This window comes from Euleptes europaea, chromosome 17 (assembly GCF_029931775.1).
Source record: "Euleptes europaea isolate rEulEur1 chromosome 17, rEulEur1.hap1, whole genome shotgun sequence".
Lineage (NCBI taxonomy): Eukaryota > Metazoa > Chordata > Lepidosauria > Squamata > Sphaerodactylidae > Euleptes > Euleptes europaea.
In genome coordinates this window covers 50,151,800-50,223,035 of record NC_079328.1, presented here as the reverse complement: position 1 = coordinate 50,223,035, position 71,236 = coordinate 50,151,800, and the positions used below count along the sequence as shown (strand labels likewise).

Sequence of the window (71,236 nt, the reverse complement as noted above, 5' to 3'; positions counted from 1 at the left end):
GATCCCTGCCACGTTGGCATCTGTGCTTGTACTACTCTCTTTGCATTTCTTAGATTTCTCTGTATGTGTGTATGCATCACTGATTTGAAAGAAAACAACATAAACTCTCTTAATTCGGAATCCTTTGCTTCTGTCTTTATTTAAAGGTCACAGTTACCGGCTCTGGTATACAAAGGTTGCTCTCGCTATATAAATATTGTAGTTTGCCATCTTGCTTGCTAATTACCCAAGTTAAAGAGCAATTTGGCTAACAACTGGTCAGCCATTCCAGGGTGTCTGCAATCATTGGAACAGCAAACCTTATGGGACCACCTCTGGCCCCCTTGCTGTCGGTCTTCAGGAGGCGGTTGAGGACGGTTTTATTTAGGACTAATTCAGCTTTTATTTATTGGCAGTCCTGATTTTTAAACTGCGGTCCTTTTATGTAGTAGAAAAGAACAAGAGTCCAGCAGCACCTTAAAGACTCACAAAAGTTCTGGCAGAGTATGACCTTTCGTGACTCATGAAAGCTCATACCTGCCAGAAATTTTGTGTCTTGAGAAGAAGAGTTGGTTTTTATATGCTGACTTTCTCTACCACTTAAGGGAAACTCAAACTGGCTTACAATCACCTTCCCCTCCCCACAACAGACATCCTGTCAGGTAGGTGGGGCTGAGAGAGCTCTAAGAGAGCTGTGACTAGCCCATGGTCACCCAGCTTTAAGGTGCTGCTGGACTCTTGTTCTTTTCTACTGCTAGTGACAGACTAAAGCGGCTACCCATCACGGTCCTTTTATGTGTCTTTTATCATTGTAGCTTACTTTGTAAAGCCACCCTGAGTTCCATAAGGTAGAAAGGCAGCTAAAAATGTTTTAAAGAACTAAAGTAAAGATTGGCTATAGGACGGACACGAAGTGGAAGTGGCTCTAGTCTTTCCTTTCCAATGGGGTAGCATGTTGGAAAATATGCCCTTCTTAACGGTGTCACTTGTCTCCACATTCAGAGCGGGGAACTGACCAGAGAGTCAGATAGATAGACAGGACACAGAAGGTCATCTCTAGTTACACCTCTCCCTCGTTTCCTATTCCCTTTGATGTTTAGAGTTATATTGTCAGGGAAAACTTCCCTTCTCTCTCTCTCCCACTCGCCCTCATCAAGCAAGCCGCTAGAGCCGAGCGCTGCCGCGCTCAGGCCTTCTTATCCCACAGTGGAATGAAGGCAGATTACCTTTTTTTATATCTAGAAAGCTAGCAAGATAAATTAGGATAGGGGACCCTGTTTGTCCTTTCCTATCCTTATTGTATTTCACAAATAAATGAGTTTAGTTTAAATAGAATTGACTCATTAAAGGAAGCCACAGCCTTCAATTTGCAAGATCTGAGCAAGGCTGTCAAAGATAGGACATTTTGGAGGACTTTCATTCATAGGGTCGCCATGAGTCGGAAGCGACTTGACGGCACTTAACACACACACACACACACACAGTTTAAATAGAACAGAAGCCTGATGCTTCTTTTGTTTCAGACTTGCACACACACACGTGTTCAGAATGTAAGGAGAGATACCGTTGCGCTGAATGCCTTTTGCGCACTCTGCTAAATATTGGAATATCAGACCATAGATATTCCAACATAGCAGACAGCCTGAGGCCGGGGTAAGGAACAGGACAAGGGAGGGACTTCAATACCATAGAGTCCAATTGCCAAAGCGGCCATGTTCTCCAGGGGAACTGATCTCTATCGACTGGAGATCAGTTGTAATAGCGGGAGATCTCCAGCTACTACCTGGAGGTTGGCAACCCTACTTGCAGCCAAGCAGAGTTCGGCTTGCTCGGACCCCTTGCTTGTGACCTGTTAGCCCTTTCACCCCTACACGGCTTCCAAAAGACACAAGAGCCTCTCGCCAGGAAAAAAACTGGCAATGACTGGGATGGTTCTTGTAGGTTATCCGGGCTGTGTGACCGTGGTCTTGGTATTTTCTTTCCTGACGTTTCGCCAGCAGCTGTGGCAGGCATCTTCAGAAGAGTAACACTGAAGGACAGTGTCGAAGAAACGTCAGGAAAGAAAATACCAAGACCACGGTCACACAGCCCGGATAACCTACAAGAACCAATGAACTCTGACCGTGAAAGCCTTCGACAATGACTGGGATGCCCCACAGGAAAAGGGATGGTGGAAAGAACCAGAGGTCTACACAGGCAACAGCAATGAGACCCGATGCTCCTTGACACCTCTCAGAGGTGCAATGTAGCTCCATTGTCACATCTGACCCAAATTCCGCTGCTGTGGTCCCAGCAGTCCCAAGCTGGCTACGTTTTGTTTTCAGGCAGAGATGAGGGAGCTGCAAAAATCTGAATTGCACAGGAGGATCAAGTGTTGTCTGCCGTCTTCACAGCACTTAGCACCCGGTTGGCAGCGAATAAATAGGAGGCAACTCAAAGCATTCCTCTTAGTTACAACTTAGGGTCTGTGATTAGGGTTGGCAACCTCCAGGTGGTGGCTGGAGAGCTCCTGGGATTACAACTGATCTCCAGGCGACAGAGATCTGTGTTCACCTGGAGGAAATGACCACTTTGGAAGGTGGATTCTATGGCATTATACCCCACTAAAGTCCTTCTCTTTCCCAAGCCCCACCCTCCTCAGGCTCCACCTCCCAAAAACAATATCATAATAGAGTCCAGGAGACCCGGGTTCAAATCCCCTCTCTGCCACAAAGCTCAGAGAGGATTTGCAATTAGTGCAAATCCCCTCTCCCCCCCCCCAATATGTAGCTACTTCCATTTGTCTGGGACCATATTTCCTCTATAGATTTATTGTTGTGACCTTCAGCCCATCACTGCCTCTCAGTCTAGCCTACCTCACAGGGTTTGTGTGAGGATAAGATGGGGAGGAACCTTGGAAAAAGGGTGGGATAAAAGTGAGATAGATTGATAGGTTCCTAGGGGTGGCAAGTCAGTCCTTCTGGGCACAAAGGCAGTCTGTAGCATGAGGGAAGTTTGTTGGCTGGCACACTGCCCCTTCCCAGAGTAGAATGCAGCACCAGGGAGGGTGTGAGCACCCCCCCATCCCCTGCATGCACGTGTGCGTCCACACACGCGCGCGCACACACACACACACACACACACACACACACATAGCATAGAATGAGGCCCACCGTTCTTGGCAAACAGCAGCTCTGCCACTGAATGCCAGAGCAGCAGTAGCAATAAAGGCACCCGAGCCTAGAATTTTATATGGCAATAAAAGATAATGTCAGCCATAAAAAGCTCAGGCAGTTCCCATCACTGGAGGGGGAAGCCGGCCTCCCTTTCACGCACAAGCAGAGGAGCCAGCAGCAGATGGAAAGGAAGGGGTGAATGGGGGCATGGGGGTGTGTGGAGAGAGAGAGTTTCCCAATACCCAGAAAGGAATCTACCCCCCAGGATGGGGCCAAGGTGGGGGAGGGGATCATCATACCCCTTTGCCAGTTAGCTGCCAACCGGACGTGGGCCCCCAGATGCTGAGCGCAAGGCAGGGCAGCCGCCTTCCCCGGCATCAAAAAGCAAAGCTCCCCTGCAGACATGAAGCTCATCTAAGTGCACTTTCGCTTGCCAGACCGCTCTTGGTCTGGCAACGAGGCCGGGCTGGAAGTCAGAAAGGTTAAGTGGTCAAAATACCAAGCAGCTCGTATGCAATTAGCGCAAATCCTCTCTGCCCCACCCCCCAATATGTCGCTACTTTCATTTGTCTGGGAACAGATTTCCTCTGTACGTTTTGTGCAGAAAGATTGCCAGATATACTGCTGCGCATGCACATTTGTGTCACATGAGAGTTGTGCAGAGTTGTGCAGGGTCCGGCTGCAGCACAGACTGCAGCACTGCTCAAGAAGGCAAAGAACACAGAAGGAGCATCGCTGGAATTCAGAAGCACCGGAAATCCTTGGGACGCAGGAATGTGTGTCCGAACGCCCCAAAGGACAGTGTGCCCGACTCAGAGTAGCCAGAACCCCTCGAACCACGTTGGATCCAGTGGTCCAAACTGCGGGTCATTCCTCTGTTCCCCACCCAACCCTGGGAATATCGATTCCCAGAGTCGTGATCTATAGTTGTGTAGGTCAGGAGGTGGTGATCTGAGCTGAGAAGGGAGGGAGCAAAATCATGGCCTTCTTCTGTCAGCATAACTCCCTGGTGGAAACGGTGGGAGGGGTGATTCTGTCCTTGACCTGCATGGCTACGTGACATCATGCAAGTCCTATGAACCTTAGGAATCAGCTTCCCTGGGATCAGAGAGGAGTGCTAAGGGGGAAGGGAATAAGAGACAGGTCCACATGCATCAGCCCCTTCTGCTGCTGGGCTGCTGGATCTAACCCATTGTCCTTTCCACATTTGTAATCAGACAACAAAGATGAAACAGAAAAGCCCCGTCCATTTCTTTTCCTTTGGGTAACGGAAGCAAAACTGAGAACGATGACAAACGAATGGGAAAATGGATACTAGTCACAATGCATACCTATTCTCTCCAGGATCAGAGGAGCATGCCCATTATATTGGGTGCTGTGGAACCCAGGCAGGATGGTGCTGCTGCAGTTGTCTTGCTTGTGGCCTCCTAGAGGCCCCCGGTTGGCCACTGTGTGAACAGACTGCTGGACTTGATGGGCCTGGATCTGATCCGGCATGGCCTTTCTTAGGTTTTTATGAAATTTGGTGGTCCAGGGTTTGGAGAATTCAAGGTCAGAGGGAGGCTTAGGGACCCCTCTCTTTACTGCCAGAGCTCCTTCCTCTCCTTCCCCCACCAAAACTCCCCTTACTGCCACTTGGTCTCCAGACCCCTCACCATCTTTGTTGCCCTCCTCTGGACCCGTTCCAGCTTGTCTACATCCTTCTTAAACTGCAGTGCCCAAAACTGAACACAATACTCTAGGTGAGGTCTAACCAGAGCAAAGTGATGGGGTAACAAAATGGTGTAACAAAATTATAATGAAAAACATCCAAGCACCTGAAATGTAAACAAGAGCAGCAACCGCTCACCCATCCTGACCAGCTTGCTGTAATTTCACAACGGGACCCTTTGTGAAGGCCAACACGTGTGTTGTTTTAAATCTACGGTCTGAGAAGTGTGCGAATCGCTTGGCCTTTTCCTGCAAAGCAGAGACTGGCTCTTGCGTGTGCCGGCACAAACCTCAGTCTGGGGAACAACCCCTCTGTTCTGACTTCCATGTGGCCTTAGATGCAGACACACACCCCCCCCCCCGCCCTCACACACACTTTAAAAAATGCCCCAAAGGGCAAAGATTGAGCACAAGCTTTAGGCTGCTGCGTGGAGACAGTTCAATTTCAGTTTGGTCGTTTAAATTCCTGGTGCTGAGCACTAGCGGATCAATGCCAGCCTGGTTCCGGGGGAATGGGTTCCACCCAGCCCCGATCCAGTCAATAGCAGGGCAACCAATGACAAATTTAAGCGCAAACCATGCAGAGCAAGTGTATCCATCACATTAACGATCTGCCCAGAGCAATCAATGGCGGAGCTGGAATCCTGTCTGGGCCCACCTCCCCACAAACTCCTTCCCCGGCCGTGCTGTGTTGGCAATGGAAGCCATCAGCTCATCCCAGCAGTTTAACCCCACCGTGGCAGAGAAGGTGGGGACTTTATCCTCAGGGGTGGTGGGTTCCTGCAAAATTCTCATCTGAAACTCTCCCTGCTTTTTTAGAGCTCCCAAATACTCGGTCCGGTCTTGGAAGAGGAACTGATGCAAAAATAATTGCATGCTGTTTCATTTGTTTTTATTTCCAAAGATTGTACATAAGAACATAAGGAAGGCCCTGCTGGATCAGACCAAGGCTCATCAAGTCCAGCAGTCTGTTCACACAGGGGCCAACCAGGGGCCTCTAGGAAGCCCACAAGCAAGACGGCTGCAGCAGCATCCTCCTGCCTGTGTTCCACGGCACCTAAGATAACAGGCACGCTGCTCTGATACCGGAGAGAATAGGTGTGCATCATGGCTAGTATCCATTTTGACTAGCAGCAATGGATAGTCCTCTCCTCCATGAACATGTCCACTACCCTCTTAAAGCCTTCCAAGTTGGCAGCCATCACCACCTCTTGGGGCAGGGAGTTCCACAATTTGTGTGAAGAAATACTTCCTTTTGTCAGTTTGGAATCTCTCTCCCTCCAGCTTTAGCAGATGACCCCGTGTTCTAGTATTATGAGAGGGAGAAAAGCTTCTCCCTGTCCACTCTCTCCACACCATGCATAATTTTAAACAAAATACGCAGCTTGCAATAGATTTGTTCCTTCACCTCCAGCGCAACGTTATGGACGTGCACGTCAATAAGACATTGCAAAAATGATCTCGATGTGATCACACACAACGACTGTGTCCCATTTTGTGTGTGTGTGTGCCATCAAGTCAAAGCTGACTAATGGTGACCCCGTAGGGTTTTCAAGGCAAGAGATGTTCAGAGGTGGTTTGCCATTGCCTGCCTCCATGTCACGATCCTGGGGTTCCTCAGAATCTCATGTTATTTCCCAACCCAGAGCCATGACTCAGGCAGAGCATTCGCACATTACTGCTACCCAGTGGCTCCCAAACCATGCTCCAAGGGGAAGACAGGCTCCTCCTGCTAAACATGACAGGCGGGAGCCTGGCCCCTTCAGGAAAACGAGAGCCCCTTGCCCCACAACGTCAATTTTTTTCAAAGAACTCCAAGCCCCAGAGAGCCCCTCGGGCCCAGCCTGTATTTTAACCAGGCCACAGCCTTTCCAGGCTAATTGGGTCACTATTAGATTTGTCAAGGTGGAGGGTGCTATTTTCGAGATGGCGGGGGCTTGTTTTTAATTGCTTTTATTGCTCAGTGTCACAGAAGAGCCCAGCAGGCAGCCGTGAAGCAGACAGGCAACGGAACTGCCCGCAGCCCTTCCAGAGGAATTGAATGCCTGGCGGCGCATGCGCTGATTGTCGAGGGGACCCACCCGTGCGCGGCAAGGAGAGAGGAGCAGGAGGAGAAAGATGGAGGAGCCAGAAGCAGGGTGGGGTGGGGGTGCGCAAAGAGTGCCAGGCCTGGGACACAGACACAGGCGGGGTGCTGGGGAGAGGCTTTCCATACTACAGGATGTCACTCCTCTGCTAAGCCCCTCTGTTGCCAGGGTTTGCATCAGTTCCAAGCTTCTAGTCCCCAGTTTTAAACCTCTCTACTTCTACCTGGACTATATCTTTCCTGAGCCACCCTCCATACCCATGCTAGTCCCCCTCCTCATCCACTCATAAACCCCTAAGCAGTCTTTCACACACCATCACACAAGAAACTACCTTCTACTGAATCAGACCGTCAGACCATCTAGGTCAGTGCTGTCTATTCAGACTGGTGGGGGCGCTCCAGGGACTCCAGTGTGGTGTAGTGGTTAAGAGCGGTGGACTCTAATCGGGAGAACTGGGCTTGATTCCCCCCACTCCTCCACATGAACCCTGCTGGGTGACCTTGGGCCAGTCACAGTTCTCTCTGAACTCTCTCAGCCCCACCTACCTCACAAGGTGCCTGTTGTGTGTGTGGGGGGGGAAGGGAAGGTGATTGTAAGCTGCTGTGAGACCCCCTTAAAGGTTGAGAGAAAAGTGGGGTATAAAAACCAACTCTTCTCTTCTTCAAGCAGAGGTCCTTCACGCCACCTGCTGCCAGATCCTTTAACTGGAGATGCTGCCAGGAATGAACCTGGGACCTTCTGCATGCCAAGCAGACGCCCTACCACTGAGCCACGGTCCCTTTCCATTGCCGCCTTGCCTTGGCCTGTGAGCTCATCTGGGCACAGCTGGTACCAGGCTGGCGTTTTGTACAGCACCTTGCCCCAAACTGGCCCTGGGCCAATGGTCAGCAGCAGCAAAATGAGCAGCCCCTCCCTGCTGGCATCAACGTCAGCCCTGCGGCTGCCCCTCTGGGCGTTCCAAACAGTCTCCCACCCAGGCAGGGGGCTCAGGTGCTGAGTTCAAACGTTCATCGGCAAACACTGAACGGCTTTTAAAGATCTTTTTCTTTTAAAAACAGGCCCCAAGGAAAAGCGGCGTGGCCCCCGTGCCCCTTGGCGGAACTCGCATTCCTCACCCAAGCATGACAGCCAGCTGTTTTACTGTATTTGGTACCTGCGCTCATCCATCAAACCCATCGATCGGGCAACGGCGGAGTTTTATTAATGATCTTGTCAGCGGCCTGGCGCAGGGTGCAGGGGCTTGTCGGGAATGATAGATCGCGGAGCGCACCGGTTGCTATTTATTCTCCAGTGACCTTGTCTCTCCCCATTGTTGCTCGCTAAAGAGTTATGAATGTGCGACATGATAATTTGATATTGATCTATATGGTAAGTGAAAAAATTTACTGCGTCGTTGGTGCTTGAACAAAGGGGACGGTGCCATCCCCACCGCAGGATGGCCCAGGGTAAGGCCCTTTCCTGGCACAGCCGGTGGCTTTGCTAGCGAGAGGACCCTCTGCTGGGGGTGGGGGGTAGGGTGGGAGGATGAGGACCTGGGCTCCTCTTCCTCCACAATAAGGATCTGTTCTATGGCAGTGTTGGGAGGAATCTGGCCACAGAACTGCAGCTTCTGTCACAGGGGCACTGTAGTGTTAAGCAGGAAATCGGGAGTTTCCTGCTCTAGAGTGTTGTTGCTTTTAATGTATTTTTGGCAAAAAATATTTATCTTTTCTTTTTCCCAACTGCCTTCTCCTTTCCCACCATATACTACCGTTGGGTTTCCAAGAAGTTCCTCCCAACAAGAAATGTTGCAGGTCACAACCTGCCATTAAGGTGATTGTAAGGCAGTTTGAGTCTCCCTTAAGTGTTAGAGAAAGTCGGCATATAGAAAATCAACTCTTCTTCTTCTTCTAACCTTGCCTGAGTGAATTGCTGCACAATGAAGGGATGACACCAGCCAGCGTTTCTTCTGGAAGGGCAGACAAAAGAAACAGCATTGGGGGGGAGAGGTGGAGAGTAAGAATGGGCATTAGTTCTGTGTTCAGGGTGCACTCGAGCTCAGGCCCAGGTGGGAGTTCATCTGACCCACGGGCCTGTGGGTAAAGACTGGCCAGATCAAGCAGTATGGTTCTTTGAGTTCAGTACTGCTGTAAATGGGGCCTGGCCTGAAAGCACCACACACCTGCAGTCTCTCCGATTGGCCTGGCCCATAGATCTGAAGAAACCAGCTGCAGACACAGACTTCGGCCCTCCCACAGGTAACCCCCTGGGGTCTGCAGGGTCTTGAGATGGAAGGGAGACCTTCCTTGACTTCCCACTGCAGGAAGCCCGTTGGAGGGGAATTCATAGGCAGAGACGGAGGCATGCCCGGCTTGTTAAGAGAGGTGGGTATTTATTTGAACTCTCTTAATTGCTCCCTCCTCCGCTCCCCCCACTATGCATCTGCAGCCAAACAGAAGGTGGTGTGTGGCGAAGCGTGCAAAGGACAGATCGCAATTTACAGAGGGTTATTAGTTGTCCCCCGCACAGAGATTACACTCCCCTAATGAAGGACTCTTTTACTGCGCTGTAAAAATAAGGCGGGGGGGGGAATCCCCCCAAAGAGAGAAAATAGGAAATGTGAGCAGGAAGCAGAAGAGAGCCACGCAGAAGGACCAGTGCTAAGAGCGTGCAGCCATCAGCCTGACCCTGCTGAAGGAACATTGTGGAATGGGTCATGTACAGGGGTGGGGGCAAAGACAGAAGGGTCTCACAGGACCCTTTCCTGCAGCCCAAAAAGGGTAGTCTTGTGTGTGTGAGAGGGGTGAGCATACCTATCAGAAGAGCAAAATTCCTCGCTCTGACCCCGCTCTCTGACCCTTGGAATACTACAGTGTGCTGGGCGCTTTTGTGCATTATCAATTTATTGGTAGTGTATGGCTGCCCAGAGGAACCAATCAGCACACACTGAGGTGAATTAAGAGTTGGTTTTTATATGCTGACTTTCGCTACCATTTAAGGAAGAATCAAACCAGCTTACAATCACCTTCCCACAACAGATACCCTGAGAGGTAGGTGGGGCTGGGAGAGTGTGACTAGTCCAAGGTCACCCAGCTGGCTTCATGCGTAGGAGTGGGGAAACTACCCGGTTCACCAGATTAGCGTCCGCCACTCACGTGGAGGAGTGGGGAATCAAACCCGGTTCTCCAGATTTGAGTCCAGCACTCCTAACCAACCCTCTTAACCACTACACCACACTGGCTCTCTTAAAAGTAAAAGGTAGGAAAAGAAAGGAACCGGGAAGCTTCCTGGAATAGCCAGAAAATGGAAATGTCATTTTGGGATAACTTTTTTTTTTTTTAATGACAGATGCTACAACACATCGAAGAAAACTGAGCTTGCGAGTGTAAAGGGCTTCATGCTGTATCTTTGCCAGTCATGGGTCATTGGCCATTCAGGTGTGAAAGCAGTACCCGGGGCTCTTACCTCATTTCAGTGCCCCAAACCCACAGTCTGAATTCCTCTTCTTTCCCAGCTGTGTCATTGGCGCTCGGCTCTGGTTGTTCAAAAATGAGAATTCTGCTATAGTTTAAAAGGTGCCTATATTGTTCACGGGTCCTTTGGCAACTCACCTCTCTCCACCATCTGCTCGTTGCTTCATCCGTGGCCTCTCCGTTCTTCAAGAAGAGCAGGGAGGGTGGATGTAGGGTTGCCAGGTCCCTCTTCGCCACCAGCAGGAGGTTTTTGGGGGCGGAGCCTGAGGAAGGCGGGGTTTGGGGAGGGGCTTCAGTGCCATAGAGTCCAATGGCCAAAGTGGCCATTTTCTCCAGGGGAACTGATCTCTATCGGCTGGAGATCAGTTGTAATTGCAGGAGATCTCTAGCTACTACCTGGAGGTTGGCAACCCTAGGTGGATGCCACGCCCAGTTGGAGGGCAAGGCATACTGGAGTTCCTGTCCCTGTCTTTTGGCCAACCCACAACTGCGCCACAAGCCCTAGACCAGGAGACCCCAACCTTTTTGAGCCTGTGAGGACCCTTGGACTTCTGACACAATGTGGTGGGCGCAGCCACAAAATTTCTGCCGAAGGAGGTGGAGCCAGCCACAAAATGGCTGCCCCATCTAACTTTCAGTCATACAACGAAGATCCCTTGTGCTGTGCTGGCAGCTGCTGCCAAAGTAATGTTTTAAAAAATCTGCACAGCCAATCAAATCTCCAATGACCAATCAAAAGCCTTGCAGGGCAAAAGCGCTACCTCACCCCGCCCACTTTCTAAAAATACTTGGCATGCACCAGGAAGTGCCAGCAGGTGCCATGGAGACCACAGGCACCACATTGGGGACTCCTGCACTAGACGGTGAACACATGAGGCTGCCTTCTACTGAATCAGACCCTCAGTCCATCAAAGTCAGTATTGCCTACTCAGACCATCAGCGGCTCTCCAGGGTCTCAGGCAGAGGTCTTTCACATCACCTACTTGCCTAGTCCCTTTAACTGGAGATGCCAGGGACAGAACCTGGGACCTTCTGCATGCCAAGGAGATGCTCTACAGACTGAGCCACAGCCCCTCCCCAAATTTGGGATAAAAATAGTATCTACTGCCCTAAACAAAAACGAACAGCTCTGTGCTCGAATAGTGTCAGTGAGCTCAGAGGGCTCCTGTGGGTGAGGGAGTGTGTGTGTGTGTATGTGTGCGCTCTTGCATGGAAGTTCTGTTCAGTGGGACACAGGCGACTCCTTCAGCTGGTGGATCTTCTACCAGCCAGGAGCAGAACCAGAATCTATCTGTGTTTAAGCTCAAACTCACACTGCTGCTGAGCCCACTTTGCTACTTGGCAACAGTAAGAACATACTGGCAGCAAAGGAGAAGAAGAAAACCAGGGTTTATTTGATCTCGCCCTAGAAAGGCCAGTCCCAGCCAGCGTCCGTCCTCGTGCCTGATGAGCCACGGGCTTGCCATCGCACTGGCATGCGGTCAGGATGCTGCAAAGAAGGGCAGCCAAGTGTGCCCATGCCAAGCCCCTTTGCACGTTTCCCACTATGGGCCATAAGGCGGCTTCCCGGAAGCCTGGCCATGCTGGTGGGCTCCCTCCAGTCGCCGCCGTGGCTAGGAGGAGTGGAACTGCTTGAGAAGTTGCTTCTTGTCCACTTTGCCCATCTGGTTGCGTGGGACCTCCTCCACCAGGAGCAATTCAGAGGGGACACAATAAGGTGCCATGGACTCCCTGGAACACAAAAACACCTTCTGATTAACTGGGGCATTGAACCTGGGACCTTCTGCATGCCAAGCAGATCCTCTGCCACTGAGTCATGGCCCCTCCCCTAAAGCAGTGCTTCATATGTGAACACACATGAAGCTGCCTTATACTGAATTAGACCCTTGGTCCATCAAAGTCAGTATTGTCTACTCAGGCTGGCAGCGGCTCTTCAGGGTCTCAGGCAGAGGTCTTTCACATCACCTCCTGCCTGGTCCTTTTAATTAGAGATGCCAGGGATTGAACCCGGGACCTTCTGCATGCCAGGCAGAGGCTCTGCCACTGAGCCACGGCCTCTCCCCTGTCCCCCAAGCAGCAGGTCACACAGGACATGGAAGGGTCTTTTGCACTCAATCCCTTCCACTCGGCACTGCACATGGCTAGGTAACAATGCACCACAAGCAGTGTGCATCTCTGAGAGCACCTAGACAAAGCACCTCTAAGAAACAGGATGGATCACTTTTAATGGGTACTCATCAATCCTTGCAATTAGATATGGCAGGGAGAGCAAATGACAAATAGGCCACAGAAGCACTAAGGAGCTCTGCAAACTCCTGCTCCTTGGGAAGAGTTCCAGGCAGGCAGGCAGGCAGTCCTCCCCCCTTCCCCACACACCAAGATGCACGGGCAAATGGGTCTTGGGCCCTGCCTGTCTCAACAGGATGGATGCCAAGCCAGCAGAGGTTCACTTTAAGCCTCACCAGGAGCCTTGGCACCACGCAAAGTCACCGTGCCCTTTGCAAAGCGGGTGTGAACTTCCCCTTGGCACATGACTGACCGAGGGCCATGCCAGCTCTGACAGGCAGCTTCCCTGGCGACGCATCTGAAGTGACATGCCACCCCCCTCAGCAAGTGAGCGTGATTTTCCTCTCGGTGGCCACCCTCGGATTCAAGCCATCCACGCATTCCGCCTGACTCAGGACTCGGAGACAAAAGCCGCTCTGAAGGGGGGCATGTGTCTCCTGCCAGAGAGGGGGCAGAAGAAAAGAGGCGACAGAAGGCAAGCGGCGACATTGAGGATAAAGAGGAGAGACGGGGCAAGTGGCGGAGATGGACGCCTGCAGGGGCGTGAGGCCCAGGAGACAGCATTCAGCTCCAGGACCACAGACCCTTCCCGAAGTGATCACGGGTGGCTTTGAGATGTACAAGATCCAGGCTGGATTCCTTCTCTCCTGGGAATGCAAACTGCCCTCCAGTCCTTGCGGTAAGGGAGCAGCTAGCGACTTGCTGTGATATGAAGGCAAATGGGGGGCATCTGCCCCCCCCTCCAGGACACTGGACAGCAGCGTGGGACGAGCTCTGATGGAAGCGGAGGAGAGGAAACCCTGAACGGAAGGCGTGCAGCCCCCACCCCTTCCTGGGCAGGGGGTGGGCAGCTTCATGGGTTCATATTGAGAAGTCAAGCTAGGGGCCAGCTGGAACCTGACACTAGATGATAGTTGCAATGACACCATCTGGACATCTTCAGCGGTGGTGCTAGAGAAACTTAAACCCACTAGCCCAATGTATGAATGCTGGAGCAGGAAGATGAGGAATCCATTTTACCAGTATATTGACTTTTTAGCTTCCTTGATGAACAGGTCCAGCTTGCCCTAAAGAAGACTAGTCATGTTCAAGACACAGTGGGGAATCTGGAAGCCAACCCACGTGTACTCTTACCTGGCACCTGCCAGTTTTCCGGCACCTCAGGAGGTGGTAAGCTCTCCTTCCATGTAGGTTTTTAAGAAGAGATTAGATGGCCATCTGTCAGCAATGCTGATTCTGTGACCTTAGGCAGATGATGAGAGGGAGGGCATCTTGGCCATCTTCTGGACACTAGGGGTGTGTGGGGGGGGGGGGAGGTAGTTGTGAATTTCCTGCATTGTGCAGGGGGTTGGACTTGATGACCCTGGTGGTCCCTTCCAACTCTATGATTCTAGTTTTCACCGGTCTTCATTCATTGGTCTGCCCTCTGGTGCCCCGTGGCATTAGCCAGAGAGGAAGCCACGCTCGGCTGGTGCTGCCTGCTTACCTGGCCCAGTCCTTCAGTTCCTTGAGAGACAATGTCTTGCCTTCCTTGAGTTTCACCACAGCACTGACTCGCTGGCCCCACGTCATGTCCGGGACCCCAATCACGGCCACATCTGTGAGGGAGAGATTGCATATAGAAGAGGAAGGCCGCAAAAGAATCCCACAGGAAAGGAGGCAGGATGGAGACGCTCAGTCCGGTGGCCAACCCAGAAAGGGGGCTGCAAGTGGGCGGATCAGAGCAGACAAGCGGGACTTTGATTAGGGAGTCCTGCGTAAAATCCCTGCTTTTGAAAAGGGACAGTCCATGCACACACACACACACAAACAGCAGCTTCATGACTACCACAACAATCAACAATCAGCTGTGGGCATGAACCAGTCCCAAGAAGGGAGGAAGCTGCTTTTAGATTGACACCTAGCCAGCCAATCAACACTCTGCAAATCAGGCTTGTCTTTACACAGGGCGGGGGGGATTAGTTTCTCAGATCCCACTCCTGGCCAGGGTGCGCTGCAATAGTTCTTCCACAGAGAGGTCACAGCTGAATTTGTTTATGCCTCTGCACAGCTCAAGGGAAACAAATACGGCAAACTTTAGGAGAGCTTTCCTGACACACTTGGTTTGTAAAGTTGCAGGACTTCAGGATGGAGAGGATTACAAGCAGAAATGGATGGCTTAGGAAAAGCCGAGTGTCAGGAGGCTTGGCAAACAGACCGAGGGCACTGATGCCAGGTGTGTAGCAAAGCTGGCAGCCTCCCAAGGGGGGAAGGGTGTGACTGGGTCTTAGGCTTGCTCAAGGGAACAGAGGAGAGGTGCCTTTAGAGGCCAGAGCTAGCTGCAAAGGAGGGAATGTGTGGGGGCTCATCTCCAGACTGGCTCCGTGGGGCATGGAGCAGGGTCACCCGTTCAAGATGAGACCAGAGCTGAAGATGGAGGGGACAAAATTCCAGGGCCTCTGTTTACCCTGAGGGGCCGTGGAGCCGAGCAAGTCACGTTATTTGCTTTCAAATGATGTTTGGGCGGGGTCTGAGAGGCATAAAGGAATTATTTATTACCAGGGGTTGGGGGGGGGGGGTTGTCTGTGGCACATGCATTTATTTATTTATATCTCACTTTTCGCCCCAGTTCAGACCTAAAGCAGCTTTTAGCACACTGTTATCCCCTTCTCCATTTTCTCACAATAGCCCTGTGAGGGAGGTCAGGCTGAGAGTCTGTGGTAGGCCCAAGGTCTCTCAGTGAACCTCCATGGTAAATGTGGGGATTTGAACTCGGGTTGCCCAGGTTCTAGTCTGCCACTCTATCCACTAGACCACACTGGTGGCTCTTGGGGGTCCTGGAGAGGACCAGGAAACAGTTAAAGCAGGCATGCTGAATGTGCACCTCCAGCCCCTGACACCAAGGATGTGACTTCCCCAAGCAGCAGATTATTATGGGATAGGCCACGCTTTACCGGCAATGCTGGGGTGGGCCAGCAGATGGCGCTCGACTTCGAGGGCGCTGATTTTGTAGCCGCCACTTTTGATGATGTCAACCGAGGTCCGGCCTCTGATCCAGTAGGTGCCCTCCTTATACACAGCTGTGTCACCTGGAAGAGAAAAAGGTGATGCAGATGATCATGATCTCTAAGGGGATAGTCTTCCTCTCTTCTCTCACTAAGATAATTGTTGGAAGCAACAGCAGACACACACACACACACCCCGGAAACATGGTGCTTGGGACCTGCAGCCCCCAAGAGCAAGACTGGATCCACAGACTATTTTTTTTTGCAAATGGTGATGGCATGCCTACCTGGAGAAACAATGTTTTCCTGCCTCACAATCCAGCAACTGGTTTTATAAGTGCATGGCTGGTGTTGCGTCTCTGAGTGAGCAGAGATCATGCTGAAGAGAAGTTCCCCAGGAACGTCTCCATCCACATCTGCATGCATCCCTATGCCAAACATGGCTCAGCTTAACCGGCATTCACTGGTGTGGGGAGCTGTCGCTACTGCCAACATCAGGCCAGGGTCCACAGCGCAACAGGAATGGGACATCGACCTTAACTCCACTGGCACACCCAACTAGTCGCTGTGTTTTGAGCCAGGAAGGAGCGCCTACCACCTCCCAAGGAAGCCTGCTCCACTGAGGAACCGCTCTGTTAGAAAATTCTTCCTAATGTCTAGATGGAAACTCTTTTGATTTAATTTCAACCTGTTGGTTCTGGTCCGACCTTCTGGGGCAACAGAAAACAACTTGGCACCCTCCTCTCTATGACAGCCCTTGAAGTACTTGAAGATGGTTATCATATCCCCTCTGAGTCTTCTCCTCTTCAGGCTAAACATACCCAGCTCCTTCACAACCTATAACCTTTTAGTGGCTTGTGGCCAAAGTATCTAAAGGGCTGCCTCTGTCCAGATGTTCCTGCCCAAGGTGGTTTGTGACAGGAGCCCAAACTTCATAAAGGTCTCTAGTGAAGACCTGGGCGAAGGCCGCCTTGGCAGCTGCACATAAACTTGTGCTTGCAGAGGCCTCCTGGTACTAACGGAAGATCTGTCTACACTGGAAAGTTTTCTTTTTTAAAACCAATTTTTTAAAAAGAAAAAACACATTACATAAACATACAAACACAAAAACATACATGAAAACATTAAAAAACATGGGATCAAGTGTGCCTCATTTAAATCCACATTCGCTGTTGGTTACATTTTATAATATACTGTCACCCTTTTAAAACTATATTTCCTTAATCTATATTCACCAGTGAATTAAGGCTTGTTATAGTGTTAACTACTTGATCTACTTATAGAAAGGACAAAACAGTTAATATTCTTATTTATGTTTTTATGTATCTATAGAGCTTTATAATATTTTCTTTATATTGTAATTCTATTTGATATATTTATGTGTTTTGCCATTTATGTTTATTAATTAATACTGGAAGGTTTTCAATTAATCCTTTTATCTCTGGCTTTTATTTTAATTTCTTTATTTGTGGTATTTCTATAACCCTTTTCCTTGCAGCTCAGTGGCTTAAAAGGTAAAAGTAAAGGTCCCCTGTGCAAGCACCAGGTCATTCCTGACCCATGGGGTGACGTCACATCCCGACGTTTCCTATGCAGACTTTGTTTACGGGGTGGTTTGCCAGTGCCTTCCCCAGTCATCTTTTCTTTACCCCCAGCAAGCTGGGTACTCATTTTACCGACCTTGGAAGGATGGAAGGCTGAGTCAACCTTGAACAGACTTCTGTTGGGATCGAACTCAGGTCGTGAGCAGAGCTTGGACTGCAGTACTGCAGCTTACCACTCTGCGCTACGGGGCTCTTAACAAAGTGGCTTACAATAATACAAATTAGTACCTGAAGCTTGCTATGAGTCTGTGAACTACAGTCTATGAAGGTCAGTCTTGTCTACCGTGACTGACAGAGGATCTCCAGGGTCTCTGCTTAAGGACCTTCACGTCACTGTAGGCTTTAGGGGAGGGGCTGTGGATCAGTGGTAGGGCATCTGCTTGGCATGCAGAAGGTCCCAGGTTCAATCCCCGGCATCTCCAGTTAAAGGGACTAGGCAGGTAGGTGATGTGAAAGACCTCTGGCTGAGACCCTGGAAAGCCGCTGCCAGTCTGAGTAGACAGTACTGACTTCAATGGACCAATGGTATGATTCAGTATAAAGCAACTTCCTGTGTTCAAGACGACAGCAGCAGCTCCTCCAGGTCCTCCCTCATTCATTGGAACCACTGACCAGGGATGCTTTTCTTAATGCTCCCTCCGGTTCTATATCAAAGGGGGACACGTCCTGACTGCTGCTCATCAAAGCCTCGCCTCTTTGTCAGTCGGCTGCAACAGCTAAGCAACAAGCAGCTCTTGGCGTGCAGGCACACGGCTCAAAAGAGCACCGGCCACCCCGGGCAGCAGCAAGTGGCCTTTAAGAGGAAAAACTCCCCAAGTGCATGCTGACATTTCTCTGTGCAGGGGTGGCCTTACTGTCCCCCACCCACACCAAAGGTTCTTCTGTTTAATTGGTGCCCTGGACAGCTGTGGAGGAGGGGAGGGGAAATGTCACACTCAGAGAGGGTTGGAAGCGGGGCAGGATTTCACTCCCGTCCCCTCATTATCTTGGGAAAGGTGGAAAACAGTTGCAGACACCGCAGACAAAGTGTTTCTTTAGTGACGGTCTCAAGATTCTTGCAGGTTTTATTTTATTAAGAAAGCCAGTGTTAGAAAGCCAGTGTTAGAATTTGCACGTGAGGATTCCAAGGTGTCAAAGCAATGTCTCTTTGTGGGGAAAGGAGAGGTGTGTGGCGGGTGAGAGTAAATGTCTGGGGTAGGGTCGGTGAGGTTGGTTTTGGTGATCTCTAACTCAGATGAGGAGGCCCTGTCTCTAAGCAAGGCCTTTTCAAAGATCTGCAAAGCCAAGTTTCCCTTCTGCCTCCAAGCAGCCCTCCTCTGACCCCAAGTGCCCACGCCCCTTCTAAAAATTTGACAGTGGCAGACAACTGTGTTCAGACCCTGTTTTTCATTGGAATGATGTTCGAGACCTGGTTCTGCGTATCAACCAATTTCCATGACCGGCTTTGGCTCACTGACTGGCCTTGTAAACTCTTCCCTGAAAATGTCGGGGTGAGAAGGGTCGGGTGGTTGCTGGAAAGGAAGTCTTCAATAAAAATTTATAAAAAAAGAAAAGAAAAAAGGAAGTCTTCCTCCATGCATTGGGGAAGCAATGCAGCAGAGCCCTCCCAAGCCAGTTTTGGAAATGCTGTCACACACACATGAAGCTGCCTTTTACTGAATAAGGCCCATGGCCCATCAAAGTCAGTATTGTCCACTCAGACCAACAGTGGCTCTCCAGGGTTTCAGGTGGAGGTCTTTCACGTCACCTACTTGCCTAGTCCCTTTAACTGGAGATGTCGGGGACCTTCTGCATGCCAGGCAGATGCTCTATCACTGAGCCACAGCCCCACCCAAAACCAGATGGCACAATAACACAGTTTGTCTTTAAGATGCCCCAAGACTCCTTGTTCCCAGCTGCTGGGCTCTTTCAGAGGCAGGGGGATCCTTCGCTTTGAGAAGGTACAGGCAGAATGAGGCTTCTTCCCTGCTGGCTTCCCTTAAGAGGACTGTTACCTGGAGAGCTGCGGAGTTCTCTGGATGAGCAGCGTGGGCCCCAGCTCAGAGGCCCTCTGAGAAGCCCTGCTTCAGAAACCACAGCAGCTCCTCTTCGGGGGCTTTTGCTGGTGGGATCTCTGTGGTGCTTGGCCGCTCATTAAGGTGAGAGAGAAGCAGCTGGCGGAGTGGCCCTGGTAGGACAAGGAGGGGGCACAGGGGTCTCCCCAAGTCTTTCAGGGCATCAAGGGACGAGCAGCTCTAAAGCATAAATCTCTACTTGGACGGGATGGGAGGCCACCAAGGAAGGCCAGGGTTGATACAAAGAGGCAGGCGATGGCAAACCACCTCCGTTCGTCTCTTACCTTGAAACCCCTACAGGATCGCCATAAGAAGAAGAGTTGGTTTGTATATGCCGACTTTCTCTACCACTTAAGCCAGCTTACAATCTCCTTCCCTTTCCCTCCCCCCACAACAGACACCCTGTGAGGTAGGTGGGGCTGAGAGAGCTGTGACTGGCCCAAGGTCACCCAGCTGGCTTCATGTGAAGGAGTCGGGAAACAAATCCAGTTCACCAAATTAGCCTCTGCTGCTCAAGTGGAGGAGAGGGGAATCAAACCAGGTTCTCCAGGTCAGAGTCCACTGCTCCAAACCACCGCTCTTAACAATTACACCACGCTTGCTCTCTGCTTGGATAGGAGACCACTGAGGAACTGCAGGGATGCTACACTGAGACAGGCAATGGAAAACTACCTCTGTTCTTCTCTTGCCTAGAAAACCCTACGGGGTCACCCTAAGTCATCTGCGACTTGACAGCCCTTCCCACCACCACCAGAGCCCCCCTCAGATAAAAGGTGTTCTGCACAAAGGAAAGTTCCCAGCTTGTAGAGAACAGGTGCGGGAGGGATGTGGAATGACAAACAATTAGAGGGAAGGAGTAAGAGATTAATGAGGGGAAGGGAATCGGCTGTCCCCACAACAGCCATTCAAGGTGCGCCGTTTACGGCATGCAAGGGTCCGTGATGTGAGTTGGTGTGTGTTACGGACATAAACCTTCCTGCACTCCCCAAATGGAAGCTGCATCAATAGTTCCCCATCTGCTCACATATATCACATACTTCATTCCAGTTTATTAGCTGGAATAAATCATAAATATTTCATTATACATCAACGGTGCTCGACTCCGGGAAGGCACAATCCATCACCCCGATGCTCCCCGCGACCTGCCACCGCGCATTAAGCTTTCCAGTCTATTAAACAAGATTGATACAGTGTGCTGGGATGGACTAAGGGAATTTATTTATAGTGCACGAGGGGAAAGGGAGGGCACCAGGAGCATGCAGGCAGCTCGGACGAGAGGGAGACGGAGCTCCCCTCCAACAGTACCCAGGCCAGGCAGCTGCGTGCGAAAGCAGAGCATCGATCAGGGACTGAGTCTCCCTGGCAATGGCAAATGATCATGCTGGGCCGGGTTTCTCTAGTCTCTAGTGCAGTGCTAATTAAATTGCAGGGCTGACCCCCCCCCCAACCCCCACACACATACCTGCTAATCCCAGGAGTCAGATTCTCAAGAGAGGAGAGAATCAGAAGAAGATGGAAGCCAGTGGATCCCCTGAACCCATTCCTTATCTCAAGACCCCACCAACAGATGTCATTCCAATTTTTCCATCAAATTTCTGCAGAAAGGGATTCCATGTCCTCCCTATATACCTAAACCTCCCTTACAAAGTCCTTCTTAAAATCTAACTTAAATCTGCTTGCCTGCCAAAGTCACATTCATCCTTATCCTCAGTGGATAAGGTGCACACCTGGGCCTCATCCACCACACAGCTGAGCCTCAGTGGATCTTTAAACCCAGGCCATTTCCAGCCTCCTCCAACCCCTCCCTGGCTGAGTTGTAACTACCAATCAAAAATAAAAAGGATAGCTTAGAAATGATCCCCAGCACTGGAGAACCACAAGTGTAGACTATCTGGTGCCGCCATCAAGTTAAAAGGGACTTGCTTTGAGTAATCATGATATGAACACATGAAGTTGCCTCATGCTGAATCAGACCATCCGTCCATCAAGGTCAGTCTTGTCTACTCAGACTAGCAGCGGTTCTCCAAGGTCTCAGGCAGAGAAAGGTCTTTCCCATCACCCACTTGCCTGGTCCCTTTAACTGGAGATGCCAGGGATTGAACCTGGGACCTTCTGCATGCCAAGCAGATGCTCTGCCACTGAGCCACAGCCCCTTTTGTCCCTGTCTGTGTGTACGCAAGCCTTGCATTAATGCAACCTGAACTAACATCAGTAAGCTCAAATATGTGAAGGGAGAGGAGGGCTGCAGGGGAAGAGAGAAAAAATCTACACATCTCTGTAGGTGACTTTGAGGCCTTAGCCTAAGCAATTATATCACTCATCAATTTGCAAAGCTCCAGACCTCGGCAGGTCACTTGACGCTTCAGCCTAAGAAATTATACATCACTCATAAATTTGTCAAAGATCCATTTTAGCACTAGTCAGGCTCTCTCCTTCCCCACAACTACCTTTGGGGTGGATTTCCACTCCCTGGTGGTTAAAATCCTCTTTCTAATTGCCAGTCTAGCTTTATTCACAGCCAGTCTGCAAGCATGTGTTTGCTTTAATGCAAGTTTCCATTAAGCTGAAACAACCCATTTCTGTCCCTGTGTTTGCAGTGTATCCCCACCCCACGGTAGGTGAACGGTGCCTTTTGTTTCTCATTGACACAGGGCCTGCAGCTGGCATGGGGCTGGAACAAACAACACAGAAAAACACCAAAGGCACTCAGAGCCCTAAGGGACCCTCCAGGCATTACATGCCCAGGACAAGAGCTGGATTCGAGTCCAGCAGCACCTTCGAGACCGAGATGATTTTTGGGGTATAAACTTTCGCAAAGTCAAAGTCAAAGGTATCTGATGGAGGGAGCTGTGACTTCTGAAAGCTCATACCCCAAAAGTCTTCTTGGTCTCTAAGGTGCTGCTGGACTCAAATCCAGCTCTTCTAATGCAGACCAAGCCAGCCACTCTCCTGAAGCTATTCCCATGACAAACAGGCAGTGTAGCAAAGCTGGCTGGCCAACGAAGAAGCACTCCTCCATCGCCCCAATGCAAGGCCCAATGCAAGGTGCTCCACGCAGCAGGAGAACAGAAGAAGAATGGAGTAGTGCGTGTGGCCACCATGGGTGGCTACTTGCAGCCACCCATATGCCCATACTGGCAACCCAGTATGTGTCCCACAGTCCATCAGAGTTGCTTCAGTGCCATCCTCCTAGCAGGAACGGGATGGGCCTGAAACCGCCCTCCAAGTTCAGCCTGGCTGTGGAATGATTCCAGGAGGGGAGCAACTTACAATTTACAGGAACAATTTACAGGAACCAGAAGATGCCACGCGGTGCGGGCGCTGCTGGGTGCCTCTGGTCCCATCTAGTGCCTTGATCTTATTTCAGGTTCCGCTCTAAAGGGCGGCGTCATCACAGCATCGATCATGACCCCCCCCCGTTGGTGAATATGGGTAGCAGCAGCCAACATTTGGAAGGGAAGGAGTTAACCAGGGAGCTCTCAGCAGCAGCTCCGGTGGCAGAAGGGCCCCGAACACCACCACGCATCAAATGCACCGTCAGGCTCTGAACTCCGGGAGTTTGTTTGTATTCTGTTCACAGCGGCACACAGCCTGCTGTCGGAGTCACGCTGCGAGAAAGGGCAAAGCCCTGCCGAGATGAAAGAATGCGAGGAGGAGGCACTGGAAGAGCCTCCCTTGGCATTTACACCTGGAAAAGAAAGAGAGAGAGAAAGGGGGGGCAGGAATCCACGCAAGGGCATTTTGCAAAAAGGAATGCTCAGAAGCAAAAGGCAGGATGGTGCTTAGAGAACCAGAGAGGCTGCAGAGGGGGGTGGCTGGGGGTGGCATCACTCCATCTATCTGGGAGGCAGAAGAAAAAGCAGGCACCTGCCTAAAGGACACCCACAGTCCTGGGCATCTCCTTCAAAGGGGCACAGACCTGTATGCCCACTTGGTGGGCAAAAGTGCCATCGAGTTGCAGCCAATTTATGGCAACCCCACAGGGTTTTCAAGGCAAGGGGACAAACAGAGGTGGTTTTGCCATTGCCTGCCTCTGTGTAGCAGCAACCCTGGGCTTTCTGGGTGGCCCCGCATCCAAGAACTAACCAGGCCTGACCCTGCTTAGCTTCCAAGGTCTACGAGATAGGGCTAGCCTGGGCCATCCAGGTCAGGGCACGCCCACTCACCTTCCCTGACACGCAAGACAGAAATGCCCTGCAAGGATGTCCTCCCTAACTGGGCAGGAAGCTTCACAAAGCGCCCTTACGCAGCGAGCTGTACAATCTGGAATAATCGAACCAGTCTGGCCAAGCAGCAAAGGCCTCCAGCCACATGCTCAGCCCATTCGTAAATCGGATGCGGGTGCTTCCTGATGCCCTGTTTGATTTGCCCCAGGAGGGGATATCTCAGAATGGGTTAAGAAGTGAAGACCCCATTCCCGACATCAAAGAGTGGAACAATAAACTCTCCGGTTTTGCATTGATGGCCAAACTAACGCAACTGGTTAATATGAAACCAACAGACGAATTTGTGTTGAGATGGCAGCCGTTCTGTGATTATTATTTAAGTGGTAAATAAATTATCCAATTAGGTTGAATGAGAACTATATATAAGATATATATATATATGTTTAAGACTTTTAATAGAAAATATAGTATTAGATTTTCTTAAGTTTAGTTGATGTGGAGGCACAGTGGATGAAACATATTTCTGCTCATTTTAGAGAATCTTGAGATGGAGTAATGTTTTGAATGATATAATATTTGGTTTCATCTTCCCTCTCTTTTCCCTTCAATTTTAAACTATGTGAAAGCTTGGAGGATGACGTATCTTTTATCTTATGTTTTCCCCTCCCCTTTTTTCCTTTCTGTATCCCTCTTATATAAAATAACAATAAACAAAAAAAGAAGAAGAAAAAGGAAGAAGACCCCACCACGTATCTCCTCCCGATGCCCCTCTCTCCTCCGCTATTGCCTCACCCTGTCCCTCTGGCCAGTGTTTGTACCCCAAACCTGGAGGGTGATGAAGTCAAATCTTGCTTCATTCTCAGGATGGGAAGGGGTTACAAGCAAGCAGGCAGACTGCCGCCTCCAGAGAGCCCAGGAAACAGCGCACCTTCCCTGCTGGCCGTGCTGGGTGAAGCACGGCTTGCCTCCCACGGGGAAACATGATTAAGGGATGATCACTATCTCCCCACACACTCAGGGGGACAAAAGGCAGCTCTTTTCCGTGCCATCTCAAAAACTCCAACCTCTGAGCTCTCGGATTTGCTCAACGGCGGTATCACTGGCAGCCTCTTCACCTTGTCTCTCTGTGACAGACGGCAACCAGATCTGTGCCACACAGCTGAAAGAACATGAGTGGATTCGAGCATTTCGGTTCACGTGGCCAAGCTACGGCCCGGTCCGTCATACCCACGAAGAGCGCTGGGGTCCCTGTTCAAATTAATGTCTGTTCTGAGAGGTCAGCGATTAAGCCGAGAAACTATATTACACAAAAACCGAATAAATTGTTTCTTCTAGGCTGATGCAGCGGATGAGGTTGGCTACCCAATCTGGCAATCAAAAAACTTGCAGCGTGGTGTAGTGGTTAAGAGCGGTGGTTTGGAGCGGTGGACTCTGATCTGGAGAACCGGGTTTGATTCCCCCACTCCTCCACATGAGCGGCGGAAGCTAATCTGGTGAACTGGATTTGTTTCCCTGCTCCTACGCACGATGCCAGCTGGGTGACCTTGGGCTAGTCACACTCTCTTCTTCCTCCCAACTGAAACGTACTCTGGAGGCCCTGATTTTATTAAACACCACAGGTGATGTGACAGACCCCCACCCGAGGCCCTGGAGAGCCGCTGTATTATCAGGCAGCTTCATGTGAGACTGTCCTGTTTGCCCTTCCTCAAAGGATTTCAGAGCAGCATTTTGGCCCAACACCTGCCCTGTGAGGTAGGATAAACAGAGGGGTAATGACTTGTCCAAGGTCGGCTACTGAGCTGGCATTTGATCCAGAGGTTCTACACATTTTGAAGACAGAACTACTTTCTGCAGGTGCTTTTTGTGCTCTGGGTGTGGCGTGCAAGGGCATTGCCTGTCGGTCCCAGCTCTCCCCCTGTGATTCCGCTGTCATTCAAAATGAAAAAGCCAGCCAACCCTGGCACACTGGCAGAAAGCTCCCCGTCTCTTAAGCAAACGGTGGGCACTTGACTTGAAAGGGACCAGCACACGGCAAAGCTTGTGACTTGTGGTTCCACCTCTGACCAGGAAGGAGATGCCTGAGGATGGCAGCATGGGGTAGTGTTTAGAATGTCAGACTAGGCTGTGGGAGACCCAGGTTCGAATCCCTGCTTCTGTCATAGAAGCATGCTGGGTGACCTTGGGCTGATCAAAGACTCTCAGCCTACCTTATAGGTTTGTTGTGAGGATAAAATATAGGAGAGGAGAATTACATAAGCCACTTCATGACCCCATTGGGGAGAAAGGTGGGGGTATAAATGAAGCAAATAAATAACTAAGAAATGTTGTGTATCAAAAGGCTGAACGGTGCAGACCAGATACGGGTTCGATCACTCATTGCAAGGAGAACTGCTGCTCAGCCACAGAAACATGCAGGCGGTGAGAGCGCACTGGAGCAGGCTGAGGAGGCCTCAGGGATGGGCATGGTGCTGCTTCAGGGTGAGAGATGCTGCAGCAGCCTTGGCCCAAACGAGAAGCCAGGGCAGGCACAGGGGGAGCACAAGCCCGTCCTTTCCCTTCCTCTCTTGATGGTTAGCATCTCAGTATTTATAGACTTCCCTGCAGATGGTGAAAAGGAGCCTGCCCCTCTGCAGATTGAGAGGCTGCATCTTGGCAAAAAGTAATTGCAATAACCAAGATGCTGGAGTTAAAACCCCTTTGCTCAGCTCATGCCCTTTGCAGAACAGCTGCAGGATCAATTACACGTCTCGCTAAAGCGAGCAATAAGTCTTTCTCCCTGCGCAGCGACCTTCCGGAGTCTCTCGTGAACAAGATTATTAAATAATCCAGCAAGGTAGCAATGGGTGGACAACAGAGCGTGGTGGCAGGGGGGCGGGGGGGGATGACGGGCAGAGGATTTCCAAGCAAGCCTTTGTTTAAACAGACAGGAGCCGCCGCCCCCCTCCCTCCCCCTGCCTCCGCTGCCTCCGTCACAATGCCATTCGTTTGGAGTAAATATGTTCTCGATTGTCTTGAGTGAAGCCCGCAGGGAGGCTTCTGCTGAAAGCACCAGGCCTGGGGCTATCAGTCCCCAACAATGTTATCTGCCCAGGATTACAGAGCAGAAGCAGGAGGGGGGAATCAGAAGCCATCAGAAGTTGGAAGTCATTTGGCTTCCTTTGATAACCATCTTATCGGTTTGCTGGACAAATAGCTAGTTAAAGAAAGGGTGGCTTCTGACATAGACATTTGGCCTTGGATTTGGAGGGGGGGTTTAAAACAAAGCCCCCCTGCAGGTATTAGGGCAGCAGCTGGGGGGGGGGGGCTGGGAGTCGGATCGTCAGCTGAGCAACCCAGTTAAAAGGATCTTAGAGAGCGCTGTCATCAAGTCGCAACCAACTTGTGGTGACCCTGTAGGGTTTCATAGAATAGAGACCATAGAGTTCGAAGGGACCACCAGGGTCATCTAGTCCAATCCCCTGCATAATACAGGAAATTCACAACTACCTCCTCTCACACCCCCAGTGACTCCATGCCCAGAAGATGCCCAAGATGCCCTCCCTCTCATCATCTGCTTAAGGTCATAGAATGAGCACTGCTGACAGATGGCCATCTAACCTCTTCTTTAAAACCTCCAGGGAAAAAGAGCTCACCACCTCCCGAGGAAGCCTGTTCCACTGAGGAACCGCTCTAACTGTTAGAAAATTCTTCCTAATGTCTAGACGGAAACTCTTTTGGTTTAATTTCAACCCACTGGTTCTGGTCCGACTTTCAGGGGCAACAGAAAACAACTTGGCACCATCCTCTGCATGACAGCCCTTCAAGTACTTGAAGATGGTTATCATGTCCCCTCTCAGTCTTTTCTCTCCAGGCTAAACAGACCCAGCTCCTTCAACCTTTCCTCATAGGTCTCCAGACCCCTCACCATCTTTGTTGCCCTCCTCTGGACACGTTTCCAAGGCAAGAGACGTACAGAGGTGGTTTGCCATTGTCTGCCACCGCGTAGAGACCCCCTGGACTTCCTTGGCGGTCTCCCATCCAAATACTGACCAGGGCTGACCCTGCTTAGCTTCTGAGATCTGACGAGATCTCGCTGGCCTAGTTCATCACTAGAATGCTACAAAAAGTCATCTCTCCTCGAGCCTCAAGAGAAGCCTGTCTGTCTCATGAAGAGGGCTTATCTGCTGCTAACTCAGAGCCAACATTTGCCAGAGATCATAATTAAGCAATAATTTTAAACAAAAAAATGGTATTAATTGAATTTATTACTAGAAGAGACAATGTAAACGGTGTTTTTTTTTTTTTTTTACATGCCAGGATTCTAATTAATTGCATGTCAGCAATGCTGATTCTGTGAACTAAGGCAGATCATGAGAGGGAGGGATGAGTCAGTGCTCAGCTCTCATTGGCCTTTCTTGCATGCCTAGTGTAATGCCAATCACCATTTTGGGGTCAAAAAGCAATTTCCCTCCAGGCCAGATTGGGATCCTGGAGGTTTTTTTCTTTTCTTTTGGCCATCTTCTGGGCATGGAGTCGGGGTCACTGGGGTGTGTGGGGGAGGCAGTTGTGAATTTCCTGCATTGTGCAGGGGGTTGGACCAAATAACCCTGGGGGTCCATTCCAACTCTGATTCTCTTTATAGGCTTTGTTAGCAGGTGGAAGTGGCTTCCATCTCAGGTGTTGGTGAGAACACCCACAAGTGGAAACAAACGCCTGCCTTGGAGTGGGAAACACTCTGGGGAACCGGGGAGGCGCGAGGGAAAGCCACTGCCAGCTCACAGCATGGGCACTGCGGAGTTGTCAGCTGTTCAACTCCCTCTGTGTGGCTTGGCGGCGAAGGGAACAGAGTGGGACCAGCCAAGCTCAAGGGAAGGGTATGACTGGCCTCCCCTTGGTCTGTGAGCTTCAAGAATCCCCCATCTCTGAGGGGATTAAGGGGGACTTTGACCAGGAATGTGTAGCTGCAGCACTAAAAATGAACTCAAATTTTACATCCCAGTAGCACTAATTCTATGCAGGGGTGAATTATGCACAATATGCAGATGAGCTAATTTTCATACTCCATCCTGTTTCTAGAGTGCCTTCCAAGTGCTGAAAATCCTGGCCCTTTACTATCTCCTGCTGAGACCGGTGAGATGCTGCTAAACAAGTTGGGCTGCCAACTTGAGATTGGGAAATACCTAGAGATTTTGGGGGTTCAGCCCGAGGGGTGTGTGTCTTGGTGAGGGGAGGGACCTCAGCGGTGTATATTGCCATAGAGTCCAGCCTCCAAAGGAGCCATTTTCTCCAGGGGAACTGATGTCTGTAGCCTGGAGATTAGTTATAACTCCAGGAGATCTTCAGGTAGTGACTGGAGGTTGGCAACCCTAATTCAGGAGGAACAGGGAGACAAAGCTGATCCAGCAGGTTCCATTTCTGAAGAGGATTTTGCAGTGCTACCGGTGCAGCCAATTATTTGAAACCCTTCTTCTGTACAACTGAGTTCCCGCCAGGAAAAAATAAATAGTCAGTGGGTGGATGTGCAAAACAGTTGCTAAAGAGCGGAGCCATCCATGACCGTTCAGGGGGAGGGGGAATAAAAGGTCATGGTTCACACAGCTTTAAGCAAAATACTTCTTCTTTTTTAAAACTAAGTTTCTTTCTATGTTTGCACAATATACTCATGGAAGCCTGGAATATTCCCAGCCCCAATTTTGATTACACAAAATCTGTGCTAAAAGCAAAGGTTGTGACCCCCATGAAAGATGCTACCCAAAGCTCCCCTGGCTTAAAAAGCAGGGTTTGGTTACATGCAAAAGGACAGCGTTGATTTCGCTTGTGCGCCACTCAAAAGCAGGCGAGCTTAACAGAAAATGAGTCATCGTTTTAAAGCCTGCATCAAGCAAGTTAAATAACTCTTACTTTCTTAACGACATATTAATCAAAGTGCATTGATTCTTGAATCAGATGCCGTTACCAGCCAGGCCCTCTATCTCCTCCACCCTGATGCAGGCATTAAGGGAGTTTTATTCCGACAGATACAATACAGCAATCAATAAAGCCTTATTATATGGAGCTGATATACATGGATTTGCTCGCAGGATTTATGCCCCACTCCGCAAGCCGGCACTATTTCATGTCTCTGCCTCAACCTGTAATTGAAAATAAATCTCCCCAAATACTCCAGGTTCTGGTTGCCTGGATGTGTGGGCAAAATTTGAAGGGGAAGCCTGTCTTCCCTCAGGGAGAAGGTGATCCTGCCATTCATGCTCTAGTGCGCGTTCGCTCAAAGGGGAGGGGGCAGAATAGCCCTTTGCACGGGGGAGGGACACACGCACGCAGTGGAGGCTCAAGGCAGAAGCCAAAAAGGTAGGCTGGCATTCTTTCCTACAGGGCTTGAACAGGAGACGTTTCTGGAAGATGACAGCCCTGTGCGTGTCCACACCATGGGGAGGGGCTGTGGCTCAGTGGTAGATCATCTGCTTGGCATGCAGAAGGTAGCAGGTTCAATCCCTGGCGTCTCCAGTTAAAGGAATTAGGCAAGTAGGTGATGTGAAAGACCTCTGCCTGAGACCCTGGAGAGCCGCTGCCAGTCAGAGCAGGCAATACTGACTTTGATGGACCAAGGATCTGATTCGGTATAAAACAGCTTCATGTGTTCATGTGTCAGTAGCATGCTAGCAGCCTCTAACATTCTGCAGCTTGTTGTCACGACAGAGGCAGCCTTCCTACTTCACAGCCTTGGAGCACAAAGTGTTGGACACAAAGTCTTCCAATAGGGGGATTATAATACTAGCCTACTTTGCAGGGCTGTTGTAAGGTTTGCATTTGTTTAAAAGATTTCTATCCTGCTTTGCTCCTCATCACAAGGCCCAAAAGATTACAACTAAATAACGTGTTGAACGTGCTCTGTAAGCGGCGAGTATTATTATTACCATTGCCTTTGTGGGGGAAAACTGTTTCACCACCTTCTGCCAAACAGAGTGTTAAAGAGTATCTGTGACATCACAGCAGCTCAGCCAATGGCCAGGAGGGGCACACACACAGGCAGTTTTTAGCTGTGCAGTGTAGCATTGCTGACAACATGCAGAAAAGGCTGTCCCGTGCCATGCTAAGTGAGCCATGAAAGGACTGAAGCTTCCATCTTTGATTCCGTTGGTATTCACCATTGTAAGACAACCTAGAGGTGGCTGTGCAGACTGCCCTGCCCTGTGGGCATCTGCCTGTCTCTGGCCACCCTCCAGCTCCTGACCCTGCCCTGGAAATCTGGGCTCTCCCTCCTTCCCTCCCTCACAAGACGCAGCAGTGTGTTAGCACTGCCGTGCGCTTTCGCTATGAGCAATTATTTTCCATTTGCTGACCTGCTGCTTTCGAGGAGAGCTGTTAGCAATCAGCAGAATGCTAAATTATGGCTTGGAAGTCCTGGCAGCCAGAGCTGCTCCCTCCCCAGGCGCGCTTTCCTCCCACCGTGCTCCTGTCCCAACCGAGCGCCTGCTTCCACGTGTCCTTGAAGAACACCCGGCCAGCAGCCTCAGGACTCTGGGCCTGTCACAAGGGCCACAAACGGGTCTCCTCCTGCTTTTGTTGGGCTCCGAGCTGGACTCTGCCTCTTCCTGCTTCTGGGGCTGGAAACGGGAGGAGCCGGTACCCCACTCAGAGCCCTCAGGGGCCAAGAGGGACCCAGAAGTGTTCGTTTTACACACACACACACACACACACACACACACACACACACACACACCACAGGTCTTTGGTGGCTCAGCCTTCATGCATCAGCCCGCTCAGCCTTCATGCATCAGCCCGCTCACCAATACAGCAGTCTGGCAGGCTGAGAAAAACAACCAGCCCCTCAAGAGCCCACCGTCTGCACCCCTCTGATCTCGACACAAGAGTCGGGGAGTGGTGCTGCTTAGCCTGGACCTTGTCTGGACCCTTTGCTGAGTTGGGACTGCATTTCTCATTCTCTCTTTCGACGTGGATGTACTTGAAACATTTTGTCACTCAGGGCCGGAAGTTAGGTAGGGTTGCCAGGTCCCTCTTTGGCACCGACGGTTGGTTTTTGGGGTGGAGCCTGAGAAGGGCGGGGTTTGGGGAGGGGAGGGACTTCAATGCAATAGAGTCCAATGGCCAAAGCGGCCATTTTCTCCAGGGGAACTGATCTCTATTGGCTGGAGATCAGTTGTAATAGCAGGAGATCTCCAGCTAGTACCTGGAGTTGGCAACCCTAGGGTTAGGGAGCCCCAGAAGCCTGGAGACTGGCTCACTGAAGGCTCTAATACTGGCAAGCAGGATTCGGAGATCTATTTCCCAGCTTTGGTAGAAGCTCATTCTCGGCACACACCCTTGCTAGAGCTACAGCCTCTCTCTCATTTGCATTCCTCAGGCTTGCTGTGGCAGTAATTAACTCTGCTTAACTCATTCAAATGCATTCTCTAGCATTCACTTAGTAACAGCCATTTTGCTACTACACATAAAAGCCTGATGAGTAGGCATCTCACTGGGATTCATCAGGAATACAAACAGAATACAAGCGGGTCACGCACAGTGAGACCCGGGTGTGTTCTGTACGTCTGACGGCAAAGTGCAAACAGAGAACCCTAAATCCTGAGCACCTCGGTCGGTATCCATCCAAAATTTACAAAAATAAGCTCCTAGCCCTCACTGCTGCAGAGGTCAGTTCAAAAACGTCGCAGCCCACAATGTGTGAGCCGCACAGAGTTGGGACTCTGCAACTGCAGAACCGGGCTCTTCCATTTCTGTGTGTGTGCAGAGCAGAGTAGCTAACAAGGCGGGAGTCGGCTTGCACTTCACAGCAGATCACGTGCCTCAGCCCTTGGAAATACCACTGCCTGCAAAATTATGTGCAAAGGATCCAGAAGAGGGGAAACTGGAGCTGAGGGGAACCTGAGAAGAATTATTAGAACACCTCCACACCCCAGGTCACTGTCAAGCAAGACTAAGGATGAAGCCAGAATGCCAGTGACAGAAATCTCCGACTTGCCTCTAATCTGCTCCCCCCCCCACAAACCTCCACCGCGGCATTTCTAGCTTGGAAGTTAAATTTGGCCAGCGAAAGGGTTAAGTTTAATTTATACTGATTTCCATTTAATATCATTCTCTCCCCGTAGGAGCCAGCAGCTGTGAGCTGATTGTAGTTTCTCATTATGCAGTCTGTATCGCTAATGGTCTGTGACAAAGGCATGCCATCTTCCAGGCCGTACCCCCGAGAGCCAATTAAACACACATACTCCCTTCCTGTTTGCAGTGCATTACAATGAAATTAAACCAAATTTCAAAATCATTTTCTCCTAAAGACATCTCTTTACAATAATTAATGCATGCTATTCCTTTGTATCTGAAATATTCATCAGGAGGGTCGACCCCCCCCAAAAAAAAATCTTCAAAAAAAAATCCTGATGGTCCCCATCTCTGCCTCATCCGCTGCTATCAAGCTACAAAATCTTGCCACTCGCCCAAGGATCACGCCCATTGCAAGTCCTGCCCAAGCGCAGGATCTGTTTTTGCTGAACTAAAAAAACCCATTCAGAACACACATATAAGAGGCTACTGAGAGCTCATCAGGAAGTCAATTTGGAGCATTGGACTCTTCACCCATTTCACTCACGTGTACATCACACCGGAAAGCTTCTGATGCGTTCACACGTTATCCCACTGTCGCCCTTAAAACGACCCTGTAAGGTAGTCTAATGTGCCCCCAACAAGTACAATGTCTCAGATGGAAGAAGCAATCGGCTCAAAGCCACCAAGTGAGTTCAGGGCCAGCTGAGATTTGAACCGGCAGTTCAGTTTCTCAGCCGCTCAGCCACAGTGGCTCTCTTCCTTGCTGAAGGACTTGGATCAGGTAGAAAGCAATATGAAGAGGAGGCACCCTGGAGCAAAACCCTGGGTGGGGGACAGAGTTGGTCACTGCATCCCACCTAACTAGGCAGATGAGCTTATTTTGCTACCAAAAGACTAAAGGTACTGTGCCAAACTAAGAATGCAGGTCTCTAGAGATATCAGTGTTTTTTTTAAAAAAAATACAGGGCAAATGTGCTACACATAGATTATTTTACACATAGATATTTTACAGGGTCTAGCTGGGCACGAGTTCAAGTCCCAGCTTAAATGGTTTATGCAGGGCATTTATACGCTGCCTCTGCAGAGCCCTGCTCATTGTGGACTAGCAACTTTGAGCGTCTGCTGAATGTGGTTTAAGATGATTTGACAGAGGCGTTGAGAAAACAAGGGCCCTCGGCGCATACAGAGTAGGCAAGTTCAAATTGCTCTGCATTAGCAACCATCGCCCACGTTGCAGCCAGGCAAAAGAGCTGCCCTAGTTTCCAGCCACAAAGGCTGGGGAAGATGGCCTCCTTGCAGCCTGGAGCAATTGACCCATCCAGGGTGGAACAAAATCTTCTCAGAGGCCCACTCAAAGACCCTGAAACACAGTACCTGTTTTGAACCAGCCATCCGGAGTAAAGGCGTCTCTGGTCTCTTTCGGTCTGTTCCAGTATTCCCGAAACACAGTAGGCCCCTTCACAAACAGCTCCCCTTCTTTGCCTTCCAAACCCGGGGTCACCTGCGGAAACAGAGAGGCCTCGTACTCTGTTTGCACCCAACCCCAGGACAGCTAGCCCCAGCACCGCCCAGTGGGATGAGCAACAGCGTCCTGATCGCCAACCCAGAAGATGGCCAAGATACCCTCCCTCTCATCATCTGCCTAAGTTCATAGAATCAGCACTGCTGACAGATGGCCATCTAGCCCTCTCTTAAAAACCTCCAGGGAAGGAGAGCCCACCACCTCCTGAGGAAGCCTGTTCCACTGAGGAACCGTTCTGTTAGAAAGTTCTTTCTCATTTCCTTGGCTGCTTTCTGGGAGAAGCACAAGGCTCAGAACACCAAGACTGGACACAGACCCATCGATAGGGTTGCCAGGTCCCTCTTCGCTATCGGTGGGAGATTTCTGGGGCGGAGCCTGAGGAGGGCGGGGTTTGGGAGGGGAGGGACCTAAATGCCATAGAGTCCAATAACCAAAGCAGCCATTTTCTGCAGGGGAACTGATCTCTATCAGCTGGAGATCAGTTGTAATAGCGTGAGATCTTTTGCTATTACCTGGAGGTTGGCAACCCTACCCATCGACCAAGACGGGCCGGGCCTTGTTCTCAGACCCAGCCTGCTGGGCACGACCAGAGACAGGATAGGCAGCTGGCAGGCCAGGCTCTGGATCAGACCATTCCCAGACGTCTGATCCAGGTGCTGGCAGAAAGGTGGCCCATGCACAGGTGCCCTCATGATGCCTTTTCAGCCCACGTCCTGCCCATTTGAGAAGGCCAGCGCGATGCAGTGGATAGAGTTAGACTAGGACCCCGGACGATCCGAGTTCAAATCCCCACTTCTACCATGGAAGCTCAATGAGTGACCTTGGGCCCAGTACAAACTCTCACCCCGGCCTACCTCACAGGGCTGCTGTTGTGGGGAAATGGAGGAGGGGAGAACGATGTTCTAAAAGCCGCTTTCAGTCCAAACCAGGGAGAAAAGCAGGATAGAAATGCATGTAAAATGCATGTAAATGCATGCATCTGGGGAATGTGCTCTCTCCCTCTCTCTCCCACCCTGCCGTGATCACAGCGACGTGACCCGTCTCCCTTCTTTCATGTCACGCTCCACCCTGGAAAGGTGGCAGCAGCACAAACTGCCAAGCAGGGGGGGGGGGAAGACAGTGTTCCCGCCGCTGAGAGTGAGCTCCTGCTTGTGTGAATCAAAGGTTGGACGGGCTCCAAATTCCTTGTCGCCTTGGCTCCAGCTCTGGCAGAAGCTCAACAACCCCGTCTTATCTAGAGCGTGGCTCCTTGGCAGCAGGCACATCCCTGTTGTGCTATTTCACGATACCACGGCTGGCTTGCAAACAGTAAAACAGAAAGCCCGTGACGTTATCTTAATAGGATTTTGCTTCCTGAAATTGCGGTGTCGGTAGCTGTGCTCCCCAGTGCCCGGGGAACATGCGGGCCAGCTCAGTGGTCTCAGCTTGATAGCTGAAGGTGTGGAGAGAGCAAAACAGAGAGTTCAAAGGGCGCACTGGCAGACTTGCCTACTGCACGCCCCCAAACCTGATGGCTGCTCCTTTTTCTTGATGGGTTTTGGGGGTGGGCAGGGCTCCACTGTAGCCAGCTCCTCCTGAGCTCCTCTCCTCTGCAAAATCTCCAAGGTATCCTTTTGTTGATACACCGGATCTAACTTACAAGCAGCTGTTGAAAGCATCAGATGGCTAATTGCATAGATATCCTATTCTCCAAGTGCCATATTTTAATGCACGTTTCAGCTGCTTTAATGCGTTCAAGCAACTTTAACATGCAGACACGGCGTGCCCTGGAAGGGCTGCCGTTTGATCGCTTTCTGCCGCAAAAACGGATTCAGCAAGCTGAGCTGGGCCAGCCGGCGCAGCCAGATAAGATTACATTTGCCACGCATGAAAATAAAAAGGTTGTAATAAACTCTCTGAAGGAATAAATCCGGGTGATTATAAAATGCATATTTTCAATGCTTCGAATTTACCTCTCTATTAGCAGGCGGCCAAGGTAGCTTGCAAAAGAAGTAAGAACCAACCAACCCCCTTTCTCGAATGCTCACCAGTTCATGGATTTCCAGGATAACTGGACGTTTCAGCCTGCTGTCCTCAATGAACTACAGAAGAGGAACTGGTGATGGACATTAATGGCAGGGGCTGTGGCTCAGTGGTAGAGCATCTGCTTGACATGCAGAAGGTCCTAAGTTCAATCCCCAGCGTCTCCAGTTAAAGGAACTAGGTAAGTAGGTGATGTGAAAGACCTCTACCTTGAGACCCTGGAGAGCCGCTGCCAGTCTGAGTAGACAATACTGACTTCAATGGACCAAGGGTCTGATTCAGTAGAAGGCAGCTTCATGTGTTCATGTGAACTGGACCGCAAGAAAGAGAAGTGCTTGGGAACATCTGCCTGGCCAGCTAGGAGACGGACTTTCTGTCTCACCCAGCAGGGCCATCCTTGCGTACCTACTGACTGGGCTTTGCCTCAGGACCACATTAGTATGACTTACAAGAGTGGTGGTCTTGGATCACAGGCCCTTCCATTGGCCACCTGAGCATGCAGAACAGTGGAGTCTAACTTTAAAGGCCATTGCCCAGGGATTCTGTGGTGCAGTTCTAAGGTTTGGAGGTTCACCACATGGGCCTGGCCAACCACACAGTTCATTGACAAGGATTTTATGATAAAGATGGCCTCACCCATGCGGCGGCTGACCTTTGAACTTCAGAGCAGCAGCATGGAACAAAGCCATGGAAAAACAGACCATGCAGTGCTGCCGTTGAAACAAGCATCAGCCGTCTCTTTCGCTACTGGGTTGGGCAATCACATTTCCACAATTCATACTGAAAATGTAAATGGTGAAGTCTGCTCTGGTGGTGCCAGAACTATGGGGGTCTGCTGTAACAAGAAGGAAACCAGGGTTAGGGAAGGGAGACTCTCGTGGGACTCAGGATATTCTGGGCTTGTGAGGACTGGTGCTACTTTCTCCACTGCCCGTGAGAGCTCATTGGAACCTGCTGGATACCAGATGTTGGAGATCATTGTCAGGGGAAGACCACCAACTTGCGTCCTGTTCAGTGACCTCCCAAAGGCACCTGGTGGGCTGGCTCCACTGGACTGGTCTGATCCAAACCAGCAGTCCCAGTACTATATTTACACCTCTCTGGTCCTCTCAAGAATCCTGATTTCAGGGGTCTGCTGCCCTGGAGATGGCATCGATTGTCAGAAGAGAGCTCTCTAGACAGCATGGGAGAAGCACAGAATTCAGATCCCTTTCAACACAATGGAGACAGGGGTGGAGAGCCCTTGGGCAAAAAAAGCCATGCCAAGCACAACTCAAAAGTGCACATCGCCTGTGCGATGAAATCAATGAGCATGGCACAAGAACCGCCCAGCATTATGGGGACTCGTTCAACTCTCCCTCCTGTGCCTGGTGTGGGAGCAGCTCCTGCCAGATTGTGCCCTTGCACAAGAGAGTTGAATGCGGGCGCTGCGCACGGACATCAGCATCCCTGCAAAGAGCAAGCAAAGGCAGCAAAAGTACAAATGTGGCTAATTTTTCTAGTGGGACGCGTTGTAAACAGGCCAGCTGTGCGCTCCGAGATCACCAGCGGCAGAGCACAGAAAAAGCAATAAAATTTAAATTTTAAAGAAGCATTTCCATCATGGCGTATTCCCTCTCCCGCCATCATCTCCGCCTGGCACTGGTTAAAAATGCAAAGGGTTTGCACTGCTGGTTTATATTTGCAATTAAATGATTACCTGAATCAAAGTACTTAAGGAAAACTGGGAAGGTTCTTCTTTGTGGGGGGTGGGCAGGCAGGCGGGCGGGTGGGGTGCATTAAGCAGGAGAAAATCATGCATGCCCATGCTGTCTGCATAAATGAGTCCTTTATTAATCCATTTGCTTGACAAAAATCAGAATCTGAATAAACAATTTTTAATCAGAGCGAAAGAACAGCAGGGTTTCCTTCGTCTCAGGCCCCATCCTGGTATTCTAGTGCCACGTGATGCTGGCCATGCAGCATCTGACACACCACATTACACAACATGCCAACACCACCAAAGCAATCCATCTTGACCAAAGGACAGTTATGACATCGCCCCTTGCCAAGGATTAATCAAGGGCAAAGTGCAAGAACCCATTCTGCTCCCCACCAGTCTAAATTTGGCGATTTGAAAAAACAACAACATAGACTTACTTTTGAAATTGGGACAGAAAAGGAGTATTGCCTGGGAGAACAGCTAGATTTGAGTCCCTAGAATCACAGAATCATAGAGTTGAAAGGGACCAGCAGGGTCATCTAGTCCAACCCCTTGCACAATGCAGGAAAATCACAACTACCTCCCCCCCACACCCCCAGTGACCCCTACTCCATGTCCAGAAGATGCCCAAGATGTCCTCCCTCTCATCATCTGTCTAAGGTCATAGAGTCAGCATTGCTGACAGACGGCCATCTAGCCTCTGCTTAAAAACCTCCAGGGAAGATGAGCTTACCACCTCCCAAGGAAGCCTGGTCCAGTGAGGAACTGCTCTAACTGTCAGAAAATTCATCCTAATGTCTAGACAGAAACTCATTTGATTTAATTTCACCCTGTTGGTTCTGGTCCGACCTTCTGGGGCAATAGAAAACAACTCAGCACCATCCTCTATATGACAGCCCTTCAAGTACTTGAAGATGGTTATCATGTCACCTCTCAGTCTTCTCCTCTTCATACATGGCTTTAAAAGGGAACTAGACAGATTCATGGAGGAGAGGTCTAACAGTGGCTACTAGCCATGGTAACTGAAGGGAACCTCCATGTTCAGTCAACCTCTGATTACCAGTTCCAGGAGGCAACATCAGCGGAAGGCCTCGGCCTCTATGTTCTGTCGTTGAATCTCCAGACCAACTGGTTGGCCACTGTGTGAGACAAGGTGCTGGACTAGATGAACTACTGGTCTGGTCCAGCAGGGCTGTTCTTATGTTTGTCAAAGCTCCCTTCATCAGAGCTTTGACTCCTGAAAGCTCATCCCCCAGCATTCTTGTTGGTCTCTAAGTTACTCCTGGGCTTGAATCTAGCTCTTCTACTGCAAACTAACATGGCTACCCTCTGAAACTGTCCAGGAGAAGTTAAACACATGAACACATGAAGCTGCCTTCTACTGAATCGGACCCTTGGTTCATCGAAGTCAGTATTGTCTACTCAGACCGGCAGCGGCTCTCCAGGGTCTCAGGCAGAGGTCTTTCACATCACCTACTTGCCTGGTCCCTTTAACTGGAGATGCCGGGGACTGAACCTGGGACCCTCTGCATGTCAAGCAGATGCTCTGCCTCTGAGCCATGGCCCCTCCCCTTGGTTCTTAGAGGACTCTGTCTGCAATTATGGGAAGCCACCAGAAATCTCAGCAGTACAACCATCCATCTGCCAGTTCCCACCAAGAATGAGCCCTCCCCCCTCCCCGCACACACCTCCTGATCTGTGTCCAGAGGCCCTGGTCCTGTTGGGCCAAATACATCCTGCCAGTTGCCGTGGCTTTGGGAGGAGTGGGCCTGTGGGCTGAGAGTCAGGGGCCCATTTTGCATAAGGCTTCCAATCGGGCATCAGGTAGCAATAAACTTTTAATCGCCGCCTATTCAGGCAGATTTGCTAGTAGTAAAACGCACAGTGGCACATCACCGATCTCCTAGGCAACCTGGTCTCACGTACCCATTTGTAATTAAAAATTTCCCCCATAAGCTCCCTTCTCGCACAAGTGGCATTATCTCTGCTACGCGCTGCGTGTCCTGAAGCAGGCTGGAGAAGGCAACTGCGAGGCAGCGCCGGTCCCCTCCTGCTGGAGAGAAGGCAGATTTCGGCTCCTTGGGGAGACAACTCCGAGCAAAAAAAAGTAAAAATAAAAAGTCACCCAAAAGCCCAGACTGTAATCTGCAAAAGCCACATTTCACATCTGGCTTTGCAACGGTAACTTTTCATAAAGGATGGGAATAATGCGATCAATTCACTTTTTTTTCATTTTGGAAGGTTTCACATTTGAAAATGAAGGGAGAAAGGAAGCGAGAGAAGGAAGGGGAGGGAGAGAAAGAAATTCTAAACAGCGGGCCCAGTTTGTAAATCGTTAAGAAACCAGTCATTTATTCGGACAGGCACAATATTGGCAGCACAGTAGTTAAACAACCTGCTGCAAAATTAGACCAAAATAGGAATCTTAAACTTTCTGTTTTGGAACCCTTATGGAACTGAACACATTGACTTTGAATAGAGCATTCCCAAAGGAAGGGCTGTCGGGCAGTGTTGTGATGACCCACAAATTCTCGAGCATGACTTAAACCACTGTCTATTCCGTTTTAAAAATGGAACAAATTCTGATTTGCAGGTATGCCTTAAACAGAGAAGTCAGAAAGGGAACTGTCATGCTGGGAATTGAAACACGAGCATGTTTCTACAATCAAGCTGCACTGGTGTAGAGAGCCAGCATGGTGTAGTGGTTAAGAGCGGTGGTTTGGAGAAGCCAACTCTGATCTGGAGAACCAGGTTTGTTTTCCCTCTCCTCCACGTGAGCAGCGGAGGCTAATCTGGTGAACTGGATTTGTTTCCCCACTCCTCCACACGAAGCCAGCTGGGTGACCTTGGGCTAGTCACAGCTCTCTTAGAGTTCTCCCAGCCCCACCTACCTCACAGGGTGTCTGTTGTGGGGAGGGGAAGGGAAGGTGATTGTAAGCCGGTTTGAGTCTCCCTTAATTGGTAAAGAAAGTCGGCATATAAAAACCAACTCTTCCTCTTCTTCCAGTCTGCAAATGATATTACAATCTGCTGTGCAACCACAAAACAAAACATCCCACAGAAAAAGCTCCCTCCTTTGGACGTTCCAGCCATTGACTCCAAAACAGAACTCTGCCCCTCCCACCTGAATTCCTGCAGGGGACCGCTGGGTGCTGAGGAAGGCAGAAAATGGCTGCATTTCATTGGCGGGGGGGGGGGGTCCTGCTTTGCTACTCTAACCAGTTCCCTACAGGAAGGGAAACACGTTTCCCACACACACACTCACCTTGTTAAATATTTAATCCAACTCACACTAAGCTCTTCGAGCTGCATCTTGGCACATCAAGAAAATGCTACGGGCTGTCCAGAACTCCAGACCCTCAACAAAACCTGACCTATTGGCAGGGTAACCAGGAAGGGTCTCCGCCTCAAAAGATGCTGAACTTGTGTGAAGTGGACGTTGCTGGTGGTTTTTTATGAAGGTTTAGAGGGGAGGGGCAGGATTCAAAATCAAAGGAGCTTCCTCATGAAAGGCTGAGGGATGAGGCTCATTGTTTGGAATTGTGAAGAACATTTCACCATGGTGCAACCAGAAGAATTGCGGAACTCCCTACCCCAGGATGTGATTATGGCTGCCAACTTGGAAGGCTTTAAGAGGGGAGTGGACATGTTCATGGAGGAGGGCTATCCAATGGCTACTAGTCAAAATGGCTACTAGTCATGATGCAAACCTGTTTTCTCCAGGATCAGAGGAGTATGCCTATTATATGAAGTGCAGTGGAACACAGGCAGGACAATGCTGCCGCAGTCGTCTTGTTTGTGGGCTTCCTATAGGCATCCAGTTGGCCACTGTGTGAACAGACTGATGGACTTGATGAACATTGGTCTGATCCAGCAGGGCCTTTCTTATGTTCTAAGAGGATCTGCACACTGTGGGAAATGATCGAGGGAATGTGGGGAGACCCAGAGGCCCGAACAGGACTCCAGATGACTGTGCTTAACGTTTCAGGGACCCGCTGGGCTCTGTGTCCCCCCTAACAGCCAGCAGAGATGGAACAAATTATGCTAAAGGTAATTCAAATGTACTCAAATTGGCATTAGTGAACAGTTTTCCTTGCGCAGCCATCCCATGGGGCTCTGCAAGATCACCCAGCGTGCGCCTGGGCAGCAGCCTTTTTTCTGAGCTCTAAGATGCCACTGGACTCAAATCAAGCCGAGCCCAGTTCTGGAAAGCTCTTAAGCATAGCCCGGGAGCCCAGACCTTGTGGAGGCCTGAAGCTGCCTACAGAGGTCCACCTCAGCTCTGTCACGTCAACAATTTCTGGGACTTTTCAAGGTCTGTTTCACTGGAGGGAACAGCGATTGACCACAAGACTTCTCCATCCTCTTCAACTGAGTTATGGCACTTTGCAAGTTGCATGCTGCACTCTCTCTCTCTCTCGAGGCCTGCTGCACAAAAAAACCCACACATTCTCCAAATCTCCCAGTTAGAAACGTGGCATTCTGAACAGCTGTGAAAATACAAACCCATTTTATCTGCTGACAGAGCTCCATTGTCAAGGCCTAGAGTTTAGCGCTCATATCTAAGCAAGCATTTCTTTCTTTCCTTTTTAAAGAGAGGGGGGAGAGTAGTGGTGGTGGGGGACATTAAAATAAATAGACAGACAATACCCGCTATGCTCCAGGAGTTTGCAGGCTCTTGCCAGCTGGGAAGCTACAGCCTATGAAATATGCATTGCAGTGAACAAAGTGAGCCGAAATATCCAGGGTTTGGGGGTGGGAGGCAAGTAACCCTTTCCTGCATGTGATGCTGTCAAGGTGAGAGTGGGTGGGCATCAGCAGAAGACACAGGGGCAAACAGGTGCCAAAGCAAAGAGAAGAAGAGTTGGTTTTTATATGCAGACTTTTTCTACTACTTAAGGAAGAATCAAACTGGCTTACAATCACATTCCCTTTCCCTCCCCACAACAGACACCCTGTGAGGTAGGTGGGGCTGAGAGAGCTGTGACTAGCCCAAGGTCACCCAGCTGGCTTCATGTGTGTAGGAGTGGGGAAACAAACCCAGTTCACCAGATTAGCCTCTGCCGCTCATGTGGAGGAGTGGGGAAATCAAACCTGGTTCTCCAGATCATAGTCTGTCGCTCCAAACCACCACTCTTAACCCCTACACCACGCTAGCAGGGAAATTACATTGCTATGAAATATGCATTGAAGTAAGTGCAGCCCCATGAACCAACCAGGGTTGGGGAAGCATAAGAACATCAGAAGAGCCCCGTTGGATCAGACCAGTGAGGGTCCATCTAGTCCAGCATCCTGTCTCACACTGTAACCTACCAGTTCCTTCAGAGGTTCTGGAACAGGGCATAGAGGCTGAGGCCTTCCCCTGATGTTGCCTCCTGGCACTGGTATTCAGAGGTTGACTGCCTCTGGTCATGGAGGCTCCCTTTAGTCACCATGGCTAGCGGCCACTAATAGACCTCTCCTCCATGAATCTGTCTAGTCCCCTTTCTTCTACAGGAGGCTGTCTAAGAACATCCTGTTGCCAAGCAGATGATGAGAGGGAGGTCATCTTGGCCATCTTCTGGGCATGGAGTAGGGGTCACTGAGGGTGTGGGGGGAGGTAGTTGTGAATTTCCTGCATTGTGCAGGGGGTTGGTGGTCCCTTCCAACTCTATGATTCTATGATCTGATGAGATTGGGCCAACCTGAGCCCTCCAGGTGAGGGCAACCATATGAGTACCTCATATAAATGCCCATTCTTCATTTTTACACACTGCTTGTACCAACGCTATGGATGTTTTGGGGGGCGGGGAAACTTTCCACTATTTAACCCAAACGAATGGTGTAATTAATGGCACAACAGTAATTTCTTACTTTATATGTACAATAAAGATCCTGATTGCTATAAAACTGTAATACAGTTTTAAACACTAATGGCTAGCAGCAACGGGCAAAGCCCCAACTGCTGTCGCGGCCTCCCTCCTTCTCTCTAGTCTATCGAGGGCAAAAGTGTAGGACGCGGGAGAGGAGCCCAGGAGCCGCTGAAGCCAGAACGGAAGCTGCAGATGGTGCTGAGGTTCACAGAGCGGCTTCAGCACTCTCTAATGAAGCAAAGTGGGAGAAGGGACAGAGAGCGCCAGCAAACTTCCCGCTAAGGAGATTATTGATCTTTAGCACTGCCAGAAACTAGCTTTGCAAATTACATCCGCCCTCCGGCTCCACGCTCGCCCGGCAGCTCTCGGGCTGCCGAGTGCAACTCTCCAACACAAAGAGAGGCGATGGCCTTCTCGTCTGGTGGATGATGATTTTGCTTCTGGGGTTTTCCTTCCAAGTTGTATGGGGGATCATGAGCCATAAAAGTTGCATTGAGGAACGTCAGGAGCAAGGGGCTTTTTCAGCACTCTGGACAGGGCAAAGGGAGAGTCAAATGAATGCCAAGTGTCCATGCATGCATACATTTCTGTTAGCACAAGCCACCTTTTGATAGCAAGAGAGACGAATTCACACAACTACTTTTGGCTGACTTTTCCAGTGGATTCTGGAGTGCTAAATGGGTCTTGAGAAAGAGCTAGTGCTTGCCCAGATCAGACTAGGGTTTCCTAGTCTTCTGGGGGACTCCTCTGGTTGTAGCAAATCATCACAAGCAAGATGGGTTCCCCTGGCCCAAGTCCATTCGGAAAACCAACCACGGGCTGCCTGGGCAGCTTGGTCAACGTCTCCAAAGGCCTCAACACCTTCCCTGCTAGCCTTACCCCTCCCTCATCTCCTCTGGGCCCAACCACCGTGGTACCTGGGTGCCATGCTCATCACCTTCAGCGTGGACTGTGTAGGTGGGGCCATCCCGCTGCGAGCTCTCAGTGGCGATGCGAACCTTCACCCCTGGCAGCGGAGTCCCTACCGACCCTGGGGGAAAGGAAGCCAGAGGAAAGTGACAGCTGATAAAGTGCTACAGACAGCGACGGGTGAGAATTCGACCTTCTTAGATGAAGAATTTGGGCTGCCTCAGTGGGATGAAATAAGGAAATTTCGGAGGGTAGCCATGTTGGTCTGCAGTAGAACAACTAGATTTGAGTCCAGCAGCACCTCAGAGACCAAAAGAGAGGAGTATCCATGGCTACTAGTAGAAATGGCTACTAGTCATGTTGCATGCCTATTCTCCCCAGGATCAGAGGAGCATGCTGAATATATTGGGTGCTGTGGAACAAAGGCAGGATGGTGCTGCTGCCGTCATCTTGCTTGTGGGCTTCCTAGAGGCACCTGGTTGGCTGCTGTGTGAACAGACTGTTGGACCTTGGCCTGATCCAGCTGGGCCTTTCTTATGTTCTTATGACTCTTGAAAGCTTATACCCAAAAAGTCCTAAGGTGGAATTCAATTTTTGTAAAAGCTAAAACCAAAACCACTCTTTTCACAATTCAAAGAAACAGTGTAGTATTTGCATGGCTTATATTTTAATTTAAATAATGACCATGCTTTTAACACAATTATCTTAGTGTAGGAGTTGGGACGAGGTGCAGAATGCTACCAGCCCCTAAAAGAAATAGCCTGGAACAATTAACGGGTGTGCCAGACAGGGTCCTGCGCTTGCAACAAATCCCTGGTGAAAGTGGGACTGGCTGGAGAGAGGAGAGAGCCTCATCTGTCGATCCAGGGCCCCCCAAACATCATCTCAAAGAGGGAAACAACTGTTTGCACTTTTCACTGAGCGAACCATATGCCTGTGCATGATTCACATGATAGGGTGTCTTCAAATTATGACATGTAATCTGAAGACACAACAGCAATTTGATTATTACAAAGGGAAGGAAGGTCTGTACCCAGGTTTCACAATCCTCCCCCCCACACCCACACACAGAGAGAGAAACAATCAGAAGTCCCCTGTACTTTAATTCAGTTCCTATATTGCCAAAATAAACCCCACATCTAACAGCAGCGCCCGCTGGGAACTGACTTCTCACACTTCTCCCAGAAAGGGCCTCCCCCCTCCCCAACCAAAACTGACAGAAAGCAGAGGTCTATAAAAGGCTGGGAAATGCTGACAACGTTAATTATAGCGAACAGCAGCAGACACTGCAATTAAAGTCTTCCTGCGAAGACAATGACTTCTCCTCTGGCTTGAGTGACATTTCAAAACGAAGTCTGCGTGGCTAACAGGGTCTGATTCAGCTCCCTGTGACAGCAGCAGAGGTTTGGAAAGGAGATGAGAAGGCGGGGGGGGGGAGTAAATCCTAAGTTTTTTTTTTTAAAAAAAAACCACCACCACCATCTTGGTAGCTTCCTGTCCCTGGCCAGCATCTTGCTACGCAACTGTGGAGAAACGGCTGTCTCTTTCCCCCTTTCGCTCCGGCAGCCCAAGACAGGCAGCGGTCTCAGAAGGAAGCAACCCTATTAGTCCTCCCCTGGCCTCCCCCTCTATTTAAGTTAGATGTCAGTTCTTCGCTGATAAATTTAATTGGCCTTGCGGTCTGTGTCCTTCGGTATCAGGGGACCTGGATGCTGTTCTGCCTGGCGGTGTCCTGGGAGAATTGAAACAGGCCAACGATAAGGCTCTCCGCGCTCTCCCTGTCAACAGCCTATGGAGTCCCCGCTGCAGGAGCTATTAGCCGCCTCTGATCTAAACCTCCAATTAGAGTGGTGATTAGGCCCAGTGAGGCATTCGCTGGCCATGAATTATTCATCTCCCTTCACAGTAACAACACCAGGGGGATTCAAGGGAGAGAGAGAGAGAGAGCTGCAGAAAACAGAAGCATTTTAAGCAGGGTTTTAACCATGTACAAGCACCACACTTATCTGCAAACCTTTCATCTCCTCTCCTTTCAAACCCGAGGCTGGCCTGTACCTTCAGATCTCATCACCTGGAGAGCTCCAGGGCCGGGGACCTCACCTGCGACAGGAAACGGGCCAGCCGGCATGTCATGGAGGGGGGAGCGGCCAGAAGGGAGGCAGATGCCTCTACAGACAGCAAAGGCAGCAAAACAAGAAAGTGTTTTGCTTGGCCTAAAAAATAAAATCAGGGGCGGGGTGCGGGAGGGGGGGGTGGAGGAATCTCCCAAAAGCATGAACGGGGGGGGGGGGGGGAGTTGTATCCTGTCCACTGAGTCCCCCCTGCCACTGTGGCAGAAGGGGTGGGGACTGGTGGGCACATTCCTTTGCACATCCAGCCCTACTTCTACCCCATTAGAATGGCGGAGGCTTCCTGTACACAGGTAGGTCGGCATCCACTTGCTGGCCAGGTTGAAGGCCGGGGGTGAGTGGCAGGCTTCCCCCATCCCCTCCACAAGCCACACCTCCCAAAGGCTTGGAAATCTGAGTAGGGAGAAGCCAGCGGCTGTGCGGATTCTGTGCCAATTATAAGCCTCCCAGAGAACGGGCTTTGTGCTGGGCCCTCTCGTTCTGCCGGCTGACTCCACACCCCGCAGTGCCAGCTGTCCGGTCCTGACGCTTTTGGTTGTTCTAATTATTCTCTTTTGTCTGCCTCTTGTCAACCTCAGCATCTCCTTTCTGTTTCATCCTCACCCCCGGGGAGCCTCTTGGCAGCAGCGCTGCCGAACACCAGGCAGCCATCGAGAGCCCTGCCACTGGGAGCGCTCAGAGATTGCCACGGCTGCTGGACTCAAACACACTCAGCCAGCAGAGAGGCAACGGGAAGGCTCCAGCCAGTGTGCCTCTCTGTCTCCCAGGGCTGGTCCTGAAGAGTTCTGGCTGCAGCAGTTGTTCTTGCGGCCCTTGGGTTTTGCTACATACAGCAAGGTGTCTGCCAGAGTGCCTGGGAGCAAATTCCACCCATAACCTTCCATGGAGATAGTTTCAGAGAGTAGCTGTGTTGGTCTGCAGTAGAACAGGTAGATTTGAGGCCAACAGCACCTTTCAGAGCAACAAGATTGGGGGGGGGGGCTATGAGCTTTCGAGAGTCAAAGCTCCCTGATGAAGGGAGGTGTCTGGCAAAGGGAGCTTTGACTCTTGAAAGCTCATACCCCCACCCCAATCTTGTTAGTCACGAAGGTGCTACTAGACTCAAATCTAGCTGCACGCATAACCCCTTTCTGATATGTCGGGTCTGCAGGGGAGAATTAAGAGACTTTTGGATGGCCCAGATAATGCCAGCTGACCCGAAAGAGATACCTGGAGATGAACTGGGCTATTCTGAAGAAAAGAACAGCTTTTGTGTGGGATGAAGCAGCAACTGCGCACAGAAAGGCAGCAACGTTGGTTCCATCACCAGGCTTGGCTCAGAGCAGGTCATGTTTTCTAAGCTCAGCATCCTTCCTAGACCTATGCCTAGAGTGGAGGGTCAGCTGAAACAGGTAAAGCCCAGAGGAAGGCAGGAAGCAAGGAACTGGGTGGCACCAGAGCAACCCTTCCCCTGCAAAGTCAGACTACGCACCCCCCCACTCCATCAAGTCCTGGCAGGCAAGGTGTGCCCAGCGGCCCACATCACCCATTTCTGATATTATACGTTTAATTCCCTCCTCTGCCTCAAAATGACCATGTGTCCTTCTGGCAGAAGCCCCTTCCTCTTGGCTACCCACCCAGATGTGAATGTGGAGAGCCAGAGTGGTGTAGTGGTTAGACTAGGATCTGGGAGACCCAGGTTCGAATCCCCACTCTGCCATAGAAGTTTGCTGGGTGACCTTGGGCCAGTCACACAGCCTAACCTACCTCACAGAGTTGTCGTGAGCATAAAACGGAGGAGAGGAGAATGATGTAAGCTGCTCCGGGTCCCCAATGGGGAGAAAGATGGGATATAAATAAAGTAAATAAATAAATGTTCTAACAGCCTGCGAAAAAAGTTTAGGTGTTCTCTGCCCTTCACTAACTATGGCTTTCTGCTCTACCAGAGAACAAACCCCTCGGTTAGCACAGTCCCGATTTATGCCTAGTTGTAATGTTGGACTTCTTTGTTGTACCATGGATCAGTGGCATCCATGTTGGAAGAGTTGCAATGTCTAGCATGCAAAGGAACTGAGAAGAAGACCCAGCAGGGGGCGGGCAAGTGGTCAGCTAGTTAGGGCTGTAAGGTTAGACCTGTCCACCCTTTTTTCACACGTCTGTCCTTAGACTGATATTCTTAGGGGACAGTTTCCTCCTTCTTCTCGGAAGTCATTCTACCCCCTCTCTCTCTCTTTAGTTAGCTAGGCAGCTAGAGGCTCTGTCTCTCAGCTTTTCTATCCTATAATGTAGTTCCTTCAATAAAGGCAACTTTATCTTTAATCAGTGAGACTGACCCTTCACTGTGTACTTAATATACTCTGCCAACAATCCACACCCTTTTAGCAAGTTCAAGCTGGGTGGCCAAGCCCTTGCTGGATTCTCACCTGGGACGCGGGCTCCGTGCAGGGGGTTGGAAAGGGCCATCCCGACCTCCGTCATCCCGTACCTCTCCAGCAGCGTGTGCCCCGTGATGCTCCTCCACTTCTCCAGGATGGGCACCGGAAGGGCTGCAGACCCCGAGACCATCAACCTGAAAGCAGAGACCCCAGCGGAAGCCGTTCAGCAATGCGGGGCAGTCGCACTATGGCTGCTGTGCAACACACTCTGTGGGGCTAGGTGCTGAACTCCATTTTCACTTCAGTAGCACTGCTTTGAATAGAGATGCTCGGCGTCATGGGTCCCCAGCACTTTGGGTTGGACTCCGCGGACCATGTTGCAAGAAATGCCATTTGTGCACGGGCAAAAGAGCCATTATACAGGACAAGACAGCCAAAGGCACTGACAGCGCTGTCCTCTACGTCCTCCCCTTGGCAAACACAAGGCCCAAGGCAGGGAGGGGGGACAGGAGGGCATTTGCTGCTACCAAGTGGCAGTGGCCAGATCAGGCCTGGGCTCCCGCCAGAACAGAAAAGCGGTTGGCATCAGCATCCTGGGACCCAAACTGGGAGCAGAGATATGGCAGATGGCTGCTAACAAGACAGGAGGGGGCTGGCGTGGAGCCTGATCAGGAGGGCCTGGCGCTCCTCTCTGAGGCAGGGCTGCACAGAAACAGAGAAATTGGCCTCACAGCGACGGAAGGGAGAGGACAGGCTAGTTCCAGCCTCCTGCCCAGAAGCAGAATGTCCAGCATGGAAAACTTCCACTGCAGATGCTTTGCCCAGCTGTCTTCTCCAAACCTCCCAGGCTGGGTATTCTACAGCCTCCCGGCTCAGTTTGGTTCTCTTTGAAACGGCTTTGTTTTTCTCAATTTTGTAATCCACTAGTTGTATCATTTAGGGTCTCTCTTTAGACTGTTTTTCCAGTTTGCAGTCCACCTTGAGCCTCTGTGAGAAAGGAAAGTAAGGAAAGAAGAGGCAGGGCCTGTCCCAGCAATATTAGCAGGGGCCAAGGAAGTCCACTGCTCAGGGGCCTGTGTTGACTGTCTGCATTCAGTCAGGCTGGGGCAGTTGCCCTTGAGCATGTACAGAATGCCTTGCTTTCACCACCTCTCCCTTCCCACCCAATATAAAACAAAGCAACAGGGATTCTGAGACAGAGATGGTTCCTTACAAGGGATAAAACTAGGGTGCTCCCCCTTCTACAAGGCAGTGGGTGGGTGGGTGAGGACGGAAGCACTGCTCCTCCCCAAGGGAGTCCAGGGGAGGGCCCCACCTACCGAATGTTATCCTGGCAGACGGCACGGATGAAATCCCGGACATGATGCTGAGGGAAGTGTTTGTCATAATACTCTGTCAGTTTCGCATAAATGGTTGGCACTGCCATGAAGACATTGACCCTGGGGGCTTGGGGGTCCAGGAACCGCTCCCAGACCTGGAACAGAGAAGCAGAGGGCCATGTCAAGGACCACAACAGCCAGGCCAGGCCCAGCCCCCATTCCAACTGGAGTCTGGGCAACTTTGCATACCCTGCAGAAGCCAGAGACTGAGCAGAGCCCATGCACAGAGTCCCTGGAGGCACCGGGCAGGAGGCTCGGGTGGAAAACGTTTCTGGATAGGGCCCAGCCACACTCACAAAGCTGTCCGCTACTGAATCAGGCCGCTGGTCCATGAGGGTCAGCACTGTCTACTCTGACAGGCCGCAGCTCTCAGGCAGAGAGAGGCCTTTCGCATCTCCTGCTACCTGATCCTTTTCACTGGAGATGCCGGGGATTGAACCTGGGACCTTCTGCACGCCAAACAGATGCTCTCCCACTGAGCTGCAGCTCCGAGCTCATTCTAGATCCACCCCACAGAACAACAAATGGGCATTTCCAAATCTTTCAAGGCACTGGCCTTTGTGTAGGAACCTTGTGTAGGAACAGTGACAAGTGCAAACCCGACAAAGTGTGGTTTCCGCAGGCAACATCGCAGCTCCTCTGTCTACTCAGCCTTCCTTCTCTCCTTTCGCTCCCCTTTTTCCCCCTTTGCTCATTCCAATATTAGTTCACCAGTGAGAAGAAGCCCCATCAAGTGAGAAGAAGCCCCATCAATAAATAAAAGATAACGGCCTCCTCTGCTATGGCCGCTCTTCCCTCCTTCCCCACTCCTGACAAATGCACCGCCTAACAATTCATGACACTGTGAGCTTCCCCTCCCCTCCCCCTGCAGCTCAGCATGCTCAGGTGCACAGAAGCGCATGCAACAGGGAACAAAAGCGTGAAATGACTGAAGATGAACCAGCTCCGTTCCCCGCTCCCAGCTTCACCTCCATTTAGGCGCTTCTCACTTTCCTAAGCCCCCACCCTTCCTTCTGATTTGCACAGCTACCTCCGTCAATTGCCCCTTGATGCCCAAAATCCCATGAAGGACGTGCCTACAAATGGGCTGTTTCCCTACAGCCAGAGGGAGCTCTGACCCCCACCACCCTGATGCCCAGAAAGAAGCCATAGTGGGGCTTCAACAGACAGCACCCCAAAGGATGCAGCCGCAGACCCACCAGGTGCCTGTGCTTAGACGGATTTAAGTGGCTGCTCCCACCGGTCTCTCAGATACAATTTCTCAACAGTTCCCTGACACCCACAAAAAGTGTGCTTTAAATTTCCAAAAGCAAAACAGTGCACCCCCCCCCCAACATAAGGCACCTTATAGCATGCTCTGCTTTCAGAGCAGAGCATTCTTTCTTCTTTCCTCTCTCACCACATCAATTACCTGCAGACAGGATACCGATAAGTTCTCATTTAATAGTGTTTTTACCCCAAATTTCCCAAATGCTTCTTTCAGTCCCCACAGATTTTAAAAACTCGGTTGTGGGGGGGGGGGATAGGTCTGGAAAGCCTGGGCATCAACGCCTCTCTGTAGCTGACAGGCCAGGGCATTTATGGCTTCAACTGGGGTCCGGAACACACCCAGGGCTTGCCGGCTCCTTTGGTGTGCAGAACACAGCCCGAAATCTGGTGGCAGAGCTTAGCGCTCTGAGCCACTTGGGGCCACTGCAAAGTGGGAAAGGTAAGGTATGAATGTTTTAATGAAGAAACACGTTATGCATGCTTGCAAGGAACTGATGGTGAATCCCCCTTACATACCCTTGTCTTTAACCAACACAATTTTCATTCAATTTTTCTTTCTGTGCTGCCTGCTTTCCCCCCTTTAACCTAGTGGCTTTTCCCACTTGGATTGTTTCTAAATCTTGAATTTCTAATTTTAAAAAAATATACAAGCCCTCTTAAACAGGTACCTTGCCTCCCTTTGGTAAACCAGAGGCAGGCTGGCATATCAATTCAGGTGGCTCCCCACAGTCTTTCTAATGAAGAAGAGGAGTTGGTTTTTATATGCCGATTTTCTCTACCACTTAATGGAGGCTCAAACCGGCTTAAAATCACTTTCCCTTCCCCTCTCTGCAACAGACACCCTGTGAGGTAGGTGGGGCGGAGAGAGTGTGACTAGCCCAAGGTCACCCAGCTGGCTTCGTGTGTAGGAGTGGGGAAACAAACCCAATTCACCAGATTAGCCTCCGCCACTCATGTGGAGGAGAAGGGAATCAAACCCAGTTCTCCAGATCAGAGGCCACCACTCCAAACCACCGCTCTTAACCACTACACCATGCTGGCTCTCCACATCTAAGGCACATCTAATGCTGCCTGCTTGGTTCTTAGCTCAGTCTGAGAGAGACAGTGTGGTGTTGTGGTCAAGAGCGGTGGTTTGGAGCGGCGGACTCTCATCTGGAGAACTGGGTTTGATTCCCCACTCCTCCACATGAGCGGCGGAGGCTAATCTGGTGAACCGGGTTGGTTTCCCCGCTCCTACACAAGAAGCCAGCTGGGTGACCTTGGGCTAGTCACAGCTCTCTTAGAGCTCTATCAGCCTCACCTACCTCACAGGGTGTCTGTTGTGGGGAGGGGAAGGGAAGGTGATTGTAAGCTGGTTTGATTCTTTCTTAAGTGGTAGAGAAAGAAAGAATATAAAAACTACTTCTTCTTCTTCTTCTTCTTGAAGTGACCAGTCCTCACCCTCCCTTCTCAGCATGTTGGGGGTTCTGGATCTTGTGGACTAATCTGTGGAAGCAGGAGAGAAGGATGTGGGTGGACAGCCAAGATGGCGTAGCAGTTTAGAGTGTCAAACTAGGATCAGGGAGGCCCAGGTTCAAATCCCCACTCTGCCATGGAAACTCATGGTTTGACCATGGCCCAGTCACTCCCTCTCAGCCTATCCCACCTCCCAAGGTTGTTGTGAGAACAAAACAGAGGAGAATAGAATGACATCAGTCACCTTGGCTCCCCATTGGGGAGAAAGGTGTGTTATAAATGAAGACTCGACAGCTCTTTCCACCGCCACTTAATCATAGTTAGTAGCGTGGGTCACATTTGGATGATCACACTGTTGTTAGTCAGATTAACTCGTGGTTTCATGTGGTGTCTGACCCACGTGGTGGAAAATGTTGTCAAGTCGCAGACAACTTATGGCGACCCCGGAGCATTTTCAAGGCAAGAGAGTTCAGAGATGGTCTGCCATTTCCAGCTGGGAACTTCTCCCCATAATGGTTTGACGCAGGGCAGCGATTCTTGTGGGAGCTGTCCTTTAAGGACTGAGTTTCCATTAACTTGGCCAACCTCGGCAGTTTCCAGAAATCCGCAGAGAGAGGAGGAGCTCCTTTCTTGAAAGGCGGCCTGGGCCCTTGCTGCTCGGTATGCCCCCGAACGGTCTCTGTGCTCCGCACGACTCTGTTTTAATCATTTATTCATCCGTAGGGTCTGCTGCTCCCTCGGCGTCGCAGGCTACAGCTTTTAAACCCTCGCTACGCTGCAGGCATGCCGAACGGAGCAAACACTTTCCCCAGGATCCAGGAATCTAACAAAATATGACAGGCTCCGCTTCCCATTTTTTTTCTTATCTCCCTGCCCCCCCGCCTTTCTCCCCCCTCACACATCAAATAGCATTACTCTGTAACAGATGCTGAGGGGAAATGGCAGATCTGGAGAGAAGGAAAGGAAACTGATAACTTTCCCAAGCTGAGGTTGGCGAGTAATGATACGGCGAATTTCGTCCATCAGGGACTCGACTCCTCCCACAAGCATTCCTTCCCCCTTTGAGTTCAGAAAGAATGATAACTCTCGGGAAACTAACATGCTAAGACTATCAACTTTCCCCAGACAGAGTTAGATTAGTATTGCTTTCCCAGGCCTGCAACTAGAGAGGAGTTTTTCTTTCATACTTTAGAAACATGCCCTACACAGCTTTGCAAATCTCTTTTGCCCAATGAAGAAGAAGAGTTGGTTTTTATATGCCGACTTTCTCTACCACTTAAGGAAGAATCAAACCTGCTTACAATCACCTTCCCTTCCCCTCCCCACAACAGACACCCTGTGAGTTAAGTGGGGCTGAGAGAACTGTGACTAGCCTAAAGTCACCCAGCTGGCTTCATGTGTAGGAGTGGGGAATCAAACCCGGTCCTCCAGATCAGAGTCCACTGCTCCAAACCACCACTCTTAACCACTACACCACGTTGGCTCTCAATGCTGACATTTCATGGGAACTCACACCCTGTTACTCAGATTTAATGGTGACATTTCTGGGGACTGTCACTGAAATTAAACTGTGGCCCTTTGCTACACAGTAGACTGCATTAACTATGTTCACATGACAGACAAAATAACATTCATAGAATCATAGAGTTGGAAGGGACCACCAGGGCCTCTAGACCAACCCCCTACACAATGCAGGAAATTCACAACTACCTTTCCCTACACACACCCAGGGACCCCCTACTCCACGCCCAGAAGATGCCCAAGATGCCCTCCCTCTCATTATCTGCTTAAGGTCATAGAATCAGCATTGCTGACAGATGGCCATCTAGCCTCTTCTTAAAAACCTCCAGGGAAGGTTTTTAACAGTATTTATACTGGTTTTTTCCTCTTTGTAATATTGGATATGCCATTAAAGGTTTATTGATTGATAAAAACCTCCAGGAAGGAGAGCTCACCACCTCTCGAGGAAGCCTGTTCCCCTGAGGAACTGCTCTAACTGTTAGAAAATTCTTCCTAATGTCTAGATGGAAACTCTTTTGATTTAATTTCAACCCATTGGTTCTGGTCCAACCTTCTGGGGCAATAGAAAACAACTCGGCACTATCCTCTATATGTCAGCCCTTCAAGTACTTGAAGATGGTTATCATATCATATCATTCTTACCATCACTTTTTAAAGCAGCCCAGAAAACATTTATCCCTGCTGGCCAGAAGGAGAAGACCACGTCAATGAATGAGGATCCAAAGTGGCACAGAAAAGCCCTGTGAGAAATCGTCACAAACCCCAAGGCAGGCTGTGCAACAAGCAGCCGGCAAGGCTGGGAATACAGGGGCAATGGACAAACCTTTTATTAATAAATGATTAATGGGCAGTAATATCCTTTAATAACTTCCAATAAAAGGATGCTAGGAAGAGCTTTAGCAAGATACTTCTAACAGATGGTGCAGCCAAGCAAATTACCACACGTGCAGCCGCTCACGGGAGAGACGCAACCCCTTCTTTAATAAAGGGCGCCTGACATTTCACTGCAGAGGGCTGCTTCACTCTGCTGCAGAGGGCTGCTTCACTCTGCTGCCAAGGATGGTCTCGGGCCATTTATCACCTGGAGCTGGCAAACTCTGCACCTAAATCAACCAGACGTAAGCCAGGTAACTCCAAAGTGAAGGAACAGCAACTGGAGATGCCACTTCTGGGCTGCGGGTTCCGGAACCCGGAACCTCTTCCTGGAGGTTCCACTGATTTGAAGGGAAGTGCAAGGCCAGAAACAAATGGAAAGACTCAGAAAAAGAAATATGCTTTTTGTCCAAGATAATTTTCAGAAGAAGAAGAAAAAGACAATGAGTTGGTTTTTATATGCCAACTTTCTCTACCACTTAAGGGAGACTCAAACAGGCTTACAATCACCTTCCTCACACCCTGTAAGGTAGGAGAGGCTGAGAGAACTCTAAGAAAGCTGTGACTAGCCCAAGGTCACCCAGCTGGATTCACATGTAGGAGTGGGGAAACAAATCCAGTTCACCAGAATAGCCTCCGCTGCTCATGGGGAGGAGTGGGGAATCAAACCCGGTTCTCTAGATCATAGTCCAGCACTCCAAACCACCGTTCTTAACCACTACACCATGCTGACTCACCGAAAAAACTACAGCGAAATATTTTTGGGAATGAGTGAAATGTTTTTAAGACAAGGTTTGCTCACTCAAAATGCATAGTATGGAGACTTTTATGTAAGACAATCTACATCAGAGAATAATTCCTGAACGTACTGTAGACATGTGTGTGTGTGTGTTAAGTGCCGTCAAGTTGCTTCCGACTCATGGCGACCCTATGAATGAAAGTCCTCCAAAATGTCCTATCTTTGACAGCCCTGCTCAGATCCTGCAAATTGAAGGCCGTGGCTTCCTTTATTGAGTCAATCCATCTCTTGTTGGGTCTTCCTCTTTTCCTGCTGCCCTCAACTTTTCCTAGCATGACTGCCTTTTCCAGTGACTCTTGTCGTCTCATGACGTGACCAAAATACGACAGCCTCAGTTTAGTCATTTTAGCTTCTAGGGTCAGTTCAGGCTTGATTTGATCTATAACCCACTGATTTGTTTTTTTGGCAGTCCACGGAATCCGTAACACTCTCCTCCAACACCACATTTCAAAGGAATCTATTTTCTTCCTATCAGCTTTCTTCACTGTCCAGCTTTCACACCCATACATAGTAATAGGGAATACGATGGCATGAATTAATCTCGTCTTGGTGGCCAGTGACACATCCTTACACTTCTAAATCTTTTCTAGCTCCTTCATGGCTGCCCTTCCCAGTCTCAATCTCCTTCTGATTTCTTGGCTGCAGTCTCCCTTTTGGTTGATGGTGGAGCCAAGGAATAGAAAGTCTTGAACAATTTCAATTCCCTCATTGTCAACCTTAAAGTTGTGTAATTCTCCTGTAGTCATTACTTTTGTTTTCTTGATGTTCAGCTATAGTCCTGCTTTGGCACTTTCTCTTTTAACTTTTAGCAGTAGTCGTTTCAAATCTTCACTATTTTCTGCCAATAATGTAGTGTCATCAGCATATCTCAAATTATTAATGTTCCTCTCTCCAATTTTCACCCCACCTTCATCTAAATCTAATCCTGCTTTCCTAATTATATGTTCTGCATATAGATTGAAGAGATAGGGAGACAAAATACATCCTTGTCTGACACCTTTGCCAATTGGAAACCATTCCGTTTCTCCATATTCTGTTCTAACTGTGGCCTCTTGTCCAGAGTACAGGTTGTGCATCAAAACGATCAGATGTAGTGGCACACCCATTTCCTTTAAAACCAGGTATAGCTTTTCATGATCCACACAGTCAAAAGCTTTGCTGTAATCTATGAAACACAAGCTGATTTTCTTCTGAAATTCTCTCGTATGCTCCAGTAAGCGTATATTTGCAATATGATCTCTAGTGCCTCTTCCTTTTCTGAAACCAGCTTGAACATCAGGGATTTCTCGTTCCATATATGGTAACAGCCTTTGCTGTAAGATTTTGAGCATCACTTTACTTGCATGAGAAATTAATGCGATGGTCCGATAGTTGCTGCAATCTTTGATGTCTCCTTTCTTGGGAATTGGAATGTAAATGGATCATTTCCAGTCTGTGGGCCATTGTTTTGTTTTCCATATCTGATGGCATATTCTTGTCAAGATTTTGATGGACTCTGTTTCTGTGGCTTGGAATAGCTCTATTGATATCCCATCTGCTCCTGGTGATTTGTTTCTCCCAATTGCTCTCAATGCAGCTTTCACTTCACTTTCTATAACTGTAGGTTCTTCTTCAAAAGATTCTTCTTGGAAAGAATCTTTTATCCTTTCATCTCTTTTGTATAGTTCTTCAGTGTATTGTTCCCACCTTTTCTTTATTTTGTCCTGTTCAGTAAATGTATTTCCATGCTGATCTTTCAGCATGCCTAACCTTGCTTTAAATTTCCCTTTGATTTCTTGGATCTTGTGGAACAGATCTCTTGTTCTTCCTTTTTTGTTGTTCTCTTCTATTTCTTTACACTGGTTATTATAATAGGTCTCTTTGTCTCTACATGCGAGTCGCTGGAACGTTGCACTTAGACTTTTGATTCTATTTCTGTCACCTTCTACTTTTGCTTCTCGTCTATCTCTGGCAATTTTAAGAGTTTCCTCAGACATCCATCGAGGTTTTGTGTAGACATACACAACTGGTTTTCAGGGATATGTTTACTCTTTCAATGTAACTAATTTTGTCCACAGTAAATAAGCATGGGTATGACAATAATACACCATCAAAAAGCTGAATGTTTTCAATAGTATGAAGTTTATACCCGAGTGTGCTATCAGTCCTGTTGTGATTATGGGACTGCTCAAATGAGAGCTGCTTTTAACATGTTTTATCAGACTATAACCTTATAGCAGTTAACTTTCACTTAAACGATGTGCTTGTCTGTTTGAATCTTCTCTGTTTGTCTGTTTGGATCTCTCAATGATCATCTGGTACACATAAGAAGAAGAGTTGGTTTTTATATGCCGACTTTCTCTACCACTTAAGGAAGACTCAAACCGGTTTACAATCCCCTTCCCCTCCCCTCCCCACACAAGACACCCTGCAAGGTAGGTAGGACTGAGAGAGTGTGGCTAGCCCAAGGTCACCCAGCTGGCTTCGTGTGTAGGAGGGGGGAATCAAACTCGGTTCTCCAGATCAGAGTCCACTGCTCCAAACCACCACTCTTAACCACTGTACCATGCTGACTCATCATAACTGATCAATCCATTGATTTATGATGGGACTCACACCTACCCTTTCTACATCAACTCTTCCCTTTCCCCCTTACATTGAGATTTACACTTGAAAGACTCAAAGGGCAATTCACACCAAATATCGACTCCCCCCAGTACTTTCCCTAAGATCTCCCAGTATGATTTTCCCTTCAGATATCTAACTGAAGAAGTGGGCTGTGACCCACGAAAGCTCATACTGAAATAAATGCTGTCAGTCTTTAAGATACCACCGAACGTCTGTTTTATTCTGTCTAAATAGTGCACTTCATTTTGTTTTCTATAAAATTTATTTTCCCCACACACTTTTATTTATCTCAGAGGGCAACAATACACGTGCTTAGGCAGGGCACAGCAGTTAGCCTGTTTGTCAGACACACATACAGAGGGTACATTTGGAAATTTGTGTGTAGAAAACTAAGGCATACACATTTCATAAATATGCCAAATAACACAATTTTATATGCTAAATTATGAATGATGCATTTCATGCTGTTGAGACACCACAGAGCACAGATGCAAACAAGAGCTTGCAAAGTATCTGAAGAAGTGAGCTGTGGCTCACGAAAGCTCATACCCTACCAGAAAATATTTTTTGTTAGTCTTTAAAGTGCTACTGGACTCTTGCCCTTTTCTACTACTGCAGACAGACTAACACGGCTACCCACTGTGAATTATCTTGCAAAGAGAGTAAAATAACCCATTGAAGGGGGTGGGGAGCAGGGACCACTCCCAACCATTCATGGACTGGCAAAGGGAGATTTGTGTTTATGTTAAGTGCCATCAAGTCGTTTCCAACCTATGCCGACTGTATGAATTAATGTCCTCCAAAATGCCCTATTGCTAACAGCCTCACTCAGGTCTTGCAAACTGAGGGCTGTGGCTTCCTTTATTGAATCAATCCATCCCATGTTGGGTCTTCCTCTTTTCCTGCCACATTCCACTTTTCCTGGTGTTATCATCTTTTCCAGTGACTCTTGTCTTCTCATAATGTGACCAAAGTACGATAGCCTCAGTTCGGCCATTTAGCTTCTAGGGAGAGTTCAGCTTCCTTCATTGTCCAACTTTCACACCAATTCTTAGTAATGGGGATTGAGTGTGGGGCAATTACGCTTTGCAGACAGACAGCCACTCCCACAGCCCTATGAATCAGTGGAACTAGAGTTAACCTTGCATGGGCTTGCACTACCGGGTTCCCCGCACTCCTCAAGGGTCAACTCTGCATAGGAGTTCCAGTTCAGTAGCTTCATGCTGGAGTCTCCCTTCAAAGCTTTTCTTTGCTGAAGGAAGAAAACCTTTAGGTCTGTTGTTGAATGTCCAGGAAGGTTGGCACCTTCCCATTAGTTCCCCAGTGTTTCCATTTTTAACATCCCACTCATGTTCATTTCTCCTACCATAAAGAGAGCATGTCAACCTTGGCAAAGGGGCACTGGCAGCACATGAGGCAAGACATCATGCCAGAAGATGTGCCAGTGAATGGACACTTTAAGGCATGCTCCTGAGTCCCGTGACAGCACCACCGATCTCGTCAGATCTGGGACAGGTTAGCTGTAGCAGCTACTTCCGGGATTGGTGTATCTGTTGGGGTTTCGGAATAGAGGAGGAGCCTGGTGGTCCTCAAGGACAGGCCTTCAGCTCAGGACTGTGACAAAAAATGAGCATCATCCAAGAGAGTGATGGTGCGCTGGAGACATTTTACTTGTGGACTGCAGGTGACCACTGGTAGTGTGCTGTTATTATGCCAGAGGGGCCTGTCCTATAGAAAGTGACTCCTCTGGTCTTGTCAAACTGCCTCTCTGTCTCTGCAGGTGGATGCTATAGTTTTAGAAACATCCAATGTAAATGCTGTAAGCTTTAGTCTCAGTGATGCTAAGGACCAAAGCAGATCTTATGCGTGTTGCCTGTGGGAACTCAATTCTGAAGTGCCGCAGGGGTCCAATTGCAATCGGGATTGTGGTATGTGAGAAGGAGAGGCTTCAGCTGCCCCACATGGTTTTCCTGACCCAAAATGGCCATGGGGAGAGGCTATTTGCTCCACTGGAAGGGGCTACACCCACACTGAATACTTGCACATGCACCCTCCCAGGCAAATAACACCTCCTGGGGCCCTTTCTGGTTAGGAAAATGGTGTGTGTGTGTGTGTGGGGGGAGGCTGAAGCCTCTCCCCTATGGGACATCAGAACTGATTTCACATGGAGAATTTGTACCTTCCGGCCTGCTATAAGTCCCCACAGCAATCCCACATTACACATAATGGCTCACTGAGAGCCAGCATAGTGTAGTGGCTAACAGTGGTGGTTTGGAGCGGCAGACTCTAATCTGGAGAACCGGGTTGGTTTCCCCACTACTCCACATGAAGCCAGCTGGGTGACCTTGGGCTAGTCACAGTTCTCTTAGCGCTCTCTCAGCCTCGCCTACCTCACAGGGTGTCTGTTGTGGGGAGGGGAAGAGGTGATTGTAAGCCGGTTTGAGTCTCCCTTAAGTGGTAAAGAAAGTTGGCATATAAAAACCAACTCTTCTTCATTTGGGCCTAAGATAACTCCTGGCCTCTGGCCTCTGCCACACCTACATTGCAAGGAGCACAGCCTGCCTGCCACAAGGACTAACCCAACCAAACTACCACCTGTATCTGCAACTGCCAAGGCATGCTGTAAATTAAGTAATCTAATAAACACTGTAATAATAAAGTATTTATTGCGTATAATGAAGTGTTAGTGATTAGAAAGGTTGGTCGCGCTGTTGTGGTTTCTCCTGAGCCTGTGCCAGGATCACTCAAGGCTGATTCCGGCAGCGGAGGCTTTGGAGGCAAGTTCCTGGCTTTGTTTTGATCGGCGTGTCAAGTATTTGAGCTGCCGTTCGGGTTCCTTTATATCACCCTGTAATTGACTGCTCTCTCGAGGTGCGGAGAGACAGAAATACAAAAGGCAGAAGGAAAATCTCAGGCTCCTTCGGTGAAATCCTCTGCGGAGACTCTGCTGCTTTTCCAAGAGCTGATTTGGGTAGCAAAAGGCACTTTGTAAACAGCTGGAGAAGACGGACCGGTGCTGAAAGGTGGCTCATCTCAAACTCCACAAGAAAGCCTGACTGACCCGCACACGCTTCCTTTCTAGCGCCACGTTCAGGCTTCCTCAGGAGTCTGTTCCAAAAAACAGGAAAGGTGGCGATGGTAGAAAGCAAAGCACAAATCCAAAGGGCAGGTGGGGTTCTCCAGACGCCATGCAGCACTAGAGACTGTGAAGCACACAGCAGGCCAGGCATATGCTTTCTGGCCAACCCTGCTTGAGCCCAGGTGACAATCAAGGGCAAGTGAGGGCATTGCTCAAGGGTCCACACCCGATGCCCTCGATTGTCACACCCTAGTGTGCTCTCTTATGACAGAAGACCACCTTGGGCTTCCTCTTCTCCAGCCCAAAGGCAATGGACACCATCAGCTCCTTGTTCTGCAGCTATCAGGGAACTGGCCCAAAGGCACTCATGTGTCTAAGGGGCATTCACAGGGTGACACCTGATGCCACCACACACTGGGGTCCTTCAGGTTGCCTCTCTTCCTTCTTTCAAATACCTGCCTGTATGTCCAGAGACTCAGGAAGATTCCAGCTGTAGGCAGAACTTGCAAAGGCTGACTTCGGTGTTAGATAGAGGCAGCTTCCATGTCAAATGGGGCTCAGACAGCAGAACATCCTGTTGGATTGTGCTCCGTGAACATGCCCTGCTCTTTTGCTATTCCATTCCTGAAAGGATTTGGCTTCTAGACCCTCTATTTCCTTTTCACCTCTTCTCTGAATCCTGACCAAGTTGCCACATCCTTCTTAAACAAGGGTACATACAACAGGAAACACATCAGTGTGGAGCAGAGACCATGCATGTTTGTTACTCAGAGTAAGGTAGTGCCCAATCCTGACAGATAAGGCCTTTGGTGGGAAAGCAGGAAGCAGCCCTCTACCACACCTAGATCCAGCTGAGAGCTCCCCTCTCTCCTGCTTCCAGCTACCATGGTTCAGGAGAGGAAACGGCCAGCTGAGAATCTTCTCCCCAAGCCATGTTTTCACCATAGTGACTCCTGAGTCTTGTGAGCTGTTTTCTAAGACAATACACGGCTGAAAAGCAGGATAAACATATAAGAAAGAAATACAGGGCCACAACTGGAAGTCATCAGGAGCAAAAGGAAGCTGGGTGGGACATGGGAAACCGCTCTGAGCCAGGTTTGGGCCAGGGAGAGCGGGGTAATAAGTGGAAATAATAAATAAATTAATAATAAACCTGCTCTCTGAATCCTCTACCTATCTGCTCTGGAAATTCCACAGAAGCTGCTCGAATCCTGCCAAAATTTTCTACACAAGCATGAGAGCTAGAAACTTCATTTTAAAAATGTGTGCGTATACATAAAATGGTTCAATGGTTTATTACGAGCAGCCAAAGGCTGTTGCAATCTCAACCAGGGGCGGGGCCTGGATGTCCCAGGCTAGCCCAATCACCTGTGCTGGTTTGGTTGATGGGTCTTGCAGGATATGCAAGTGTTTGCCTCCATGTGGCAAACTTTGTAGTAAACTGGCCCAGGCTAGCCCGATTTCGTCGGATCTTGGAAGCTAAGCAGGGTTGGCCCTGGTAAGTACGTGGAAGCTTAAGGGCACAACGCAGAGGCAGGCAACAGGACACCACCTCTGAACATCTCTTGCCTTGAAACCCCTATGGGATTGCCATAAGTTGGCTGCAACTTGACAGCACTCTACACACATATACACACTCTATATTTCTCTCTCAGAGGCCAGATGGCAGAGGACTACAGGGGACCTGCATTACAAATAGTCCCTCAGATTGTGGAAGAAACAGGGAGCAAATTTAACAGCTACAATCTTAGAGAGGGTTTTTCTCCTCTTATGCCACCCAATATCAGCAGCTCTGGCTGAGAACATCGGCAACAGCAATAAGATTTTTGCGCTTCCTGGAAACACTGTTCCACGGTGCCTAAAAACCCAGGCTCATGATGATGGCTCCTGGCTGCAAATTCGTTGCCAAATGCTCAAGTCCTTTCATCTCCTGCCCCACCTTCTCACATCACGAGCACTGATGAGAGGGCTGCTGCCATGATTTTCATCTGCTCCGCTGTGGCCCCGTCTCCTGGGACAGGCAGCACACACCAAAGCGCTCTCTTCTCACAAAGCCACGATCTCACCATCTGGCACGGAATTTATGCTGTCTGTTGCAGCGACTGGTGAAACCTCAGGCACCGCTTGGGGGTGTAGGAGAGTTTTCCTAACAGTCACCCCATCACCACAAGACTCCGAAGCTGCTAGAAGGACCACAAACCGAAGCCCAGCAAATCTCTATGTGTGGGGGAAGCAAATCCAGACAAAGACACTGCCTGCTTCTCTGTCGATTCCTGCCATTCGAACCTCTACCTGTGAGGAATTACTGTCACAACTGCACTTCCAGACACAGATCAGGAAGCAAAAGCACCAAAGTAGAGCCACCGGCAAGGGCAGCTTTGTCTGCAGCTGACGGAAACTCCAGACCTTGTCCCTTTGGCTCAATCCCTCATAGGGCCTAAAGGAGAAATAAAATCTACCTCCTCAGCTCACTACAGGGGGATGGACTGGCATTTGCACAACACCCTCAAGCCAAAAAGCAACACTGGGATTGCAGAATTGCAAGGACAGCCAGCCAGTCTCACCAGGGGCAGCAGGAACATCAAGACCCCCAGCACACAACCGCCAAATCAGAGCAACGAGAGCCGTGAGAAGGCAAAGAGAATCTTACGCGGAAAGCTAAGAGGGACCCAAAAAGACCTGCCCAGGCAAGGCATGTGAGGCGGGCCTTTTGCTGAATGGCGGCTCATTCCCAGAAAGCAGAGAAAAAGCGCAGGGCAACACTGGACATTTTCGCTTCCTCTGTCCTTGGTGCTAAAAAGTCATGGACTCGGAGGAAACTGTAGCAATGGCAAGCTACATTGCATCTCGGCATCCCCAGAGAGACCGGTGAAATATCTTTGGGTGGCAGAAGTGTGCAGCCCCGTCCTGAACACCTGGGAGAGCCAGGCAGCTGTGCCAATAAGGAGGAGGAGTGGGACAACACAGCTTACCGTCTGCGCACTGAATTCAGGGAGCATGATGCACGTGGCGCCCACCCAGAGTGGGCACAGCAGCTTGTTGACCACCCCATGGACGTGGTGCAGAGGCAGAACATGGAGAATAACATCGTCCTTCGTCCACTGCCATTTATCAACCAGCCCAGTAATCTGCAAGGGCATCAGGGAGAAAAGAAATGTGGTATCATGAACAGAGGACCCACTGCACACAAGCACACAGAGCTGCTGTACAGTCTCTATTTGTTTTGGGATGGGTTTTTTTCAGGGGGGAAGTACAGACAGGATCTCAGATTACAGCTGATGCCAATGACACACTATAAGACAGCAGCAGGAGAAAACTGTTAGAAATTAGTAGCACTGGACGATTAGTCCTATTACTATAGCAGCCGGACACTTGGGTCTACCATCGCCACCTTTCCTGTTTTTTGTGACAGACACTTGGGTGGCTTGTAAGCCAGACTACAACTCTTCCCTCATCCTCCCCCTGCCCCACTGGCTGCGTGGACCATCCTTCCCCAACCCCCAACCCCTGGCTTCCTTCCAGCAACACTCACCCCCCACCCCCAGCCCTGCTGGAGATCTTTCGTACATGCACACCCAGACTGGCTCCTCAACTTCCAGGGTTCCTGTGAGGTTTCTTTTTCCTACCTGGACAAAGCCACGAATGGGGCACAGAGAACAAACAAAGAGCCTGCAGGATTTCTGGGGAGTCTGCACAGCTCTGAACATAGATGTTCTTGCACCCTCCCTTGCATGGTTAGGAGGACAGATGTTCAGACCCATGTTTTGCAGTTTAAACTTTTCTATCTCCTTTCCAAACACAGGAGCTGGCTGCTAACTCCTCTCACACCTCATTCCTGCCTCATTTCAGATTCTGCCCCCATCCTTCGAGTCTTATCCACCCTCTTCCCTCTGGTCCCTCCCTTTGCCTGCAGGACACCCTTCTGGCTGAGCTGTACCCCAAATGCCTCCACTGTAGCCTCGAACACAGCCTAGATCTGGATCACCTCCTTGCGCATGCTGAGCCCCGATCTGAAAGATATCATCAGTCCAGATGCTGCCAAGAGAGCAAGCGCACAAGCTGCCCAACAGCCACCGGAGAGGGACCGTCTCTCCTGGCATACCCCCCAGAGAGCTTCATGCTCAAGGAACAAGGCTTTCTCGGCCCTGGCCCCGGGCTGGTGGAACAGTCTTCCAAGTAACATCAGGGCCCTGTGGGACCTAAATGAGTTCCGCAGGGCCTGCAAAACAGAACTGTTATGCCAGGCCTACACCTGAGGGCGGCCGCGAGTCTTTACGTTATCACCAATTGCTGGCCTCCCCATCCACCCCTCAACTTGGTTTGGGGACCATTGCTGATCAGGCCTGCCCAGTGGCTGAGATTAAGGCCATCTTGTTTTATTATAATATGAAATATGAATTTTAAAGTAGGTTTTAATATGTTTTAATTGATGTTTTTATAATTATGTTGTGAACAGCTCTGATCCCGGCTTGCCGGGAATGGGGCCGGGATATAAATGCAAATAATAAATACATAAATAAATAAAAGCAGTTACGGGGCTGACACTTTGTGCTATTAGAATTTAGTGGACATGGTTGATGGAAAAGAAAGAGACCTTTTTTTAAAAATCAGGATTCCCAAGCAACAGAAGAACTCACTCTGTGCACCATGAACAGCAAAAGGGGCACTCTTTGATCAGCCGGAGCCACGCCACACGGGCATTTTGCATCCCAACGGGTGGTTTTATCCATTGCAGGCAGAGACCCTGAACTGTAGTGGCAGTCGACAGACTCCACCCTTCTAACTCTGTTTGGCTCAGGGAGCTAATGGATTTTTCCGCCTTGGGGATAAGCGGTGAAAGAGCATACAGACTTTCAGGATGCCTTTTAAGACATCTCATCACGAGGCAACGGGAGAAGGGAAGCAACCTTTGCCTCTGCTCCAGAAACAAAAGAACCCAGCACAGCAGTGTGAAAAGGGGGTGCTGGGGCAGAAGCCCCCTCCCATCCTAAATGTGTAGGTGTTTGCTGTCCTTAAGAGTGAGGGGAACCGCTCTAAGCACCCGTTTCCTTTCCTACGTCTTCTGCTGCCCTTCCAAAGGAAGAATTTTCTAACAGTTAGAGCGGTTTCTCAGTGGAACAGGCTTCCTCAGGAGGTGGTGGCCTCTCCTTCCCTGGAGGATTTTAAGCAGAGGCTAGATGGCCATCTGTCAGCAATGCTGATTCTATGACCTTAGGCTGTTCATGAGAGAGGAGGGCATCTTGGCCATCTTCTGGGCATGGAGTAGGGGTCACTGGGGGAGTGTGCAGGAGGTAGTCATGAATTTCCTGCATTGTGCAGGGGGTTGGACTAGATGACCCCGTTGGTCCCTTCCAACTCTATGATTCTGTGATTCAAAGCAAGCACCCACCTGAGCCCTGCTTCAGCAGGCGAAGCATGAACTCACCACAGCCTGGACGTTCTGGTGGGTGCTGAGGACTCCTTTGGGTCTCCCCGTGGTGCCGCTTGTGTAAACGATCATCGCTCCCCTGTCCTTCCATTCTGAAATGGGACATCTGGCTTCCAGCAAGGATCCTTCAACTGGCGGACGCTTTCCAGACTGTGGAAGGAGCAGCATGGGCACCCTCAGCCTGTCCGCACTGGGCGCAATCTTCTCCACGTAGCCTTCCTCTACAACCAGGAGAGCACTCTGAGAATCCTTAATGAAATACTCCAGCTCTGAAGCAGGGTGCTTCCTGTAGAGAGGAACGGCTGTGCCCCCACTCATCCACGCAGCCCACTGGGCGGTTACGTAGGAAGCATCGTTGGGACACAGGAACGAAATCCGCTCACCATTCAGGTCTCCACTGGTGCACCCCAGCATCTGGCAGAGTTTCTGGGACAAGAGGAGGCTTTGTGTGTACAGGTCCTTGTAGGTGTGCTCCCCATTCTCATCGACGATGGCTACTTTCTCCCCAAAGGCCAAGGCTCTCGTAAAGACTGGGGCAACCCGCCCAGAAGAAATTGTCCTGCTGGCATGCAGCCCTTTGCAGACACGGAGAGCATTGCTGAGCGCAGAGGAGCGCCTTCCCCAAAGGGAAAGACTGCAAGCAAGAAATTGGATTGAGCAGCTTCTGCCAGACCATATCAAGGGTCGCAACATTTCCCCCCTCCTGAGTCTCTTGGCCAGAAGCAGTACTAGAGGAAGAAATCAAAGAATCCTGTGAATATTCAAAGCTGGTAAACAGAGGGACAGGTACTCATGATGCCGAAGCAGGGGTTGACTAGATAGAGGTCAACAAAATTATGCATGGCATGGAGAAAATGGACAGAAAGAAATTTCTCTCTCTCCCCCATAACACTAGAACTTGGGTCACCTGTGAAGCTGATAGGAAGATGAGTCAATGCAACTGAAAGGAAGTACTGCTTTCCACAATGGGTAGTTGACTTGTAGAACTGACTGCCACAAGATGTGGCTTTGGACACCACCCAAAGGAGCTGGACGAATATACCGAGGATAGGTTTGGCTATTAGCCATGATAGCTGAATGGGTTCAGAGGCAGAATGCCTCTGATGGTCAGATGACAGGCAAGGGGGGATCAGGGAAGAGAACAGGCAGGGCCTGTTGCCTGTGTCCCATTTCCCATGGTATTTGGATGCCCACTATTAGAAACAGGAGGCTGGACTAGATGAACCATTTGTCTGATACAGCAGGGCTACTCTTGTGTCAGAAGGAGAAGGGATCAATCTTCAAGGCAACCCCACAAGCCTCCTTCACTGCAAATGAAGAATGAGTGTTTTGCAGAGCCACATGCTTCACGCCTGGTAAGCGAAAATGGCACAGCAGCAGCAGCTTAACTGGCTGGCGAAGCACTGCTCCCTGAAGCTGCACCAGCTCCTCCAGATACAAAACTGCCCAGGAGGCAGACGCCGCTTTCAGTGTAAGAGACATTGGCCCAATAAAGACATTCCCTTGTCTGGGCTACAGACATGGTTGATGCAGAACACCCTCAAGAATCATGTGTGTGTTACGTGCTGTCAAGTCGCTTCCAACTAATGGCAACCCTATGAATCAGTGTCCTCCAAAATGTTCTGACTTTGATAGCCTTGCTCAGATCTTGCAAATTGAGGGCTGTGGCTTCCTTTATTGAGTCCATCCATCTCTTGTTGGGTCTTCCTCTTTTCCTGCTGCCCTCAACTTGTCCTAGCATGGTTGTCTTTTCTAGTGACTCTTGTCTTCTCATAGTGTGACCAAAATATGATAGCTTTAGTTAAGTCATTTCATAAGCCTTGCTATATCACAAACACACACCTTCTTCACACAGCATCTAAGTATTTATTTAAATCTTTTTTAAAAATTAAGCATTTATTTAAACATGTGGAGTTTGCTGCTATAAGTTGTGGAGAGAGCCAGTGACTTAGCAGGCTCGGAGAGGGAATTAGACATGTGCATGGAGGATACCTAGATCATGGCCAAATGGAACTTCCACACTCAAAGGCAGCGTACCTTTGAGCCTCAGATGCAGGAGAACAACAGTGGGGAAGAACTATTGCCCCCTCTCTCTGCCAGTGGGCTTTCCACTCTCACTTAGCTGCTCACGATGCCAGCCCAGATGGACCCCTGGCCTGAGGCAGCCACGCTCTCCTTAGGTCCTCATGCTAAGCCACAAAGGCTTGGAGGCTGATGTGATGTGCAGGAGACAAGCAGGGATCAGCATTCCCATGGTAATCAAAGTGGAGGAAGTAAAATAACCCAGCAGAAAGCACTGGCACAAAACAGAAAGCTGAAGGGGAAGGTTTGCAATGTTTTCCAGCTTCCAGGGGATTCGTCTGGGGGAAGGCAAAGCCACAGGATATTATAAGCTCAAAGTCTAAGCAGGGCCTGAATGGAGGAAAGGTGAAAGGCTGGCTGGGAGCAGGGGGGGGCTCACAGGGAGCTGAAGGGATTTATAGAGCTGTTTATAACCCCCCTGCAATTAAAGTCTTGCTTCAAACCGAAAGCCTTTGGAGAGTCTCTGCATCCTGGAACAAGGTGTGGCTTTTCAGCAGCATCCAGGGCTGCTATAAAAGTGTACGCAGGCACCTGCGCCAAGCCTGACTCCTTCTCTCTCTCAGATCTAAGTTAAAAACCAGAAACTTGTTCACATTATCCTCACCCACTTTTTCAACCAGGCTCAAAGAAGATACTAACATAGCCTGGGAAGCCTTGTGGGCTTTTAACCAAACGTGTCCTGCACCGGGGAGAAGGGCTTGCCCTTTTAACACTTTCTTCTCTAGAAGCCAACTTAAAAGGATGAGGGGGCAGGGAGAGACAAAGAAGACTGCTAGCCAAGGCCAAGCTCACCTTCTCCTGACTTTAAGCCCCCCCCCCTCCGCCCCACACACAGATTCTTGCTGGTTACGGTATGTGTGAGAGCCACCAAGAAGGGTGCTAATTGGGACCGTGTGCATTCTCCCATGTGCAGGGAGCCATGCCATAATTGGGCAAGCATCCCAGTGAGGGGCCAGTTGTTACACTGGAATTGGATCCGCCAAGGATTTTCACCACACCTTCTGTTCTGATTATGCATACCAAGGGCCCACACACGAGCTCACCTGGCACAGGTTATTTTTTTGACACTCTTTAGCTGTTCTGCCTGTGAAAGGGTGCCTAATTCCCTTTCGACACACACCACGGGGAAGCAGAAAAGTCTAATCCACTGGTGGCATATTACTATTTAAACCTGAGGCTCGATTTCTTTAATTTAGCTAATTTCTCACTGTTATCATTGACACGTACGCTGGGCTTCTGCAGCTGCATTCAGCCAGATAAGCACCGCTGCTCTGGGCTTGGAATAATGGTCCCTGTCATGCTGCTAAGTCCAACTGTTTCAAAATTATACGAGAGATATAAAATGTTAACTTTTGGCGGGCGAGTACCTGTGGGCATAAAGTGTTCAAGAACAACATTAATCTGGAGCCTGGGGGGTGGGGACGGACCAGAAGCTTAGAGAGCAGATGGCCGGAAGCACAGCTCTATCAAGAGATGTGTGGAATTATGCATCTCTGCTGCATTGTCACCACATTCCATTTGCAGGTATGCGGTCCGGACAATTCCAACTCTCTCCGCAGGGTTACATCAACCTCTCCAGCACCCTCCACATCAGCAAATTTTCACGCCAGCGCTGAATCCCTGGACATACCCTGCAAGGCTGAGATGCAAGAAGCCAGCCCAGTGCTGGCATGACTGCAAATAAAAAGTCTTTGTACTAGGAAACTTTGCCACCAAGATTAAGTTAATTCATGCCATT

The 71,236-nt window shown here is 49.8% G+C and overlaps 1 protein-coding gene across 1 annotated transcript; it reads right to left on the bottom strand.

The window, feature by feature from the left end:
- Positions 1 to 11,983: 11,983 nt before the first annotated feature.
- On the bottom strand, positions 11,984 to 68,109 carry ACSF3 (acyl-CoA synthetase family member 3). Its single transcript, XM_056862891.1, has 9 exons — positions 67,414 to 68,109; positions 64,961 to 65,116; positions 50,326 to 50,480; positions 49,055 to 49,200; positions 44,532 to 44,644; positions 33,891 to 34,017; positions 15,603 to 15,737; positions 14,156 to 14,267; positions 11,984 to 12,114 (listed from the first exon to the last, which is right to left on the bottom strand). The coding sequence occupies exons 1-9, from the start codon at positions 68,107 to 68,109 to the stop codon at positions 11,997 to 11,999; spliced, it is 1,758 nt and encodes a 585-aa protein (XP_056718869.1). The 3' UTR covers positions 11,984 to 11,996.
- Between the last annotated feature and the right edge of the window lie 3,127 nt (positions 68,110 to 71,236).

Bases quoted from the DNA above. Each gene is read 5' to 3' on its own strand.
- ACSF3 (XM_056862891.1), bottom strand. From the start codon at position 68,109: ATGTTGCGACCCTTGATATGGTCTGGCAGAAGCTGCTCAATCCAATTT. The intron at 49,201-50,325 runs GTAGGTGGGGCC...CTCTGCTTTCAG, and splicing joins GTCTGCCAGGATAACATTCG to GTTGATGGTCTCGGGGTCTG. The intron at 15,738-33,890 runs GTACTGTGTTTC...TTTCTCTTCCAG, and splicing joins GGATGGCTGGTTCAAAACAG to GTGACACAGCTGTGTATAAG.